Below are 71,014 nucleotides of genomic sequence, written 5' to 3'. Positions count from 1 at the left end.
CATGTGTTGCATCAACATTGAAGGAGATGGAGTGGAATGCGCAAGGCAAAGGTATAAGCTAGGGCATTTCATTTCACCGGTCATAGGTGTGTAGAGAAGTTTATGACCAGGTTTAGGATAGATGGCCGTACTATCAAGAGGGGCAAACTTGTTTGCATATCGGTCATCTAGTGCCACTCGAGTGATCTAACTTTGCATCGTCGCTAGGTTCGAGTGGCGTGGCAAGTTGAGTGGCTAACATTGTTTGGGATTCGGCGCATTCGGGAAAATGGAATGCCTACTTTCTATTGCGCCGGATGCAAACTCTTGGTGGTTGGCACATTGGTGCAAGGGTGAAAAAGTTAGTAGTGAAAACGAGCTGATCACGAAGACGCTGGTGTCGGTCAACTGACCGGACGCTGGGTCTGAATGCACCGGACGCTGGCTAGCTGCGTCCGGTCAGGCTGACGTACGATGACGCAGAAGCTAAAGTGTGACCGGACGCTGGCTGCGTCCGATCAAGTGTGACCGGACGCGTCCGGTCGAGGTCGGTACCTTACTGGAAATGACCGGACGCTGGGGGTTCAGCGTCCGGTCAGTTGAAGCTGCCGCGTCCGGTCAGGTCAAGTGACCATTGGAATCTGGACACGTGGTCGTCTGCGGGCGACCGGACACTGAGGTCAAGCGTCCGGTCAACACGACCGGAGCGTCCGGTTGGCCTGACCATTGCCCAGTGAAGGGGTAACGGCTAGTTTAGCCCTTGGGGCTATAAATAGAAGTGGCCTTCGGCCATGGCTGGTGCTAAGCACCTCAAGGGACTTAGTGTCCATGCTTGTGAGTGCTTGGGAGCCCTCCATCACACATATACTTGATAGTGATCATTCGATTGTGTGAGTGAGCGATTCTAGTGCAATTGCATCGTGAGGTTGCATCGAGTGGCACTAGGTGATTGAGTTGCAAGCCAGTGGTGCTTGTTACTCTTGGAGGTTGCCACCTCCTAGACGGCTTGGTGGTGGTCTCCGTCGAAGCGCGCAAGAAGCTTGTGCGGCTCTCCGGAGAAGTGCTTGTGAGGGGCACTTGTGCTCGCCCCGTGGGAGTCGCGAAGAGCAACATTAGTAAAGCGTGTCATTGAGCTACCCTCACTCAAGGGGTAGGTTCTTGCGGCGCCCGACGTGCGGGCTTGGCGGGTGATGCCAATTAGCCGCCGAACCACCAAGTGAGCGGTCGACACAACGGGGACTAGCATGTTGGCAAACACGTGAACCTTGGGAGAAAAATCATCGTGTCAACCTTGTTCTTCCCGTTGGTTTGCATCTCCGTTACACAAGCTTGCGTTTACTTTCATATACATTACGCTTGTGTTGTTGTTTTTGTAATTAGATAGCTTGTGTAGCTTGCTAATTACCTTCTTGCTTGTGTAGCAAAGAAGTAGCTCCCTTGCGTGGCTAATTTGGTTTTAGTAACCTTGTTAGTCACATTGCTTAGTTTGTGTAGCTAAGTATTTGCGCTCTCTAATTAGGCATTGGTTGCCTTGTTATTGAGCTTTGCTAGTGAGCTTAGTTGGCTTTGTGCTTTTGCTTACTAGCATGTGTAGGAGCTTCCTTGTTGCTTAAAGTACTAGTGGCATAGGTTTGTGTGACCTTGCTCCTAGAATTGTTTAGGAGAGCTCTAGCTAGCCCGGCATCTTAGTTGCATAATTAGTATCTTTGCAAGGTGCTAGTGAACATATATAGAGGGGTGTAGTCTTGGCTAGACCGATTGTTTTTATTCCGCATTTATATCGGTTAGCCGACGCGATTAATTTTAAAAAGGACTATTCACCCCCCCTCTAGTTGCCATCTCGACCCTTCACTGACCCGGGTGGCCGGTGAGCGGGACACCTTCAGGTCCCAGGCTGAAGAAGCGATGGCCTCTACCAAGGCCATCGCTGGGCAGCTGGGGGCGGAGCAGGGTGCACACCTGCTGATGAAAGGCACCCTAGCGGAGGCCCTCAAGGTGGCCGAGGCCTCCCGGACCGAGGCTTTGGTCTAGAAGGGAAAGGTCGAGGGTGAGTCATGTTCCCCTTGTTTTATTTGTTTTTCTTGTGTTCAACCCCTAACTCCCTGGTGTGATGCAGAGCTGGAGAAAGAGGCTTCTAGGGCAACCGAGGCCTCTTGGGTTGAGGTCCTGTGCCGGAAAGAGAAAGCCGAGGCCTCTCGGGTCGAGGTCCAGTGCTGGAAAGAGAAAGTCGAGGGTGAGTCCCTTAGGGCTTCGCCCCTATTTGGCTTATTTTCTTTTGCGCTTAACCCCATCCTGCTTGTTTTGATGCAGGGTTGGAGAAGGAAGTCTCCCGGATAGCTAAGGCCTCTGTCGCAGTGCAGGCGGTGCTCGAGGCCGAGATCGGGGAGCACAACGCGTTGCAGAGCGCCGCCCATACCATCTGTGAGGCCCTAGAGGTTGAGGGGGTCGAGTCGAGCAGCTCCCTTAGGAGCTGCTTGATCGCATTGAGCAGCCAAGTGCGTGAGCGACTCCGAGGGGTGCTGCACATGGGCGTCAAGCGTGCCCTGGCCGTCGTCTCCTCGCACTACGCCGGCGTTGACCTCAAGGCCGTCAGTGATGGCTACGTCTTGGCTGAGGATGATGAGGAGGCCGATGAGGAGGTCATGAAGCAGATGGAGGTAGCTGAGGGCCCCGGCACGGCGCTGGCCAAGCTGTTCGAAGAGGAGGTGGTTCCTCCCACGCCGTTTGCCGACGCTGGTGACCCTGAGCCTTGACCTGGGGCAAAGGGGCCATGTAAATAAATTAGGATTATTATTGTACCATAACGCTTGTGGCCATCGAGGCCTTTTCTAGAGTACTTATGCGTCTATGCTTCTTAATCGTTTTTTATTGTACTTCCAAGCCTCTACCCTCTGTCTTGTCTCTGAACATATCTCTTGCAAAAAACTTCCTTGGAGCCTAAGCTGCCCCTCGGGCAAAAGGTGGTGAGGGAGTGCCGTAGCCCGGAGGCGTAGGCCGTCTCGTGACTTGGTCGGCCTTTTGGCCTTGAGACAATCTTTTGGTCCTTAGGTTTTTTACAATCGATTTGTTAGAGCACGCTAGAGAGTTTGGCGTAGAAAATTTTTCGAAAAATGACTAAAAAATGGTGCGTGGGACTAAGGGGGGAGTCCCCCCTTCTAGCCCCCGAGGGAGGCTTGGTTCTGTAGAGGCAGAGCCGTGTCTTGTTCGAGCCCTGTGTGGACACCTCTGCAGAGGTAGAGCCAAGTCTCCCTTATGGTGTTATCGTAATGCTAAGGCCCACGATGGGCTCAGGGGGTTTCTCGAAAAATTAGAACAACTAAAGAACGCTTCTTTATTGTATTTCAAGAAACAATGTATACAATGCTTGGAAATTTAAGGGTAAAAGCGACGTAGCTGTTCTATGTTCCAAGCGTTGGTAAGGATTTCGCCCTTCTCATTGGCTAGCTTGTAGGTCCCAGGCTTTAGCACTTGGGCGACGATGTACGGTCCTTCACATGGTGGGGTTAGCTTGTGGTGGCCCTTGTTGCTCTGCCTCGGTCTCAGCACCAGGTCACCCACCTTCAGGTCTCGGCTTTGAATGTGCCGGGCTTGATAGCGTCATAGGGCTTGCTGGTACTTGGCCGAATGTAGTAGCACAACGTCTCGGGCTTCCTCTAGTTGGTCGAGGGCGTCTTCGCGGGCAGTGCGGTTGCTTTGCTCGTTGTAGGCCTATAGTCTCGGGGAGCCGTACTCTAGGTCAGTGGGGAGGATGGCCTCGGCTCCATAGACTAGGAAGAACGGTGTGAACCCTATGGCTCAGCTCGGGGTGTTCCTCAGGCTCCAAATGACCGACGGGAGTTCGGCAAGCCATTTCTTGCCAAATTTCTTCAACCGGTTGTATATTCTTGGCTTGAGGCCTTGTAGGATCATGCCGTTGGCACGCTCTACTTGGCCATTTGTCCTAGGGTGTCCTACGGCCGACCAGGCCACACGGATGTGGTGGTTGTCACAGAACGTTAGGAACTTATGGCTGGTGAATTGCGTCCCGTTGTCAGTAATGATGGTGTTCGGAACCCCGAACCTGTGGATGATATCAGTGAAGAATAGCACCGCTTGCTCAGACTTGATTCGATTGATCGGACGAGCCTCGATCCACTTGGAGAACTTATCGATTGGTACCAGCAGATGGGTGTAGCCCCCAGGGGCCTTCTGCAGAGGCCCAACCATGTCGAGCCCCCATACAGCAAACGGCCATGTAATGGGGATGGTTTGAAGGGCTTGGGCCAGGAGATGCGTCTGCCGTGCGTAGTACTGGCACCCCTCGCAGGAGCGAACAAGCTTGGTGGCGTCAGCAACTGCTGTTGGCCAGTAGAACCCTTGGCGAAAAGTGTTTTCGACGAGCGTCCGAGGCGCTGCATGGTGCCCATAGGCTCCCGCGTGCAAGTCCCAAAGTAGGGCTTGGCCTACCTCGGTGGTGATGCATCGTTGGAGGACGCCAGATGGGCTTTGCCTGTACAACTCGCCATTGCTGAGGATGTACGTTTTGGCTTGTTGCGCAAGCCATCGGGCTTTAGTCCTATCTACAGGAAGCTCTCCTCGAATGAGGCAATCAAGGAACGGGACTCGCCAATCTGTGCCCTAGTTGGCCTCGGGAGGCTCCGTGTTGACTTCCATGACCTCGGGCTCGGCCGAAGGGGTCTCGGTGACAGATGGGGCCTCAGGCCCTGTGGTGGGCTCGACCGGTGGGCCCTCTTCTGTCGCTGAGGCGTAGTCGATGGAAGGCTTGTGGAGGTCTCTAGCGAAGACATTCGGGGGGACCGGGGCCCATGCCGACGCCATCTTTGCCAATTCATTCGTGGCTTCGTTAAATTTCCACGCGATGTGGTTGAGTTCAAGACCGTCAAACTTGTCTTCAAGGCATCGTACCAGCTTGTAGTATGCCTCCATTTTGGGGTCAAGGCAGTTCGACTCCTTCATCACTTGATCGATGGCGAGCTGCGAATCGCCCCGTACATCGAGGCGCCATACTCCAAGTTCGATGGCGATCTACAAGCCATTGATGAGGGCTTCGTACTCGGCTGCATTGTTGGAGGCGGCGAAGTGGAGCCGAATCATGTAGCACATGTGCACTCCTAGGGGTGAGATGAAGAGCAGACCCACGCCTGCCCCGGTCTTCATCAGGGACCCATCGAAGTACATGGTCCAGCATTCCGTCTAGACTTAAGCAGGTGGCAGTTGGGTGTCGGTCCACTCAGCCACAAAATCAGCCAAGACCTGAGATTTTATTGCTTTTTGAGGCGCAAAAGACAGCACTTCCCCCATAAGTTCAACGGCCCACTTGGCTATCCTACCCGAGGCTTCCCGGTTATGGATTATCTCCCCTAGGGGAAAAGACAACACCATGGTCACCGGGTGGGACTCGAAGTAGTGACGTAGCTTGTGTCGAGCCAAGACTACGGTGTAGATCAGTTTCTAGATGTGGGGGTAGCGTGTCTTGGTTTCAGGGAGCACTTCACTGATGAAGTAAACAGGTCGTTGGACGGGTAGAGCATGCCCTTCTTCCTGCCTCTCGACCACCACGGCCGTGCTGACCACTTGGGTTGTTGCAGCGATGTAGAGTAAGAGGGCCTTGCCCTTGGCCAGTGGTACCAGGAGGGGAGGATTGGTGAGTAGTGCCTTGAGCTTGGCGAGGGCTTCTTCGGCCTCGGGGGTCCAAGAAAAGCATTCGGATTTTCTCAAGAGGCGGTACAGAGGCAAGCCTTTTTCGCCAAGGCTGCGAGATGAAGCGGCTCAGGGCCGTGAGGCATCCCATGACCCTCTGCACTCCCTTGAGGTCTCGGATTGGTCCCATGTTGGTCACGGCCGAGACCTTCTCCGGGTTGGCCTCGATGCCGCGTTCTGAGACTATGAATCCCAAGAGCATGCCTCAGGGGACCCCGAAGACACACTTCTCGGGGTTGAGCTTGATGCCCTTCTCTCTGAGGCATCTGAAGGCTACTTCCAAGTCACCGATGAGATCACCGGCCTTCCTGGACTTGACCATGATGTCATCTACGTAGGCCTTGACGGTTCGCTCGATGTGCTCGCCAAAGACCTGGGTCATGCACCGCTGGTATGTGGCCCCTACGTTTCTAAGGCCGAACGGCATAGTCAGATAGCAGTACATGCCAAATGGTGTGATGAAAGAAGTCGCGAGCTGGTCGGATTCTTTCATCTTGATTTGATGGTAACCGGAATACGCATCAAGGAAGGATAGGGTTTCGCATCTCGCAGTGGACATGCTTTATTCAGACTGGTGTAGTCTACACACATTCTCCACTTCCCATTTTTCTTCTTAACTAACACAGGATTAACTAACCACTCCGGATGGGATACTTCCTTGATGAATCCGGCCGCCAGAAGCTTCTGTACCTCCTCGCCGATGGCCCTGCGCTTTTCCTCGTCGAATCGGCGCAGGTGCTGCTTCACCGGTCTAGAGCCAGCCCGGATGTCCAAGGTGTGCTCGACGACCTCCCTCGGTATGCCCGACATGTCTGAGGGACTCCACGTGAATACATCGGCATTCGCGCGAAGAAAGTCGACAAGCACGGCTTCCTATTTGGTGTCGAGGGTGGTGCTGATCCTCAGCGCCCGATCGTTGGGGCAGGTGGGGTCGACCGAGATGAGTTTGATGGCCTCTGCGGGCTTGAAAGTCCCAGCACGACGCTTGGAATCAGGCACCTCGCTACCAAGACGGTCGAGGTTGACGATGAGGGTCTTGGCCTCCACGAGAGCCTTGGCGTACTCGAAGCATTTGACGTCGCAGTCGTATGCATGCTCGTACGTGGACTCGACAGTGATGACGTCGTTGGGGCCTGACATCTTGAGCTTGAGGTAGATGTCGTTGGGGACCGCCATGAACTTGGCGTAGCACGGCCGCCCCAGGATGGCGTGGTACATTCCCTTGAACCCAACCACCTCGAAGGTGAGGACCTCCTTGCGGTAGTTGGAGGGAGTGCCAAAGCAGACAGGCAGGTCGATGCGCCCGAAGGGTCGCGTGCATTTCCCCGGCACGATGCCATGGAAAGGCGCAGCATCGCCTCGAAGCTATGACTGGTCGAGCTCAGGAGCTCCAGGGTGTTGGCGTAGAGGATGTTGAGGCCACTGCCTCCATCCATCAACACCTTGGTGAGCCGGGTGTTGCCGATGATGGGGTCGACGACAAGTGGGTACTGCCTAGGGTTCAGGATATAATCGGGGTGGTCATCCCGATCAAAGGTGATCGCCTCCTGAGACCAGTGGAGGTACCGAGGAGTGGCCACCTTCACCGAGAAGACCTCCCAGCGTTCCCTCTTTCGCTGGCGCACCATGAGGCACGCCGAAGGCCCACCAAAGATCATGAAGGCATTGTGCACCTTGGGGAACCTATCATCCTTGTCGTTGTCCCTATTGCCGGCGTCCCTCATCTTGGCATCATCGCTGGGGAGCCCGAGCTTGGCGTAGTAACACCGGAGCATGGTGCACTCTTCGAGGGTGTGCTTCACCGGGCCCTGGTGGTAAGGGTAGGGTTTCTTAAGCATATCGTCGAAGAGCCTGAGGCCTCTGGGGCCTCGGGCATTCTTGCGCTCTACGGTCGCGACTAGGCCGGCCTCGAGGACTTCTTGCCTCCCTTGGTGACCCTTCTTCTTTTTCTTGGGGAGGTGGGGAGCCAAGGCCTCAGGGGCCTCGTCCCTCCGCTTCCCCTTGGATTCATTGTCAGGGAAGATGGCTCCGACAGCCTCTTCGCCTAAGGTGAAGTTGGTGGCGATGTCGAGGAGCGTGGCAGCCGAGGTCGGCACGTTCTGCCCTAACTCCCAGACTAGGTCTCGGTAGGTGGTGCCGAAGAGGAAAGCCTGGACAATTTCTGAGTCACCGACGCTTGGCAACTTGGTGCATTGCTTGGAGAAGTGTCGGATGAAGACTCGGAGAGACTCGTCCGGCCCCTAGTGATGTGCCCTGAAAATTCCCGATGAAGACCCTTACCAAGTCGCGCCCGTTGTGGATCTAGGAGGGAGGGAGGTGTTCGAGCCAGGCTCGCGCCGAGTCTGACAGGAACAACGGGAGGTTGCGGATGATGAGCAGGTCATCGTCCGCGCCACCTAACTAACAAGCCAGGCGGTAATCAGCCAGCCAAAGTTCGGGATTGGTCTCGCCGCTGTACTTCGTGAGGTTGGCCGGTTGCTGAAACCGGGCCAGGAAATGAGCAACGCAGATAGCTCTGCTAAAGACTCGAGGGCCAGGCAGCTCAGGAGAAGGACTGTGGTCCTCCCCACTATCGTAGTGGCCACCTCGGTGTGGATGGTAGCCTCGGGCAGGCCCCTCATTGTCATGGCGCCGTCGCCTACTGACCACATCGTGGTCGCCTTGCGCCTCACGTCGGTCGCCGAGGCGGTCATGCACCGAGGGGACCCTATTGGCTGTCGGTGCCCGAGCAGGCTCGGGACGAACCGAGGCCTCCCTATCCTACCGAGGCGGTGCCGTGGGAAGTTTCGAGGCGCCTCTGCGCCGTCGAGAGGCGGAACTTTCAGCCTGCTGCACCGCGGCGGTCTCGAGGAGGTCCTGGAGCTCGCTGTGGGCCCGTTGCCCCTCCGAGGTAGAGGGCTCGGGCATCGTTCGGAGTAGCATCGCCGCTGCCGCGATGTTCTAGCTAGCGTGATGGAAGATAGGGGGTTGATTGTCCCCTTCGTCGTTGTTGATGCGGTGGTGGACGTCGCGGGCTCTCCACCGGGCTGCTCCGCCATCACCGCGACCCCACTGCTCTTGCTCGAGAGTGTCTCGGAGCTGTTGTAGAAGGAGTTGGTCTTGTTCGACCTTGGCCTGAAGCTCACAGAGCTGCTCTAGGTCCAGAAGTCGAAGTTCCTCATGGGCAAGGTCCTCGTTCCGCGCTGCCCGGGGTTCGACGCGTGGAGGTGCGGCACCGCCTGCCCCTTTGGGGGGTGGGGAGCGAGAACCTACCCCTTTGTCCTCATCGCCCATGCTTGGCTTCCCAAGTTCGACGTGAAGCACTCACGAGTGGGGTCGTAAGTGCCTTCGTCATCAGAGTCAGAGTAGCCGAAGCAGTAGTCGCTCGTGGCCAGGAAGCGGCGCATGGCTTTAGGGTCACGAAGCCCGGAGAAGTCTGCTCCGGCCCATGCCTCGTCCTCCTCCAAGGAGTCAATGTGGGTGTGGGTCAAGGTAGTGGCATCGAGGTCGAGGGCAAAATGTTGGTGGTGTCCTGAGGGCTCCGCGTGAGCGGAAGCGTAGGCGGAAGCATAGGCGCGCGACGGTATTGCCAAACCCAAAGGGGTACAAGGATGGTGCCATTGTCGGGCATTGCTCCGCCGGAGTCGACTCCTCAGGAGGTGGTGGGGCAGAGCTTGATGATGGGGCATCGATGTGCACCGCCGGTGTCTTTCCCTTACCTAGGCTTAAGCTAGACAGGTCCCCAACCAGGGACTCTGTACTAGCAGCCGGGCATGGGATGCTGGCGGAGCATGGTGCGTCGCCCTGAGCCTATGCAGTGTCGGGGTGGTCTTGCCCATGCTGTGCCTGGCGAGCGCGACGAGAGCGGTGGCCTAGGCGCCACCTGCACCTAGCCTGCTAGGGCATGATGTCATCGTCGGTCGGTGGGGCTCTGGGTGTGAGGAGTACCATATCGTACTCACATCCTAGAGACATGAACTCTAGGCTCCCGAACAAGATCACCATGCCGAGATGCAGTGGTCGTACGGGGTCTGCCATTCGAAACTTGTTAGGATGACGAAGCTGACACGTAGTTGAGCCCCTACCTAGCGTGCCAACTGTCGGTGTTTTGGACCGGCGGGCCCTCAACCAACTAGTGAAAATGTACTGCATGCCCCTAGTCCTGGATGGTGATGCAAAGAGACACAAGGTTTATACTGGTTCAGGCAATGGATGCCCTACGTCCAGTCTGGGAGATCGATATTGTATTCCTTGCACCGAGGTGCTTGTAGTAGGGGTTTACAAGCAGGACGAGAGAGGGAGCTGGTCCCAGGTCTCTGCGTGGAGCGGTGTGGGTTGCTTGAGATGTTGATCTCAGGCAGCGGGGAAGCGTGTGGATCATAGAGTGTTGAGCGTGTGTTCGTCCGAGCGTCTATGCATGAGTTCATGAACCCGTGAGCTTGCATGCTTGTCTGTCTACCTCTATGTGTCTCGTGAATGTTTGTCTGTGTTTTTCCTCGCCTGTCTATGCGTATCTAGAAACAGCCCCGGTCTCTCCCTTTTATAGTTGAAGGGGGGACAGGGGTGATACATGTGTTCGCTATGTGGCGTCCTATGAGCAGAGGTGGCGTTTCCAAGCCATGTAGCTTGTCACTGTGGCGGCATGGTCGACGGAGCGGTCTTTGTCCTTGATGCACTGGAGCAACGCGCCGGTCACACCCGATCCTATGCGACGTGGGAGCTCCAGTGATAGCTTGACGCAGGGCATGGCGGACATCATGATGGTCGATGTGTGTTGACAGTGTAAAGAGCCGAGGCTCAGTTGGTGCCGAGGCCGAGCCATCATGGGGGGCTCGGTGGGAGCAAATCCTGAGGCTACCGAGACCCTGAAGTGGATTGCTAAGGCTTGGAGGGAGCAGTTGGTCCTGTACACTGATTCCAAGGCTACAGTGACCTAGACTTGACTCCCCATGCCGCATTGTTCTTGGAGCAGGGGTTAGGTAGCACAGTGCAGTGCGGGCGTTAGTCATGGGCACAGTACCGAGCACAGCGACCGGTAACCCCTGCCCTGTCCCATCCCGGACGGCATGGTGTTGATGCGACTCCCATTTCATCAGTTGTTCTGCTATGTCGAGCCGTCGTCCGGTTGACATCGCAGGAGTGGTTGGTCGCATTAGTTGGACGTGATGTTCTGTCAGGGAAGTCGGTCTAGGCGGAGGCGACGGGGTTGTTGCCGAGCCAGCCTTGAGCGAGGCATAGAATCAGCACCTCGTCCGAGGCCTTACGTGTGAGGCCTTGAGCGAGACGGAGAATCGATTCCCCGTCCAAGGCCTTACGTGCATGGCCTTGAGCGAGATGGAGAATCGGTACCCCGTCTAATGCCTTGCACACGAGGCCTCGAGCGAGGCGGAGAATCGGTAGCCTCGGACAAGGTGGGGGTTAGCCAGTAGTTGTCTCTTGGCTTTGATTTTGATAGGGTCTAAGCGATTTTTTCGGTTTTTGCTTAGGGGACCCCTTTTTATGGTACCCGACAAGAAGTCTAGGAGCTTCTTCCTGGTGAAGTTTGTTCCGTGGTCAGTGATGATATAGTTTGTAACACCAAACTGATAGATGATGTCGAGGAAGAACTTAACCGCCTCTTCTGAGTCAATGTTAGTGATGGGCTTTGCCTCTATCCACTTGGTGAATTTGTCCACTGCTACGAGTAGGTGAGTGAAGCCGCCTAGGGCCTTTTTGTGGGGTCCAACCATGTTGAGGCCCCAGACTACGAATGTCTAGGTGATGGGGATGGTCTAAAGCTCCTATGCCGGTAGATGAGTTTGCCAAGCATAGAACTGGCATCCTTCATATCTACGGACAACCTCCTCTGCATCTCGCAGCGTGGTGGGCCAGTAAAAACCTTAGTGAAAGGCTTTCCTGACCAGTGACCTCGGGGCCACATGATGTCCATAGATTGCGGCATGGACTTCGAGGAGAAGTTGTTTTCCTTGGTCAGTCGGGATGCACCTCATGAGTATTCCCGACGGGCTCTGCTTATAAAGTTTGCCACCCATGGCGACAAACGTATTGGCACATCGAGCGATTCATCGTGCTTTAGTCCTTTCTAGTGGGAGAACCTCCTCGAGGAGGTAGGTGAGTAGTGGTGCTCTCTAGTCGACTAGATCGAGCGCCATTATGGCAACGTCGGTGGGCGATGTCGCCATGAAGGCGCCCGGGTTGGAGCCGCCGAGCACTTGGTCGAGGGCAGGACACATCGAGAGGTCAAAGCCCCCGCATGCTAGATTAGTGTTGGAGTGCGTCTGGATCTGATCCTCTAGAACGCGGGTAGACTGCTCGTAGAGATCGTTGATGAAGACCCCATCTAGAGACGGCACCCGCCTGGCAGCCAATTTTGCAAGAAAATTGGCAGCATCGTTGTCCTTTTGGGGGACATGATGCAGTTTGATCCCTTGGAATTTGTCCTCTAGATTGTGCACCTCCTAGCAATACGCTGCCGTGAGAGGGCACTTGCAGGAGGACTCCTTCATGACTTGGTTAACGACCAACTCCGAGTCACCGTGGACGTACAGCCATGTAGCGCCAACCTCGATGATGATGCACAGTCTGTTGATGAGGGCCTCATATTCTGTGGCATTGTTTGAGGCTAAAAAATGGAGACGAGTTGTGTAGCGGAGCCTGCTCCCATCCTAGGAGATCAGAACCACTCTAGCCCTCGAGTCGGACGCCATGACCGACCCATCGAAGTACATCATCTAGTACTCATGGGTGACATCTGGGGTCAGGAGCTGGGCTTCCGACCATTCGGTGATGAAGTCGGCGAGAGCCTAAGACTTAACAGCAGTGCAGGGGATATACCTGATGTCATGGCCCATGAGCTAAAGAGCCCACTTGGAGATCTGACCCATGGCGTCGTGGCTACAGATGATGTCTCCCAGCGGGTATGAGGTGAGGACCATGACTTCATGGTCAGTGTAGTAGTGCAGGAGCTTCAGGGTCACCATCAACATGGCATATAGAAGCTTCTAAACCTAGGGGTATCAAACCTTGGCATCAGTGAGTAGTTGACCCATGAAGTACGCTAATCGTTGGACCTTCAAGGGGTGTCCTAGCTCTTCCCTTTCAACGACTAGGGCAGCGCTTACAACATGGTTGTTTGTTGTGATGTAGAGGAGGGGTTCCTCCCTGTTTAGGAGCGACGAGGATTGGGGTCGATGTTAGTGATGCTTTGAGGCTTTCCAAAGACTCTTGTGCCTCCTTAGTCCAGACGAATGCATCTATCTTTTTGAGATGTTTATAGAGAGGCATCCCCCGCTTGCCTAGTTGGGTGATGAACCGGCTCAGGGTGGCCAAACAGCCAGTGAGCCTCTATACGCCCTTGACATTGCGTATAGGGCCCATGTTAGAGATGGACGTGATTCTTTCAGGGTTGGCTTCGATGCCATGTTCGAACACAATGTATCCGAGCAGCTTCCCTTTTGGAACCCTGAAAACACATTTTTTGGGATTCAATTTAACGTTGAACCTTCAGAGGTTCACGAATGTTGTGGCCAAGTTTGCGATCTGGTCGCTGGCTTGAGCCATTTTCACCACTATGTCATCTACATAGACGGCGATTGTTGGTTTCGGTCGCTCGACTTGGTCAGGCTAGTTGAGCTGGTCGATCTGGTCGACGAAGCATCGTTGCATGCACCATTGATAGGTGGCGCCAGCGTTCTTCAAACCAAAAGGCATGGTTACATAACAGTACGAACCATACGGGGTGATGAACGAAGTCATGACCTAATTAGAGTCTTTCATCATGATCTAGTGGTAGCCAGAGTAGGCATCTAGAAAGGAGAGGATTTTGCATCCTGACATGGAGTCGATTATCTGCTCTGCGTGGCAAAGTAAAATGGTCCTTCGGACACGCCTTGTTGAGGCCAGTATCATCAACACACATTCTCCATTTCCCGATCTTCTTCTTAACAACAATAGGATTGGCTAGCCAGTCAGAGTGGTATACCTCTTTGATGAATCTGCCTGCCAGGAGTTTGTCCATCTCCTCGCCTATGGCCCTACGCCTCTCATCGTCAAAGCGATGTAGGCATTGTTTGGTAGGCATTGAGCCTAGGATGAGGCATAATGCATGCTCAGCAACCTCCCTTGGTATGCCCGACATGTCAGAAGGTTTCCACGTGAAGACATCACGGTTGGCGCGTAGGAAGTCGGTGAGCTCGCTTTCCTATTTGGCCGGGAGCTTGGTCCCGATCTGCACTGTTTTGGTAGGGTTAGCGGGGTCGATCCCCATCACCTTGGTTTCCTCGGTCGGGTGGAAGGCTATGGGGGATATGACCCCCGATATCCATAAGACAAGACATGGGCCGCACCATCAGAGGTGGCCCTGCCCACAAGATCAAGGAGTGCACGGCACTAGTCGACGTGCACCGCAAGATATTGTATAGTACCAAATAGGATACTTTCATTGTAACCCTACCCCTTCAGAGTATATAAGGAGAGGCAGGGGTTCCCTAGTCAACATCTACATACATCTCAATACAATACACCAAAGACACATGACGTAGGGTATTATGTCGATTAGATGACCCAAACCTGTCTAAATCGTTGTCTCTGTGCCTTGTGTCACCATTCGGTTCCTATCATGCACACCTCCACCAATCAATCTACCTTCATGGGATACCCCTCGGAGGACTGCCGAGCATCTTTTATCGACAGTTGGTGCCCATCGTGGGGCTCGTGCGCGCTGATCCCTGGTGAACCAGATGGCATAACTCAAGATCAACATCCTTCGTGGCAACTCGGCTGATCACGTCGACATCCTTCGACAACAACGGCGCACATCTTCATACACGGATTGACACTACCAAGCTTTGACTATGTCCATCCTACTCCAACATGAGATCTACTTCGTTCCAGCCATCAAGCGAGCCGCTAAGCAAGCTGCCCGCGTCGCCGACCAGATAACATCATATGCCGCCGACTAGATGTTCTTTTTAAAGCTAAGTCATGCTTTAATATTCTTCTGAATATTCTCCAATCTTTGTATACCGCCATAATGTTTCTCCGAGTTGTTTTCTCCATGTTTGCTCTCCAAACGATTTTCTTTCATGTATACCATCTTAAAGATGACATACAACTAAGTCTAAGGAGAACCCCTGAACAGTCACGTTGACGCTTGAATGTCCCCAGAGACAGCCATGTCTCTGGCTCCTCCCTACACGTGCACGAGCATCTGCCCTCTGCATTATGGGCGGTCGATAGTGGCTCCTTGGCGACACTTTGTTCTTCCTACACGCACACGGGCTCCGCGCTCCATGTTATGGTTAATGGGCTAGCTAAGGATGGAGACTCAGCTACACACTAACTGGTCGGGCAGTTTATATTAAATATAAATACATACTCAAGTTTTCACACCAACTGATTACCGAGCTGCATATGCTATTTCATCACCATTGCTGATTCTTCTTCGGAGTTCATATATTTTTACATCATGTACTACCCGTTCTACATATTTGTATTATAGGATCATCATCTAGGTGATCAGACCACCTGGTGCTCAGACATCGCCAGCTACGCGGGGACTCCTCAGTGCTCGAACATCGCCAGCTATGTCGGGAACTCCTCGGTGCTTGAACGTCGCCAGCTACGCCAGGGACTCCTCGGTGCTCAGACATCGCCAGCTACGCCGAAGACTCCTTGGTGCTCGGACATCGCCAGCCAAGCCGGGGACTCCTCGGTGCTCGGACATCGCCAGCCAAGCCGAGGACTCCTCGGTGCTCGGACATCACCAGCTACGCCGGGGACTCCTCAGTGTTTGGATTCTTCGTGCAAGCATCGTCAGCTAAGCTGAGGACTCCCTTAGTGGTTGGATTCTTCATGCAAGCATCGCTAGCTAAGCTGAGGACTCCCTTAGTGGTCAGATCTTGCAACGTCTCATCGGTGTGCTATCAAGCTACTCTATGCTATTTAGATCAGGGTGCTGATCTTGGGCAGCACGTCTAGGATCTTGATACGCGCATGTCAGATGACGTCGGCAAGCTTTCAGACTTCTTTTCTTTGACCCTGCTACAAGATTCATTCTTCATCTTCCAGCAGGCTCAGGGACTAAGTGGCTACACTTCACCTTGCGGTGAATGTAGTGCTTATTTCTTGATTTACCCTCCTTATTGACAGAGTCTAAGTGGCTACACTTCTCCTAAGTGGAAGAATTTTCAGAATTTTTAGATTTTGAACTTGAGCTCCTTACATCCTTATGGCAAGCCTTACTTGGGATACACTGCTCGGCGACGATTCACAACTGCTCGACGACGGTTCACACTACTCGGCGACGATTCACAGCTGCTCGGCGATGGTTCACAACTGCTCGGTGACGGTTCACACTGCTCGGCGACGGTTCACAACTGCTCGGCAACTCATCATGGTGGTCGGACCATGTGTTTGACTGCTTGGCTTTGTTCGCACCTACTCAGACAAGCTCAAGATGGCGTTGCACAATGGATACAAGGCACTCAGGGACTAGCTGTGGGGGACAAGACATGGGCCGCACCATCAGAGGTGGCCTAGCCCACAAGACCAAGGCATGCACGGCACTGGTCGACGTACACCGCAAAATATTATATAGTACCAAATAGGATACTTTCCTTGTAACCCTACTGCTCCAGAGTATATAAGGAGAGGCAGGGGTCCCCTAGTCAACATCTGCATATATCTCAATACAATACACCAAAGACACAGGACATAGGGTATTACATCGATCAGATGGCCCGAACCTGTCTAAATTGTTGTCTCTGCGCCTTGTCACCATCCGGTTCCTATCACGTGCACCTCCACAGATCAATCTACCTTCATGGGATACCCCTTGGAGGACTATCGAGCATCTTTTGTCGACAAAGGCACTCAACAAGGTCAGCTCATTGAATTCTGGGACTGCAGGAGTCGATGAATTCTAGAGCTCTGGGAGCTCGGTGGCATTGATGACGGTAGTGGCGAGCTCGTAATGCTCACGGTCGCACGTATAGGCATGCGAAAAGGTGCTACCCATAGTGATGATGTCGTTTGGTCCCGACATCTTCAACTTGAGGTAGGTGTAGTTAGGGATCGCTATGAACTTGGCGTAGCATGGCCGCCCCAAGATATCATGGTAGGACCTTAGGAATTCCATCACCTCGAAGGTGAGGACCTCCGAGCAGAAGTTGACTCGGTAGCCAAATGTGATAGGCAGGTTGATCTGCCCAAGCGGGTATGCCTGCATCCCTAGGATCATGCCGTGGAAAGGAGAGCTGACTGGGCGAAGCTCCGACCAGGGAATGTGCATGGCGTCGAGGGTGTCGACATAGAGAATGTTGAGGCCCCTGCCTCTGTCCATCAGCACCTTGGTGAGGCGCTTCTTGCGGATGATGGGATCAACGACGAGCGGGTAGCGACCTAGTCAAGCGACATGGGAAGGATGGTCTCTCCAATCAAAAGTGATCGGGGAGTCCAACCAGCTAAGGAAAGAGGGGGCGGTCGTCTCGGCGGCATATGCCTCTCTGTAGCATACCTTGTGCTGACGATTGGAGTGGATGGCGTCAGATGCCCCAAAGATCATGAGGCATTCCTCAGGGTCGAGGAAGCCGTCATCATCCTTGCCCACTATACCTCCTTTCTTGGGCGCCTCCTCCTTGCCTTTCCCTTCCTTCGGCTTGCTGGCGTGCCATAGAAAGCGCTTGAGGAGCTCGCAGTCCTTGTAGAGGTGCTTGATGGGGTAGGCGTGTTTGGTGCATGGACTCTCCAGGAGCTTGTCGAAGTGGTCGGGCTGGCCCTGCTGGGGCTGCTTGCCCGCACGATCGGCTACGGCGACCAAAGCTAGGTTGGCTGGCCAGTGCCGATCCTTCTTAATTTTCTTGCCCCTTTGTGTGGAGGGGCCTTTGCCTTGGTCCTCATGCTTGGCCTTGCCCCTGTCCTGGCCATCGCTAAAGACCGCTCCGATCGCCTCGTCGCCGAAGGCGTGGTTCATGGCGACGTCAAGTAGGTCGCGGGTGGTACGGGGCTAGAGACAGCTGAGCTTGTGGATCAAGGACTCACAAGTTGTCCTAGATAGGAACGTGCTGATGTCGTCTGCATCAACGATATCAGGAAGGGAGTTGCACCGCTTTGAGAACCTATGGATGTAATCCCGTAGGGACTCGTTGGGCTTCTGCTGGTAGCTCTTGAGGTCCCAGGAATTCCTTGGATGGACATATGTCCCCTGGAAATTTTCAACAAAGACCCTCTTGAGATCCGCCCAGTCGCGGATGCTGTCAGGCGGAAGGAATTGGAGCCTTGCTCGAACATGCTCCCCCACACAGATGGGGAGGTATTGAATGATGAAGTGGTCATCATCCACTCCTCTAGCTCAGTAAGCGGGCTGTAAGTCATCGAGCCATATACCGGGGTTTGTTTCCCTGGTGTATCTGGCGATGTTGGTGGGTGGTCAGAAGTGCTGTGGGAACGACGCTCTCTAGATGCGACGACCAAAGGCCCATGGCTCCGGGCCATCCGGGCTGGGACTCCAGTCATCTAGTTGGTGACCATGCCTAGGGTGCGTGTCCTCGCAATCCTCGATGGTCAGGCCAGGGCCTGTATCGCCTGCCCTCACCGCCACTCGATGGACGTCATCATCGTGCTAGGCTTTGACGCCAATTGTTGATGATGCTGCGAGCGTCATGGTTTGGCCTAAGCCATTCGCGCACATGTGGTCGGTGTGTAGCGGGTGTCGGGTCAGGCCGTGGTGCAACCGTGGCCTCCTGCTCCATGCCCAGCAACTATTGTGGTGAGTGGATGGAGCGATTTGACTGGTGCGGCCCCATTCCCCCAGTGGAGAAAGAGGCCACGAGCCGATGCCGCGACGTGGAGCTCTCTGCCTGTTGAACGGCGGCGGTTTCCACCAGCGCCTAGAGGTTTCGATGGATTGTCTGTTCCTAGGGGTCGGTCGGCTCGAGGAGGCCGCACAGAAGCATCGCCGCAGCAACGATGTTCTGGCCAGCTCGAGCGAACTGAGGGGGGTCGTTCCCTTCGTCTAGGATGTTGCACTAGACCTGATGGGCATGACCCTGGGCACCGCTCGTCGGGTTACACGCGCGTGGCATAGTGTGCTGCACTGAGCCCACTGGCGCAGGTGGCGGTTGACTCTGCCGCCTTTGTCGTAGCTACTCGTCGTGCTCCTACGCACGTGCGAGGGCCTCCGCACGAGGGTCCGGAGGGGTATGAGTCTGTAGAGACTCCGCTACCACCAGTGGCTGTCCCGGAGCATCCGCCATAGCGCACTCCCAAGACATAGGGTGGCCAGGTGCCGCGACGTCGTCGATGCTAGAGTCATCGCTGTCGACCTCGTCATCCACGAGGTCATGAAAGGAGGCGGGAGCATAGCCCGCCATCCCCACAAATTCGGATGTGAGAGGGGGCGGCGTCAACATTCTTCAGAGCCCCCACGCATACGCGTCCGTAGGGGACGCAAAGCTGTAGGGGAACCGATCGTACGACAGTCGTGGTGGGGACAATAGGGTCCCTTCGGAGAGTCGGCGGAAGGTATTAAACAATGAGTAAAGAACAAAATGTACGTTACTCACAGTGGAGTTTGAGCCCAGCATGGGCTCAAAGCGAAGCGTAGGTGTCTCGATGTTGAGGTCGTCGAGTGGCCCGGGGCCGGCGGAGGGCGCTTCTCCTCCAGTGGGCGCCGGGACAGGTGCCTCCTCGTGGAGGCGGAGTACGCCGAGTTGGTCGGCGACGAAGTCTAGACTTTCAAAGAGGAATGTCTGGAGCAGCTCGAAGACGGGAGGAACCCACATCCCAGCAGGTGAGAGCGTGGGAAACTCCAGCGAGCCGAAGCGAATCGTGTCGCTTGAGCCCGCCATGTCGGTGCAAAAAAGTGACCAACAAGTAAATATTTATAGTTTTATCGTGCGTTTTGATCGGATGTGGCCTAGCACTCAATAACGTAGGATTTATACTGGTTCAGGCAACGTGCCCTACGTCCAGTTTTGGTCGGTCGGTGACTTTATTCCTGAGCCCAGGTGCTCGAAGTTTGTTGTGGGGTTACAAACGAGTGGGAATAAGAAGGGACGTTAAAGGTCCGGTCGGACTCTGGACCGAAGGGCCAAGAGTGACGGGAGCTCTAACGTGCGCTAAGTATTGGAGTGTATGCTCTGTATAGCTTTAGAGTTCTAAAGCTATTGAGCTATTTAGATCCTGGAGAAATAGAGAACTAGAGTCAGAATTCTCCGATCAGGTCCCCTTTTAGGAGAGAGCTCATCCCCTTTTATAGTTGAAGGGGATGGGCTCTTACAAGAGAGAGACAGAGAAAGTATACGTGTGCTATCTAGTCTTGTTGTCCACGCTGTCGAGTACGAGACGGTTGTTGGCGCCCACAATACTGTTTATGTTCTGATGCATGTGGCAGGTTTTACCGTGTTTGTCTGGTATGGCAAATGTCGACGCCTACAACACTGTTGGGGTTCTAACACGCCTGAAAGGTTGCATAGTGCCAATCTGGCATGGCCTGATGGTACCGTCCTGCAGGTGCGTAGGGTATGGCAGGGTACAGTCCCCGGTTTGGCGGTTTGACTTGAGCGCCTTACTTTATCCGCTCCGCCTGATTCTCGTGCCCTCATCGAGCGGGCGTCGCCGGTCGGTCGTTCCTAGTCGACCCCGACCAATCGGGGAAAAGCTGCAAACAGAGGTCCGGCGCATTTTCGGTCGAAAAAAGGAGGTCGGAGTAGGACTGTGTCCCCACCTTGGCTAGGTTTTCCGTCGAGGACCGGATCGTTGCCCTGGCCTGTCATTATCTATCTGGGCCGGTCCGGGAGGCGCGTGTTGTCGCAACGCCGTCCGATGAGCTGAGTTTTCTGCAGGAAAACGGATCTAATAGAGACCCCGAATTTATAAACCTGACACAATGTTTTGGACCTCCTTTCATCTATCCAAGCATCGTTTTTATCCTACACACCGTGGTCTGGAGTACGTTTTCATCAGCGACAAGCTAGTGCGGAGCCGAAACATTTTACTAGCCCTGTTATAAGCGCACGCAGAGAAACACTATCAAATGATAAGCACATGCAATTAATTAATCGGTAACAACATGCAAAGCACGGCGGAATTCTGCAGGAGCGAGCACCACGCGTACAGGTGCAGTCTCTGGTGGTGGTCTGTCTCCACGGCTCGGTAGCTTTCGTGAATTTCACTGGATGGTAGTCTCACTCACTCTGCGATGTCCAGACGCGTGCCTCCTTGCTGTGGCCGTTACGTTCCCAGGGCAGCTAGCGTAATCCAACCGCCCCGCACCCGCAGGCCGCAGCTGCCGATCCCCCAGGCAGCAGGAACACGGCCAAGCGGAGGCGTTTTACCGCCACACGACCGACGACCTGGCCGTGCCATTACCGCCCGGCCACGGCCAGACCCAGACCTGTAGTATCACTGTACTGTGTCTGTGTGTGAGTGTGAGCGTGAGCGAATGCATGATGCGGGTGCAAGCGTTCGCTGCTACGGCCACACGAGCGAGTTACCCGACGGCAAAGCTGCGTGCCGTGTTCCCGCGGCAATCCTTGATGTTACTGCTTTCTTTTCCTCTGGAAACTTCTTTTTTTTCCGCGAGGTTTTCTTTGGAGACTTGTTGTTGCTGTTAGTCCGTTACTACTAGTATTGCACCGGCGCTTTGAAGTTTGTGGTCAACCGGCCGGCGGTTGCATCTTCAACGACAGCCACGCGCCGTCTTGCTCCATGTTCAATGGCTTGTTTTCTCGCACCATAAGTCGTTGACCACGCATAGGAAGGCCAATGTTTGGATCATATGGTAAAATTTTAGCCTTACATTTTTAACCTTTTTTTTTTGTCATGGGGATCAAACAGTGTGGCTAAAAATAAGTAAATGGCTAAAAACAAGGCTAAAATCTTTTGTTCCAAAGAGGCTCTAAACTGGGCTAAACTCTCTCGGGACGGACACTTGACGCCCCATACTCCTTGCCGCTCGTATGCATGGTGTGAATAGATAATTAAATAAGGGCAAATCGATCATTATAGATTAAAAGACTAAAATTTAGCTCGTGAATCAAACAGGCTACGTTTAGCGACTAAACTTATGCGCCACCGAAATCCTACAGCACTACTGTATGCAGCGCGTTTTTTACCTTACGCACACACAGTAGCCCGTTAATTTGACCCAGGGACGGTGCCGTTTTCTACACAATCTGCATGCCAACGAACAGCAAGGAAAGATGGCGATGATCGGCGCCTGACTGCTCCGGCGGCCGCACCATGTCCATGTCCATGTCCATTCTAAAGTGCGCACGATGGCAGGAAGCCAAGAAGCCAAGAACGCTGCTGTTGAAATGGAACTTGGAAGCACCCTGGAAAACGCTGCTATAGTAGTCAGATATACTCCTATGTGGCTAAGGCAAATCACGGCAACTGCTTTTCTGGGAAAAAAACAACAACAGGAAAAGCAAGGCAAAGCGCATAGAAAGGCGAGGGGATCTCCGAGGCACCGAGAGCAATTTCTCCTGTCATTAGTGCGTGAAACGGGCAGGAGAAGCGCCGTCGAAATGAGGCGGAGACCCGGGGAAACACCCTGGAATGGATGATGGCTGGATTGCCGGATGGGATTGGAAGCGAGCGAAAAATCGAGCAGAGCACGCCGCCGGAAACGAGGGCCATGTGCGGTGCGCCGGTGCGTCGAAGGAGGTCGCCGAGAAAGTACAACGCGCTGTCCAATCAACTCACGGTACGAATGCACGACAGGGGTTTTAGCCAGACTTATTCAATCAGTCAATAGTGTTTTCTCTCACAATAAACTAACATCAGTCAGTCTAAATCAGTCCAGAAACCAACCAACGAACACGTCGTAAAAAGGGTGCCGTTCTGCCAGCTGTCCAAAGATCTCTCTTTCCGTCATGAGTCTATTCGTTTGGCTGATAAGCCATAACTGAAAGTACCGTTAATTAATTTATTATAAGAAAAAAAAATACTGTTCATTGACTTAAAAAAATACGGCTTATAACCCAGCGAGGAGAACAAATGCTCTGCGAGAAGAAAGTTGGAAATTGGAACGGAAGTGCTCCTACACCATAGTCCAGATGGCAACTTTCACGACACGACAATGTTCCATGTAAAGCGTCGCTGGTGTCAGCACAAAGTGGGATGGGTTCCAGCTCATTCATTGGGGGCTCCGAGTAGGACCCGAGCGAGGTGTGGCCGTGGACTGACTGGCGTAGTGGCGTTGTACGCGGCACCAGCGATTTGCTAGGTCGGTCCCAGTGCAGCCTTTCCTCAGCACTTTGGTTTGGTCGTGGCTTGTCGTAAACGATCATAATTTTCTAGCTGAAATAGTATTTTTTTCTCACACAAATCAATCAGTAGTACTTCTTCACGAACCAGCAACGATACGAACCAACCAACCGAACGGGCCGACATACGTGTATCCCCGCGCCACGTAACCGACCGGCACGACACGACGACCCGACCCGGTGATTGGTAAGCAGCCAGTCAACTATTCCGCCAGCTTGGACTCCAGTCTACTGTTCACGCCGGGGGCACAGGCCTCTGTCAATCCTTCCGACCGAGAATTTTGTTCAACTCCTGGCCCTCGATTCTCCAGAAAATGGTTGTTTGCACATGGCAAGACAGCAGAGCAGGTATTCTTCGTCTTTATTTCTAATGTTCCTCAATCGCTCGCTGTAACAGCTAACGATATGTCCAATTTCATCTGCTTGTGCCGTTTTTGCGACATGTTTGTATAGCTGGACTATGCCTACCTCTTGCTCAAAATTGGGTGTCCAGTACGTCGCAACACACCAGTGACTGCTATACCGAGGAGTGTTATCTGACGAAGAGGAATCGTATCATATGTACCGAACTTCGATTTCCCTTTTTGTGTGCCATATGTCGCTTAGACTTATCATGACATGTGGGGCCTGTGTGCAGTTTATATATTGGTTAGAATCACCAGCTCAAAGACCCCATGTTCCCATGGGATAAATTAGCATGACAACATGCATTACATCAATACAAGGCGATGATACCATGGAACGATCAACTGCACCCGTTCCGGTTCCGACTCCACCGCCGGGACTCGGGATCACGGACTGCAACTACAGAAATGGCTCGGCCAACCCATCGTCCTATTGCCTTCTAATCAAGTTGAGGGAAAAAAAATGCTGCCGCTCATCATCAGCACGAGTTTATTAACTTATGTACTGCCTGGTGCTTGCTCTACAACCTTCTCGCGTCTGCCACCAAAACAACCGCTTTCTGCTAATAATACAACATCCTCAGGTGAAAATGGAAGTGCGCCAGAACTCAAGTAATGTCTTGACTGACGGGACCTGCAACAAGACGGGAAAGGTACATGTTTATGTTAAATTCGTGAAACTCCAGTTGGTGGCAAATTCAGTTGAACGGTGCAAATTGCACACAATTACTATTTGAAAGGGGAAGATTGTTGGAAACCATGTGTAATCCAACTGAAATAAAAATATATTGAAAAGAATGGGGCAAATACAAAATTGCATAAACATAGCAAATACAGGAAAAGCACCCTTGCTGTGGGGTACAAATCCTGGTGTTCACCTATTTATATGTTTATACAAGTTTAACAGCCGTGCAAAAAAAAAGAACCAATCTTTCACAGAAATTAAATTCGTTTACCCAACAAAACCTGAAGAGGTTGGCTCTATTTTTTGCTTTCAGTGGACAAGAGTTCTAGCATGTAATATGATGACTATAATTTAAAGGTGTTTCAGAAGAGTAGGACAGTGATTTTAAACAAAAAGAAAAAGGACCAATTTACTGTTAACTTTCCTCTGATTGTCAGGGACTAGAGAACAAAAAACATACTAACATCATAAGATTCCGTAAAATGCAAAGTTACAAAGTGTAGAATAACATTTTGGATTCCGAAGTGCTGCTGTGGCTATTTGTTCCCATTTTATGGCAAGAGTTCTGAGAAGAAAATTCTATAGAGGGTGACACATAACTACATATAGTTGCTTACTATCAGTAAAAGGATTACTGAGGCAAAAACCTTACCTTCTTTGCTTGTTTATGACTTTATTTTCAGAGAGTCGCAAGTTTTCTAATTGGGAGATCTGGCTGATTGAAGACAAATAATCCACAAAAGCAGGGCCTCTCAATGACTGCAACAACTTTGGAGGAACTACTGGAGACAGGGTTTCGCAAAGATGAACATGCCGCTCCCTGCACAAAGCAATACCACTAGCTAATCATGCAAATTATCCATGTGAAGATTAACAAAAAAAAAATAGTCATAAATCATCAACAGTTCAATATCAGTGGATCCTACCATTTTTTTTTTAAAGATCGGACCAAGTCGGCATGTGTTAATAAGAAGGAAGCAGTTTTACAGCTGTGCGCGCAAAGCGCACTAGGTCCTCCTCGGCAGGCTGCTGAGAAGGCGATTACATCAATGTGGATTACTCGCTAAGAAGTAAAATCTCTAAAGATTTACAGGCTTTTGCCCCTACTAGCTTCCACATTTTGCATTCATCCACCACCATCAGTAGCAAGGCATCATCCCCAGCCGATGTCACGCCCACCAGCCACAACTCTATGTTGTTATCCTACCAAATTTATGGGGACTCAGAAGAAGCTAAGCATCTTGCATGCTAGTGCTTCAAATGAATCGTCCAGTGGTATGCAAATAGAGCACGCACATTTATTTAATTAGTCCTGGCTAATTTAACACAAAATATAATCACAAGTCACAAATCTATTTAAGTCGAGTACAATTTATACACAATCCAGTGTTCAGGATTTTTACCATGACAGTTTCATATGCCTGAAAGAGCTCTGTAGTGAAACTGAAAAATATAAAGATTTTTTGTGCAATGGAATTGTAGATGAAACCACAATCTATCACTATAGTATGGACTTAGATTTGCTAATTACATCAAATGCGGCAATATAAGCAACCATGTAAGGTTCAAGGAGCACAATGATAAAAAGCTAATAGCTTTCCAGGATACGCCAGGTACCAGATCACATATATTTCCAATTATAAGATATCTAATATAGATAATAACTAACAGACAATTGCAAATAGATAAAACTGCCATCATTGTTGTCATTATATGATCTTCTATTGACACACATTACTTGTAGCCATTTATTATTTTGACCACTAAAATAAGCTGCCCATTTTTTAATTTATAACCACAATACAAATCGGATTATTAGGGAACATATAGAGTTTTATATAACATAACCAGTGATATGAAAGCAGTGTATAGAAGCAACCAACCTACTGGAACAGAATCACGTTACTTACCTTCTTGGATTTTTCATATGAGAAATGTTCGTAGATCCACAATCATTCCTGAATCCTGAACAGATAATTTTACCAAGGGATACGGCAGCGGTACTGGCAAACAACTCTCGTGATAAATCGACAGAACCACCATCTATTTTTTGGGAATTCCTTGAGAAAATGCAAAGAGCATGCTGGGCATATACAGATCCCATCTCAAACTGATTGTTGTACCAAGAAGAATCATCTGGCTCAGCACAAGGAGTTGAAGATGGATCCAACATATCCTGCACAAATTTAGAAATGCTTGAGTCAAATATTGTATTTCAGAGATATGAATCTTTAAAGCAAGCAAAAGAGAATATGCCTGACCTTAGTAAGAGGGTAGTAACGGGAAAGCATAAGATCTGATTCTGATATTAAATCAGACACTTCTGAGGCAAGCTTCAAAGCTCCAGAAGCTGCTCTGTTGTGATTAGCGTCACTGGAAAATTCAAGACAGCAACTTCGTAGCCTGTTCCAAGTGTCCTGTACTTGTTCAACCTTGCAAGAGTCATTAGTTTTTTTGCCAGAGAGCAGCCAGATGCTTTCAGCACGACTGCATTCATCCATCAATTGAAACCCAGCAGTTGAACAGCTTGCCTGTTCATTCCTCCCAAACGATTCCATATAAGCCTCACTTGTCTCACCAACTACATCTTCTACATCTTTCTGTCGCTCAGCCATTAGATTCTTCACACAGTCAGTGTCTTCTAATACCACTCTGGACGTAGTGTATGTACCATCATAAAAGGCAGAAAAATCATTAGATACTGCCCTTGACAAAAATTCATCACCACTTATGGATGCAGATGTGCCATCCACAATTAAGGACGACTCAGGTACACATGACACGCCCTGTGACATAAATGTATCACAAACTTGTGAAATGGACCCATACATGTTGCTTTCAGGTGGGTTTTGGAGAGAATCAGCAATTTCAAAGGTCTCTCGTGATTCAACGGGAGAACAGAACTGATCGGAAATCCCTTGCCCATGTATAGGAGGCACCTCTGAAGGTTGTGGGAAGAAACCAACTTCAGTAACAGTAAATATGTCATGTTTTTCAGTACCTACATCAGCTGGATCATCATCAGACTCAGATAATAGCAGCGAACAATGTCGATTTCTTTTTATTTTTTTATCAGATGGAAGAGGTATATCTGGAAGATCATGGAAATCATCAAGTTCATTCTTGCAAGGTGAAATATCATTACGCTCAGTCGAGTGGGCACGCTTCAAACTGGATTTCTTAGCCTTTCTTGTTTTAGCTGCGCTTCTTCCCTTGACCAAAGATGCTGTTACTTGTAACTGCAGGCCTTCGAGATCTGATATTTCCTTCTGTTTTTTCTTTTCTTCAGCCAAAAGGATAGTTTTGTCTACCTCCATGCATAATGTTTCAGATAATTTACAAGGGAACTCCCATGGCAACATTCTTGGTACTGTAGAATGTACAGTGTCTAAATCAAGTGAGAAAGGACCACACAAACATTCCTTTGGCCTCTCTGAAAGTAGAACAGGACATGATCAGCACTTCAAGAGTTAACACAGCATGAGATTGCAAAAGAAACAAAAACAGAAAAGAAAAAAGATTTCAAGCTCAACTACCAGCTAGTTAGGCATTACATGGAAAAATAACTAGAACAGCCCTTCTGGAACCACGAGGGTGCACAGCTGTTAGTGTGGGGTGCCAACAGTTCATTCTGACAGATCTAACACCCACATCATTTACTGAAAGAATGAAGGAAAGTATCTGCAACATGTAGATAAAACTTTCTATAAATGAAGTTCGTTTTACGCCAGGAACAAGCCCTAGTAAATTAAGAACCTCCTAGGCCCACCTTAGATTTATAAGGTGACTAATGTGCATATCACACATGAACTCATGATATAATCCTTAAAGCTGCTGCAGGGCGATGCTCTGCGACAAACCCCATCAATTTATTCCCTTCGTTCCAAAATGTAAGGTGTTCCAGTTTTCTCCTAAGTTATACTTCTCTAACTTTGACCATAGAAAATTGTATTACCACCTATAATAGCAAATAAATGCACTATCAAGACATATTTCATGGTGGATTTTATATGAAACTAATTTGATGTTGCAGCAGATGTCGGTGCATTTATCTGTAAGCATGGCCAAAGTTTAACATAGTTTAACAAGGGTTCACAAACCAATTGCAGAAGCAAATACAGTGAGAAAGAAGCATAGTAAGTTTTACATACTGAAAGGTCTAAAAGAAGTGAACAATGAGCCAGTACAACATTACAAAAAAATATGGATAAATTTTCCCGGTAAAGCATCAAACCTGTGAATTGATGCCTTCCTTGGTACCAAAACTGCAGAAGCATCACTGTCCTCCTAATGTCACCTAGACAAATATCAATCACATGCTTTAACTGAGGAACAGTGACATATACTCCCTCAGCTTTACAAATCTGCATTAAGATAGGATAGAGTCAACTTTCAACAAATCTGGCAAGCAAAAGAACTTCTCTGTGATCTCAGCCTATAAGAGAGAGGGAGGGGAGACTGTTTACCATGCCAACATGTGAAAGTAGCTCTGAGGTCGATGGGTATTTGAAATTTAAAACAAGTTGATCCAAGAGATTCGGCAAAGATGGATCCTTCCCTTCACAAATTACGAATAATGGACAAAAATAACAGGAGCTTTAGTGTACTAGTACCACATTGACTGAAATTATTAAGGTCATCTGTAGGATCCTAAAAGGAAAGGATAAAATGCTCACTGTTGCTAGTCAGTATGATTGGCCATTTTGTAGTCTTTGCCATCTTAAGTATGGTTGAAATAAACCCACGATCCTCATCAAAGACAGTATCCACATCCTCAAATAGTATGAGTGTCTTGTTAGCAACTTGTTTAGGAGCTTCATCACAGGCCTTCAAACCTGAGTAGTATCCTACAGGTGATTTTGGTTGATCACAGTCAATCATTACTCTTGTAGCACAGGACATCAAATGTTGGTATTCAGTCCTATCAGGAGTTCCTGAATCTGGATCCAAGGAATCATCCCTTAGTGGATTGATAACCTCCTCCTGTGACCTGTACAAGAGATTAAAAAAAAGGATTCAAAGGTATGTTTGCTTCAACTAGGCAACCATGTGAAATATTAGAGAAATGCACATATTATTAGAGCCTAAGCTACAATTCACTGCATATCTACTTCTGCAGAAAAGAACTTCACAGAATTTTAACCAAGCTACTACATTACTCGCATGGTCATTGCTATTTTCATGTGCCCCAAATTCATTATACCATCATTCCCTGCAGGCGTTTTTTCCCGCATGCTACAGTTTCTATTCCTTGGAAGATCAAATTTAGTCAGCATTAATTATTTCTAGAAACACTTGAGTTGAAAATTGTACAATACAGTTTTATATAATAAGATGAAAAGTGTTGCGAACTAAACGAAAACAAGGAGCGAGAGGGAGGTTAGAGAGACAGAGTCAAGAAAACAATTAGGGAGAGTCCCCCACCCAATTGACCCTTATAGGTCCTTCATATAGCTAAGGGTGGAGGTGATTGTTTACCTCCTAACCTAGTAAATTTACAAATAGGTCCTTGGACCTTACACAGGCTGTGCCTTTTACAACACGGGGTAGGCACAGGCTAGGTCTTCCCCCAACAAGTTTACAAAAAGCAAACAAACAAGGCTAGTTTTCAAATCTGCACAATCCATAGAAGTGCATTTGTCGAACATATAGAATTACAGAACTATACTTACTAAGCTAGAATTTTACAGGTTAGAAAAATAATGTCAGGCTGCTGGTTGAACTACTAATTTCTGACAGAACTACTAGGAGATCCATTTGATTTCCTGAACTACTACATACTGCCCAATTTATGGACGTTTATGCAACTATATCCTACATGACCTTCAATTAGTTCATCTTGTTGGACTTTGCACGAAATTTAGATACACGATGTTATGTCTAGTTCTTATATTTCCTTGAGTATGCATCACCATGTTGTGTTCTTCAATGCCAAGTTATGCCCTGATATTCTGAAAGTAATCCGATATGAAGGTTGCTGACTTAAATGCTAGTGCTATTTCACATAAGCAGTATTTTTTATACTCAAGCACAAACAAATGGATTCAATCAACCCTCACGGTAAAAGTAAAGCGCTTTCTTCCTGAAAGGTATGTTTTTGGATTATTCTCGGTAAATCCATAACTGACTGATAACTTATAAAGGATGTGGTATCGCCCAAGAATACAGCTTGGCAGCCATGACAACCAAAGGTAGTGCAAAATGCTAAGCATCTTCATGAAAGCAAGAGACTAACATATTATTAACTAAAAGAAGATGCAGCTGAGGCTGCAGCGTGAACTGGATAGAAGCATCACAAACCGGAATGTGAGCAAACATAGAAGGAGCTGTACAAACCATTTTTCAAGGCCATGTGATTTAGTTGCTTCCTCAAACTTCTGCCTTACATATGCCCCATTTCTCATGTCAGATGTATTTACCTAGAATAATGCCAAACATTAATCAGTAAAATCAAGCATATGAAGCAGCAGACTTGCACTTCTCAGAAAGAAATGCTGGTGAAACTACCTCTATCACATTGAAGCCTTGTTCCTTGGCACATGCAAAAACTGCAGCCGATTTTCCACACTGAATTTAAGAACAAAGATATCATAGTAGCATAGACACAAATGAGAGTATATCCAGTTATATATATGTATATAGGTATAACTACACCGAGACATAGCCAAGTGCTTGCAAATATACAGAACAATTCTTGAATTAGTTATAGGAGGTGCAGAATTCCTTGCTTAGGGTTTATGTAACAACGAAATCATACAGTAAATCTTTTGTCCAAGTAAATATACCACTACCTCCGTTCTAGAATGTGTCAATGGCCTCAGGAAAATATGTTCTAGAATGTGTCAATGGGCTCAGGAAAATAGATTCCACAACGTTTGTCTATTGAAGATATCAAAAGTCAAGTTATTGTTATGGTTCCACTCTCTCCTAGCAATTAAATGCTTTGAAATAACAGAAGCAATTGTATCATGTTATTAGTTAAGGGTATAGATGGTCACTTCGCTTTGATATTTTTTTATTCAAAATAGTACTTGGTCAGTGTGCATGTTGTGCTTTTTTCTCGAAAACGTAGGAGAACTGTGCTTCATTATATTAAGAAGAAAAAGGGGAAAGAGACCTCGTACAACACACAACACAACGCTCCACTTTAACAAACTTGCATACGCACCTGTGGAAACATAAAGGCGACCAAAGCTAGACTATCTCTAGGCTAAAAACTGCTTTGGGGGCGGGGGTGGGGGCGGCTGCCAAGAATGAAAGCCCCTGGGCTCCAGCCAAAACCCACAGCCGACGCTCCTCCAAAGCAAAACCCAAAGCACCCGGGTCATTGCAGAATGGAGAGAGTAGCTGATAAGCCTTGACCTTAAACATTTAAAAGTAAATGAAGAGTGAGATATTGAGGTATTTTCCTGAATTGTAAAATGGGAATTGGGAAGCACTAGCATATCGCATAGTAGTTTCCAGAAAAAAGGTTCATTGATCAGTGAAACATTCCCCTTTTTGGGATGGTGTCCTTTAGGATGGGATTCGCTACAGACAACCAGACACACATTCATTAAAAAAAACACTACTAGCATCAGTATATACACGACAAACTAGCTCAAAGGCATTTAAATGAAGCATGAAGCTCAAATGCCAATTATTCTTTAGTGGTGCACTCACCCCAACTGGTCCAGTGATTAGAAGTGTGTTTTCACAATCAGAAGGACTCTCTGAATAATCTGAATCAGATTCATCTTGATATGAGCTGTCATTAGTGTCCCCATTAGCAGCTCCAATCTTGTGGCCTTTTTCATCCCAACCTTTGAGCCATTCGGCGAGAAACTTTACATGCTCACTATTTCCACATACCTGCTTAACCAAATATAGCAGTAACCTAAGACGAAATGTAAGCATACTACAAACATTGATCTGCGCTTTCCTAAATGAAGAATTTTAGCAGAAAAGGCTAATGAAATAGAAGCGATAATTGGGAAATGGGCTGCACAATTGCTTATCTTCATATTATGCATAAAGGACAGTACAAACACAAATAGTGATGTTCACCTGGGCCGCAGTTTCAGGTCGGTACTTGTCAGTCCATAGGTAATAGGTAGGCTGACAACTGCGATAGAAAATACTATGTTATGTGCAGTTAAAGATTTGAAGATTAAAAAAACAACTACCAGTTATTTTGCCAATACGTCTATTTGGATTAAAATTTGGTTGGCCTGAAGTTCCTGATGAATAGTTAGGTGGATTATGACAAGGAGATAGGAGCTTATAGTGTTAGAACAAGCGTGAGGAAAGCAAGTCCCTGTAAATTGATTAATGAGGTACAAACAAGTTAAAATCTGCTACAAAATAAAACAAGGCTGCAACTTCATTTGACTACCAAAAAAAGCAAAAGGCAAAAAAAATATCCATCCATAGTTTGAGGGCAATTTCATATCTCAGTGGACAAGCAAAATCCTTATTGGTTGTACTTTGGACCTTCAGTCTTAGAAGAGAAACTATCTTAATGCTGAGTAACCCGAACTCTTTGAGCAGGCATTAACATGGAATAGCTGATGCGTTGATAGCATGGGCTGTTGGCCAATTGGCATGGTCATTCTGATTAACATTGGCTAATAAGATTCCAAGAACTTATTCCAATTTTGTTGTGAAAATACTACCAGACCAGCTAGAAGGAAACTGCAACATTTAGGGAAAATATACATAATGTTGATTACCCATTCTGTGGAACTTCTGGCTCTACATTCAGATCAAGAAGAGAAGCTTGGCAACTAGCACCAGGCATCAACAAGTTCTGGTTCTCCACATTGATCTGGACAGTTCAAACAGTTGTGAAACACAACTTCAAATCAGTGCATGATTAGAACAATAAACTATGAGAGAACAAATATAGCTCTTATTATGTATAAAATGTTAGATGAACAGGAAATTCTACCGCATCTGAAGGACAGCTGTGTTCACTTTGCTTGTCAGTAAAACTAGCAAAAGGCATTCCTGAAGTTGTACACTCAGCAAGAATCGGCTCTGCCAATTGATTTGAATGCCTCTTGCAATTAGTTTCTATTGTCAGTGGTTTAACCAAGCCCTCAAAGAATGACACTGATTTTTTAAGAGAGGCAGTATCAGCGTCAAAGGAAGTCAGATCAGTGATTATCCAATTACTCCAGTGGATCGGTATACTGGCCTACAAAAAAAACATTTCTCTTCACTTGACCACGAGTAATGATATAACTTCTGAGAAAATATACAAAACATGCATTTGCTTGGCATACCTCTGATTGGTACACAACATGAATAGGATAAAATGGTGGATCCCTCTCAGAATCACAAAGCCCGCTCACATTTTCAATATTGATAACATCTTGATCTTGGTTAGCACATTTGTTCATTTTCCGAGAAGCAAAGAAAGGGTGCATTTTCTTTCCAGATGATAACCTTCGAATTTCCTGGCAATGAAATCAAAATATACTTTTATATTGAAAAAAGAACATATGCAACAATATTGTAAACACAAAGTCAACTAAAAAGAGGGGCAACTGCAATCAGAAGTGCTTTTTTCCTTAAACAACTAGAGTTGCAACTAGAGCACCTGTATGGAGATTAAACAACTAGAGCACCTGTATGGAGATGGAAATACACTTAAGATAACAAGCTGCTACTGAACATTGAAAGATCAAGGAGAGGAAAATGAAAAGGAAGATACAGCATAGGCGCATAGCATTCTTTCTGCCCATACTTGTTTCATAGGGTGGCATTTAAACAGATGTAAACATAGACTAGCATTAATTGTGACAATAGTAGGAGGTAGAGACGCCATCAATTAATTTATCAAATAACAGACAAGATTTGAAACATTCCCTTAAAAAAAGATTTGAAACAAGCTAACAAGAAACAAGTCAAAGGGAAAGCAAAGAATAAAACCTTAAAAACATCAGCACAATAGCACACAATGTATCTCACCAATGCCGATGGACCATACCTCTGCTGCCATCTTCGCCTCTGACCTTAGGTCAACTTTCAACGGTGATATATTCTGATTGACTAGATTAGCATGTCCTGCTTTAGAAGGCGTACTCATCAAATCAATGTCAATTATTACTGGCGCTGCTACAGGCGAGCCGGCTTCAATCTGGCTGATATGCAATTGCTGACAGCTTCCAGGACCTTAAGAGCAAAACATTTATTTATACTTCTGTCGAAGTGAACTATAACTGATACAGGCATCAAATCATAACCCACAAATAATATTCAATAAATTGTATAGTATAATAAGAAGGATATAGGTGCAAAAACAGAGAGACGTGCAATTTTTGGAATATTTATTATCACCACCACAATATGCATCATAAGAAAAAAAAAACAGCATGTGTTATACAGTGTACTGAAACATCATTCTATGCAGCAGGTATGCAATCATAAACAGATTTAAAATACTACGCAAGTAAATATAAAATTTCTCAATATTTGAACATTGTTTTCACACAGCGATATAATGGAAAGTCTACCATTTCAAACTTGCAGATTGTATAACATCGTTACTACTTCTTTATAATGCAAACTAACAGGTTGGGGAATTTTAACAGGTGTGAGTATTGATAAGAGGGTTCCAACTAACTATCAGTACCATCTAAAGAAAATAGAATAAAAAGAAAGACCTAACCATCAGGAGATTCCAATGTCTTGCAACGCTTTCTGCTAGCATTAGGCACCTTCGGTGTTGCATCTTGCTTTCTGCCTTTACGTTGCTTTTTCTGAGGGCTTTCATCTAAATTTCAACGGGGCAACATTGAGACACAGAATTCTGTCAGCACGACTGTATTGCTTCTCATACACAAATAACAAGCAAAAATTGATGACCAGACTGGTAAAGGATTATAGAAATGGCAATAGTTCTGCAAAAAAGGTATCAGGACGACATACCAACCAAAATGACTTCATCTTTGTTAGCAGGATCCTGCCCATGTTTCTCTTTGTTTGAAGAGGGCTACAAAAGTTTGGTAAAGAAAATAACTATTTTACCTAGAGGCACAAGAAAAAAGGTGAACTGAATAGCAAACAGGTACCTATTTGTTGGAATGAAAGGATATATATTTTCTTATCTTAAAAGCTAAACATAAGGCATAACGACGAACAGGCCAAAAAAAAGAGGTGGTGTCCCATCATTTCTACTCCCTCCATTCCAAATTGTAAGTCGTTTTTGGCTTTTCTAGATACGTAGCTTTTCTTATGGACCTAGATATACACTATGTCTAGATACGTAGTAAAAACTATGTATCTAAAAAAGCCAGAACAACTTACAATTTGGAAAGGAGGGAGTATTGATGAAGTAACAGATGTAGTACACAGCATGAACAAGGACCCAAAACAAAATTTAAAGACCAAAGTTCTGCAGGCCCTTTCCAAAAAAGAAAATGAAACAGATGTGGTTCAATTTAAGTCAGGAGAGACTGAGTTTGGCGTGTCTACTGTGGACTGCTATCCAGGTAGGATTTTAGCTACGTTGTTGATTCGCTTGGTTGCAGAATTACCTCCTTATCCAAGTTGAAGTGCATCATTATCGGGCATCAGCAATAACCAGAAAAATGTATGTAACACAAAACAATGGCATGGTATCCCCCTAGACAAACTAAGTAGATCGAACAGCAGAAGCAGGCAAGATGCTTATATCTATCAACATTCGACTGAACAAAAATTGTATTCTCCACCTGCACAATTCAACGAGAAGACACAAATCAGCAGCTGAAATGGGCAATGTACCTTCTTCCCGTTCTCTGATTTTCGCGGCTTTCTCTTCTTCTTCCCCTTCTCCGGCTCCTCTCTAACTTCCGTCGCCGCCTCCTCCTCAGCCGCAGGCACGGGAGGAACAGCATCCGCATCTGCTCTTCCTGCTTCACCGGCGCCGCCTCCTTTTCCTCCACCTTCGCAGCCGCCGCCGGCCGGTTTGACAAGCCCCCACGAGAGCTTCGACTGCACGCACCGCCTCAGCTGCTTCCCGTCGGCCGACGAGGGCGATGGCTTCGCCGGAGACGGAGACGGCGACGGCGCCTCGGGATCAGCGGATCCGCCCATGGGTACGAGAAATCAAATGGGGAATCGCAGTGGGTCAGAGCTAGGGTTTGGGTTTCGGGAGCTGGGAACGAGGCGTACAGTACAGCAGGAGGTGGTGTTGGAGTTGGATTAGCTTCACTTCACGTTTGCCGCGCGGCGGAGTGCGAAGGCGGGTGGTTTGCGCGGGCGCGCGTCGTATTGCGCGCTGCGCGCGATGGAGGCGGGCGCCGCAACCGGGGGGAGGGACTTTGGGCGGGGGTATGGCCCGGGACGAAAGGGACTCTGGTTAAAGGTCTCCCCGTAAAATTTTCTAACCGTACTAGCTATGGGCCCCTGGATTATCGTTGAATGGAAGATGGCCTTATCCATGGGCCACTAACGGGCTGTGCTGTTGTGAGCCGAGGCTTGGAGAGTCTGTGTAGCGGCCTAGCGGCAAGACGACATCGCGTGCGAAACGTGAGGCGACATCGTGTTCAGCGCGGCGAGCTCGAAGATGAGACAGGAACGTTGCTCAAAAAAAAAAAAAAAGATGAGACAGGAACAGGAAGCCATTCGTAGCGCGTGCCCAGTAGACTGCTAATACAGGCCACGGTCATCTCATTCGCTTCAAACTTTACACAATTCCATCGAAATCAACGTAATATCTTGGTTACCATTTCTGTAGCAATTACCAACAGAACCAAAGACGGACGCAAACCCTAAACATTCACTTCGATGCTTTTGCAAAAACCATTAGATCATCATAAACGTTTTTTTTAACAATGTAGCGGCTTTTGACTAGTACATTGCATAATAGTCTGCGTTCTTGGTACATAAAAGAGTCTTTGCTTCAGAACCGTCACAGTGAGATAGTACCGAAGCTGGCGACAATCATGGGGGCTTATCCTCTCAGCCATGTGTTCCTGTAGGACGAGTTGTCACGCCGCGAAGCATCATGTGGTTTGTACTCCATCAGATAGCTGTGTGGCAGCTTGAGGTGCCTCTTGATAGAATCCCTCAATGCCATCACAGCCTGAACAGCAAAAGGACATGAATGAGTAACACAGCCTGAAATCATATCTGAGAAGTATCATTGTGCTGTTACTAACCTGATGGTCTGTTGCGTTCCGGTTCCAGACGTTCAGAATGTCTTCATTGAAACGGACACTAAGCACAACACCACAAACATCATCACTATATTCAAGTTGGTCGCCTACTAGCACCAGCACCTGGGGATCATAAATATATTGGTAAACAGAATTGAAATTCAAACCATCATACATATGGAAATCAATCTACGCCATGAACACATTTTGGACACTCAGGCATCAAGCCTGATGCCAATGAGAAAATTTTATAGCAATAACATTATAAAAATTATTGGCTGCAAAGACTGAACGGAACAACTTCCCCGTGTAACAGTGCATTGTGTGAATGTGGCTTCGATGCTTAACAGTCATGACATGAAACAAAGAGATAGTGCCATTATATGCCTAAATGGTACAAATGTTGTAGGCATGGATTGGAAGACTGAAAAAGTGCAAAAAGAAGCAACTTTACTCTCTCTCTCTCTTAATTTGAGTGCAAAACAACACATAAAAGAATGACAGCTAGGAAGGGGGTATTTGTAACCCACCCACCCCCCCCCCCCCCCCCCCCCCCCCCCCCCCCCCGCGCGCGCGTTTCAGCTCTAGCCCCTCTTAATCCCATCAGATATCATACTAATAAACACAAATGTAAAAAAAAAAAAAAAAAATCAATGGATCAGACATGACCACAATATGAATCTAGTCAGTCTACTAGATGTTTCTGCATATCAATATAACCAAAAAGGTCAGTTGATTGTTCATTGTTCTATGTTAATTCATGGCTGATTGCCAAAAATGCTCCATCTTGTAATAACTATATTATCAGTAGTCAAAACTTAAAGATACACTTGATGACTTGATGGCATAAAAAATATCAATTTTAGAAACATCCATTTAGTAGCATCTAGGCATCTAGCATATAACACAAGTAACGACAACAACAAAGCGTTTTAGTAGGCCAACAATCTACACCATACAACATAGCAGGTCAATGTCTATGACCGTTCTATTTGATTCTATGGCTAACATCTTCATCGATATCCTCATCTCTTATCTTCGTCGTCTCATTGATATCCCCATCTCTCAGTAGCATAAATTCCAAAACATCGAAAGATATACTTCTTGGGCAGTACCTGACCCTCCAAACTAACAGCTCCCTCATCATGTCTAGTGTGCCGAAGTCACACCTCATATAATCAGTCTTAGTTCTGCTAAATCTACAACCTTTTAACTCTAGAGTTTGCAGCCACAACTCTAGTTATCTACTCACGCCCAACACCCACATCTTTCATGATCACTACCTCGTCAGCAAAAAAGCAAACACCATAGGGTTCTCTTTGTATGTCCCCTGTGAACTCATCCGTCACCAAGGCATAGTAGCATCTAGCATACAATGCAAGAAACAAAATGGAATGCCATGCTTCAATAACTTCATTACTGTGCATGACTGAACCATTGAACCAAAGAATGAGTGTTTTTAGAGTGCAAAATTAGGCAATCTGTTGACAGTGTTCAATTGCCCATTCAATCAACTTGGACATCAAGCTATTATCCACGTGTTGCTCTTTAATTTTTTAAAAAAAATAAAAGATGGCAAGTTGGAAACTAAGGAAACATCTGCACAATAGAGATTGGGAAACATATATCGAGCCAAACATGTAAAAACACAGATACTATGGTTATCGATCTACATTTTGCATAAATTTTCATTAAGTTCACATGCGGGAGGCAAGCAAAATGACATTTGATATTATTTTCACAAATGTTAGCAGGTAAGGAAATGAATCGCATTCACAATACCATCGCCGAATCACAATTAAAGTCCAAATCAAAGTTCACAGCACAAAAGTTCAGGCAAAATGAATATGTAGTTCAATTAAATTAATTTAAGCAACAACAAACATATTGAAGAAATATGGCTCAGTAGAACCATGTAAACTATAGATATGGCACGCAAGAAAGCTCAACCATAATAACATATAACAGCAGAGAATATGGTTGGAACTAGTTTCAACTTTCAAATTGATCCACACTAAAACATGTCTCGCAGCATAAAAACAATCCTACCATCAAGCTTTTTTTGTTTCATCATGGGTTCAACTTGCCATCACATGATTTTAATGGCTTGATCATGCCCCTCATTTCTTATCTACATTTTGGTCATGAGGAATAACTACTACCCCATTCCATTCTGTAAACAAAAGAGGACTAGGAAAAGATACTTGATTGGATTTCAATACATGAAAGAATGGGTTGGTCTATCACCATGGCATTCCATATGATAGCTTGCCAATCAAAGAGTGATTCATCACAAAAAATGGTAGGATGCTACCAAGGTGGACAAGATCATAATAAGATAAGATCATTCTCCATATGGTATCAAACAGGCCAAAGTAACTATGTACTATCATAGAGTAGATGCTCAGGTAATGGATGAGTTTGAGGTTTAACTAAAATATGATCAACCGCAGCAAACGATCTTGTAAAAACACATACATTGATAGCACAAGTTCACTTACCAAATCCTCCCAGAATCGACCTGAAACTGCCTTTTTGAATCTAATTATCCACTTGCCGCCATTCTGATTTGCAGGATCCTGGCCAATTGAAAACCATTAACCACTAGCCACAGGGACAGACATACAACACGTAGACAGAGAGACAACAGAGAATGACACGTTCTGAATAATACCTCCCAGAGGGGACGAATGCCATCCTTGAAGAGATGAAGGTCAGTGGGACTCGGCAGGGAAGAAGGGCGCGCAAGGTGGCAGTAGCAAACCCAGAACGATTCGACCTTCAAGTATTAAAAAAAAAGGAAACAGCAGTCAGCTGAACTGAAATTAGGAATCCCCCACAACAACTACAACCATCCGAGAGACATACTGTGCTGAAATCGATGATCTTCTTGATGTTGTCCTCGTACGCCTGCGACCTCGCACCAGGCGTCCGGCGCGTGTACCAGAGCACGAGCTTGCGCTGCAGACACGCAGCCAAAATTCAGTGAGTCAAAATCCACTTGTACAATCTCACCAAACAATCTACCACGCACAACGGTGATGTGGGGTGCAAAGTCTCCAGTTAGTTGAGGCGTGCGACAGATCTAGCTGCGGCGGTATCTTACCCTAAGGGGGTGGAGGCCGGCCTTGAGGTCGCGGTTGCGGCGCTCGGTCTCCTCCGAATCCGCTTCGTCTTCCTCGGCGGCGGCGGGCGCGTCATCCTTCCGCGCGTGCGGTAGCTGCTGCTCCTCCTGCTCGGTCTCCTTCTTCTCCACCGCCGCCTCCATGGTGCGACCTTCCACAGCGATTTGGTCGGCTGGATGTAGCAGGTTTGGTCAGAACTCTCGAGCAGGATGAAGGGTCGCGAGGACTGGAGGAGAGGAACGGGGAAGGTGCCAAGGAGAGTGTAAGGTCTTGGGCCTTTTTCTCTTTTTCTCTTGGGCCTGCCGCGAGAAGCAGCGTCCTGGATAAAATTCTTTGGTGGACCGTCTCAAGACGAAGTTCCATCAAAATCTTCTCTCGGTTTGCTCAAAAAAAAAATCAAAATCTTCTCTCGGTAGAATGATGTCCAGTCAATATTCTCAAAATGAAAAATAGGAATCTATATTCACAAAATTTCAAGCAGTATTTTCCTGGAATAACCCTGCTCACACAGGTAACCAACTATGGCGTATCACGGTCTGAGGTTTTAGAGTTCAAACCGTGAATCTAGATATAAAGTGACTACCAAAATGGAATCACGTGTAGGTTTTTTAATGAAGAAATCGTGTGTAGGCAACTAGGTATTGTGTTCAAACTTGGAAGGTTCAACTTCAAAGGACGTGTTATAGCTTGCAAATCATCATGTATTCCCTTCGAAGGGAAATTCGAAAAAGTGAAACTCATCGTTGCTTTAAGTGTTTTATCGAGGGGCTAGATCATCCTCAAATTATTTTTATTGTTTTCCATGGCTACGTTTGTGCCGGTACGTTGCCAAATGCAACCTGACAAAAATCAATCAAAATAAATTTAAAAGCATGTGACGATGCAACAAAGTATTTTTTTTTTCGAGCACGTGCTTAGGCACGTATTTCATTAAGCAGATGAATAGAGTTTTGTTACCGCCGACGCATCCAAACAGTAATCCAAAGATTACCGTTAGCCATCGTCTCACCAGACTCACACGTGGTTGTAATCACACAGTACACATAATTCGCGACTAAGGGGGCGTTCGGCTGGTAGCCTTTGGGCTGATTTTGGATGGTTTTGGATGGTTGAATAGTATTCTGTGAGAGGGAATAAACTGAAACAAGCTGAAACAAGCGGGAACGAGCCAGGAGATGACCAGCCGAACGCCCCGTAAAACGACGAACAACCTCAATCCGCCAGACGAAGCGAGTCTAGCGCACCCAAGTGCCGGTAGCCCGCCGCAGTCCACATGATAATCTCATCTTCAATGATTTGGAGCACCTGCGCCACCGACTTTGGCGCCCGACGATGCAACAAAGTATTCTACCCATTGTATATGTGGACATGAACTGCAAAAGAAGATAGATAATTAGAGCAGCTCCAGTGTTGCTGAAAATCGAACCGTGAAGAAATGAAAGCGAACCATGAACATTGGACGAGTTGAACCATATCTGTTAAGAGTTAAAATCGAACTTTGCACACACGCCGAACTGAGCCGAGTTGAATAATATATATACCGTACGGAGTTGTTTCTGGCCACCGCAGACGACCACGCGGGGGACGAGCTAGACGGAATCATATATATATTCGTGTATATGGGGTCCACGACCGATGTCCACGTTAAAGCTCTCAAACCATTCTTTTGTTCGTCCTTGCCGACCCGTATGGTTCGCAGCAGCACTAGAGGTGCCCTTAGGCTTCACCAACGCGAGGCAACAAAAGTGTTGGCTTCAGAAAAGTATCACCTACCACCAAGTTATAGGCAAGCTGAGACCATCGCAGTCACTTACTAGCTCCAACCTTGTCACAATCTGCAAAATTGACACTACTTTTCGTTTACTCTCTCTTGTGGAGAGATTTTCTCTCCTGCTACTGTGACTTATTACAAACTTTATTTCCTTGTTTTGGAAATTTACATGGTCTCAGGACGCTTTGATCATGTTAGAGTAACATTACAGTAGCAACATAATTAGAAGTATAGCTATATGGAATTGATCGATAATGCATTTCTTAATATCATGGGACAATTGTCTGGCGGACATCCAAAGTAATGATCATTTGCTGGCGGACACCCATTTTAGTGCAGTTTGTCAGAAAGACACTCTGGTTTGTTGAAATTAGGCCACAGGACACCGCGGCCCAGTTTCAACCGGTTGAGGAGAGAGAAATTTTCATTTTAAACATCTGGTGTCCCTGAGCCACACTTGGGTCCATCCCCAACCTGGTCTGGTTGGACCACATAAGAAACTGGGGAAAAAAATCGGTGTTTCTTCTTCCTGCCGAATTGCGCAAGAGGAGAGGCGGGCACCGCTCCGGCGGACGCAAACCATGCGGGCGTGGATCCTGTGGGTGCGGCCCCGGCAGACGCGGACGACGGCCGACGAAGCTCGCAGTCGACTTCCTCACGCGCACGGTCAGCTTAGCAGCGTCGTGGCCGGGGGAGCTCGCAGTCGGAGGTGGGGCGACGCTCGCGGCCTCCAGAGCTCCCTCACGCTCGAGGTGGGCGGGCGCACGGCCTCCAGAGCTCGTGCGGCCAGGCAGGCGCTGGATGCGGGAGGGGAAGGGTGGTCACGACGGTGAATAAGCGAAATAGAACGAAATGAATCAAACCTAACCCTAACGGCCGGGTCGGGGCGGGTTCTTACGTGGTCCAACCAAACCAGGTCGGCGACGGACCCAAGTGTGGTTCAGGGGCACCGGATGTCCAAAATAAAAATTTCTCTCTCCTCAACCGGTTGAAACTGGGTCGCGGTGTCATGTGGCCTAATTTCAACGAACCAGAGTGTCTTCTGGCAAACCATCATTTTTTATGTCCGCCAGCAAACGACTATCACTTTGGATGTCCGCCAGACAATTGTCGCTAATATCATTCATTCACAGTTCACCTGAAACAACGTCCTGTGTTGAATGCTAGGGGCTAACCCTTAGCAGCTAAAATTAATCCTAGCGATCCAAATATGATGCCTATAAAAATTAGACAAACCACTAAGAAGCTGAAAGAAAGAGGTCAACTCAGAAGATTTAAATTTTGTTTTCCAACTACAGAAATAAGCCCCAAGATTTGCCGCCAACTAACAGCATAATTGTTCATAGTGACCCCTGGTACTACTCTATCATTGCAACATCCGCATCATCATTATCGACCATGTCTATAAATTGGTGACATCCAAATGGTGCTACATTTAGCTAGCTGCTATGCATGATCTCTCACACCGGTGGTAGAGTTGCGTCTGCGACGAGGGAGGGATCGGGCACACCTTTGGCCCCGTTTAGTTCGCTGGTAGATTTGGCGCGGCCGGAATTTGTAATACTGTAGCGTACTATAGCGTTTCGTTTTTATTTGGTAATAATTGTCCAATCGTTGACTAATTAGACTCAAAACGTTCGTCTCGTAAAGTACAACCAAACTGTACAATTAGTTTTTTATTTCGTCAATATTTAGTACTCCATGCATGTACCGCAAGTTTGATGTGACAGAAATCTTCTTTTTACATAGTGCCAAAATTAGAAATTTGGTGGAACTAAACGAGAGGCTTTGTCTCTCACCGGATCCTCCACAACCAACCCCGCCTGGAGGTCCAAATTCATGGGTTGTCAGTTGTCACCGGCTCCAGAGTGGTACGGGTGAAGCGTGAAGGTAAACAAACAGACAGTGTACTTGTCGTACGTCGCCACAGCTCAGTATGGCGAACTTCATGTCTCCAAAGTACTCCATCCGTCCTAAATATGTGTCGCTATTGGTTTACGTATGAGTAGGTTTGATTAGATTTCTAGAAAATATTATTGGTTTACGTGCCACAGCTCAGTACAGCGAATTTTGTGTCTTCTGAGTACTCCCTCCGTTCTAAATATCTATCATTATTGGTTTACGTGCGAGTAGGTTTTACTAGATTTCTAGAAAATATTATCAATATTTATATTTTTAAATAAATTTATTATAAAAACAGATTTAATAATTTATCTAATAATATTAATTACATATCATAAGTATTAATAATTTTATTTTTATATGTATATAGTTAAAGTTATTTCTCGCTATATCATAAGTATTAATAATTATATATATAAGCTAAAGATAAAGAGACTCATGAAGTTAAAGAAGTTGTGCAGACAAATAATATTGAATACATTATTAGTGAAGAAGAGCAATGGGAGATTAATAATAAGCTTTTATTAGAAAGTTATGAAGAAGAAGAAAATAATGCTGAGAGTTACCAAGATTTTATAGACTCTTTAGATGAGGAAGAGTTACTCAATCTTGATAATGCTATGGAAGGGTTAGATATAATATCTGAAGATATTAATAGTTCAAAAGAAACAAAAATAGAATTAATGAATCAAGAAGACTGTAAACATGATTGGATAAAAGGAAGAGGTGATTATAATATAAAATATGCCTTTTGTATATTTTACCCTAGTCAAGAAAATAGACTTACATGTATTAAATGTTTAAAGCAAGCATGTGCTTCATGTCTAAGAACCAATAACCAAAAATGGAGACAAGAAGTAGAACTATAATCAGATGATAAATTATTAGCAAGTAGAGTCAGAAATTTAGAGAATAGAATAAATAGCTTAGAAGCAGAATTAGAAGAGCTAAAGAGTAAGATAGAACTCAACAAAGCTAATAAGATAGAAGATAATTATAAAGGTCTTACCGAGTTAAAGGATCAAGCAATGGTAAATAAAAATAATAATAAAGCGTTACAATTTAAAGAAGCTATAATAAACTATGGTAGCAAATATATAGTAAGATTACCATTTAAAGAAATTATAGGAATAAGAGTACCTGTAAAGGTAAAATTAACGCCTAATATCTCTTATAAAATATTAGCGTTGGTAGACACCGGTTGTACAAAAAATATTATACATGATAAATATTTTGTAAAGTGTCCAGAAATAGTTCATACAATAGATCAAGATAAAACAGAAATATCTACTGATATGTCTGGGATAAAAAAGGTTCATAATCAACTAGCTTATGATGTGGAAGTACAAATAAATAACACAAAATATATAATAGATGAAATTACAATAAGAGATCTATCTATGATACATGATGATATGATATTAGGATTAAGATTTTTACAGTTCTCTTTACAAACAACTATCATACATGAGCAAGGAATAACATTTATTCCTTATCAAGACAATATTCCATATATAACAGAAGTACGAAAGACTATAAATTCTAATCCTGGAAAGACCAATTTAGAACTCCAAGGATCTGATAAAAATGTCACTGATAATTATATAGATGAAGAGCTAGGTAAAAATATAGAGGAAATTCATATAGCAAATTCATGCATAGAATGCATCAGCCTTCAATCATTAGCTCCAAATTAGTATAGAGATGTAAAATCTAAAAAGGATATAGATAAAATTGTAATAAGATTAGAAGATATTCAGATAATAGGAGAAATACCAATAAAGCATTGGGACAAGAATGGTATATTATGTAAAATTAACATAATAAATCCCGACCATATAATTAAGACAAGTCCTATAGAAGCAACACCTAAAGATATAGAAGAATTTAAGATGCATATTGAAGAATTACTAAAATTAGGAGCTATAAGAGATAGCCGAAGTCCTCATAGATCAGCTTCATTTATAGTTAGAAATCATGCTGAAATAGCCAGAGGAAAGTCAAGAATGGTTATCAATTATAAAAGACTAAATGATAATACCATAGATGATGCTTATAATATTCCAAATAAGCAAGAATGGATAAATAGAATACAAGGTAGTAAATATTTTTCAAAATTTGATTTAAAAGCTGGGTTTTGGCAAGTAAAAATGACAGAAGAATCAATAGAATGGACTGCTTTCACATATCCTCAAGGTCATTTTGAATGGTTAGTAATGCCCTTAGGATTAAAAAATGCCCCTGCTTTATTTCAAAGAAAAATGCAAAATATTTTTAATGAAAATTAAGAATTCATATTGGTTTATATTGATGACTTATTAGTATTCTCAAAATCCTATAAAGAACATATAGCTCATTTGGAAACCTTCTTTAGAAAGGTAGAACAGCATGGGTTAATATTATCTAAAAGAAAAATGGAGATATGTAAGGAAAAGATAAACTTTTTAGGTCATGAAATAGGAGAGGGAAAAATCTATTTACAAGATCATATTGCAAAGAAGATCTTAAAATTTCCAGATGTCATGAATGATAAGAAAACCCTGCAGCAATTCTTAGGAATAGTCAATTATGCTAGAAATTATATTGAAAATTTAGCTAAGTTAGCTGGTCCATTGTATGTAAAATTAAGAAAAATGGGCAAAAATATTTTAATTCTGAAGATATAAAGTTAGTAAAAACTATTAAAGAAAAAGTCAAAGATTTAAAACCCCTAGAGTTACCTTTAGATGATAATTATTTCATTATAGAGACAGATGCATCCAAGTTAGGATGGGGTGCAATATTAAAGCAAAAACCACACAAATATTCTCCAAAGTTAGAAGAACAAATATGTAGGTATGCTTCAGAAAAATATAAGTTAAAAGCAATAAACAATACGGATAGAGAAATTTTGGCTGTTATAAATGCAATAAATGCTTTTAGACTATATCTAGGATTTAAAGAGTTCACAGTTAGGACAGACTATGAAGCTATATGTAGATACTATAATAAAGTAAATAGTAAGAAAAGTTCAACTAGAAGATGGGTTTTATTTGAAGATATTATTACTGGAAATGGATATAAAGTAATATTTGAGCATATAAAAGGCAAAGATAATATATTGCTCGATATATTTTCACGATCTTCTATTTTGCAGGAATGAAGAGAGGAACAAGCCCTATTGGGGGTGAATGTTTCAATTTCGGAACTGAAAATAAGTTAAGAATATTTTCACCGAATACTTATAAATTCAAACCTAGAGACCATATTATTCTAGAGATATATAAGAATGCATTCTAGACAATTTTTGGTTCCAATATAATAATAAAAGAGAAGATAAAGGATATATGCTAGCAATATTAAATAGTTTGACTGAATATTTTCATATGATCAATGGAAAGATACAACTGAAAGAATCATCTATCAATATAGAGAAAAGACCCATATATGTTATATATAGGGGAAAGACACCAAGAATATATGTAATATTTGAATCAATTATAGCTCAACAGGTAGAAAGAGAAAATGATGGAGGTGTATCATGGAAAAAATATTTAGATATTGATCAAGCTCTCTCATATGCTAGAAGTATTTTGGAAGTAAATTATTTCATAGAACCAGCAGTAAAAGATTATATTCAAAAATATAAAAGGGCAAAAGATGTGAAGATAAATTTGCCAGGTGTTAATATAAGAGAAGAAGGATCTTCAAGGGTATCCACATATAAAGATGTTGTGAAAAGAGACACAGAATCATTGAATGAAGAAGTTCTTGAGAAAAAAATAAAAGAAAGACTTAAAGCAAGAATTTCTTTATTGAAGAAAGATATAAAAGAAGTCTTACAAGAAGTAAGACATGAAATAAATGAAAAATTTGAAAATATTAAGAAAGACTATGACTCAAAAATGAATATACAGATATCTGATGACGATGATAATGATGATGAGATGTTGGATATCCGTGGTCATGGACAAAGACCAGAATATTAGATTTCAATATGATGAAAAGAATATCGTGAATTGTTGTCCTGGTATGAAATATGACAACCTGAAGAAGTGGACAACGAAGAAAATATTGAAGAGTCAACATAAACTCAGTTCAATATCAATATATTCATACAAGAAATATACCCCTTATGTTGATAAGGTTTATCAACAATTTGTTCGGGGGAAAAGATAATAACCATGGAGATAATACCGCATGCCATGGAGATAATACCGCATGTCTATCCTTGATTTGATGTTTGCAACATCAATCATTCGAGCGTGGAAGACCATACCAAAGAATATCCAGAAGGATACTATCTGTGTGCGATGGAGGACAGCGCAAAAGGAATATACAGTCACTCTACTGTAGCCAGGACAATTATTCTCTGTCCAGCTGTTCAGGCAACAGTAAAGGATGATAATTGAAGACGCCAGCCACTTCCTTAAGCACGGAGACTCCTCAATTAAAGAATTGAAGACTTCGCCTCGAAGGAACTCCAGAAGATAAGCGCGAAGGACGCTCCCTCCATGCTATAAAGCGGGACACCGGGCGCATTCATTCATGATCGAATGCTCAAGCAGAAGAAGCCTCACACCGAATCCTCAGACACACACTCTCATCCACCACCCACTCCACCAACTCTCCACCCACACACATACACATAAAGACATGATCTCAGAAGCTCTCTGAGAATCATCCACCACAAATAGTAATACTCCACTACCGTTGTATTACTCCATCATTAGCTGTAAATTAGAATAAAGGAGGTCCCCGTGATCATCCTGAGCTTGTAAGGTAATCCCTAAGGTTTGTGTTAAGTGCTTGGGGTTTCCCGAAAGGGAAAGCCGTATGTAAGCTTGCTCTGTGGAAATGAATTAAGCTTTCCTGTTTGAATCCCTACCTTCCTTTAAGCTCGTTCATATGGGGCGATGTCTCTATGCTAGGGACCCTAGAGGAGAAACCTCTGCGTGTGTTGTTCTCGTGTTAGCCCAGATAGTGGCGTTTGTAGAGAACCCTGTGTGCGCAGAGAAGTGTTCCCCTTGGGTGGAACTGTCTGGGGAGACGATAGAGCCTGAGTCCTGTGTGTTCGTGGCTGGGGATAGCAAGAGAATAGACCGGGTTAGTCTAGTTCTGAAGCAAGTTAGTGATGCATACGGTGAGTACCGAGTAGGACTGTCACAAGCATAGTACGCACGACCGGCTGAATTTTTGGTCTCGCCAGCCTGCAGAAGATCCTTAGAAATAATCCGCATAAGCATATTCACTAAGCACCAAATTAGCTAATCGCGAAAGCGACATATCAATATTTATATTCACTAATTGAGCGCTCGCTCATACAGCGTGCATAAAATATTTGAGATTGAAAGCGACACTTGCCTTGAATAGTGAAGTGGTTGAGCCACTCCCGGTGAGTGCTCGGGTACTGTTCATATCCCGAATTTGAATAGTAGCCGTGAATTTAAATAGTAAATCTGAATTTAAATAGTGCTGTGAATAGTAACTTAAGATCTCAGAATTCGAATTTCGAATCTGTCCGAGTTCTCGTTAGAAGATACCCATATATATATATATATATATATATATATATATATATATATATATATATATATATATATATATATATATATATAAAGTTATTTCATGAGAAGCGAGAACGACAAATAAAAAGGGAGACCGGAGACTTTGGTAACAAATCCAGCTTTTTTTAGGGGGTAACAGGTCCAGCTTTGGGCGTTGAGGATGCGCCCTGTAGACGAAGTGGTCGTGATACATCCAATGACCTGCAGCCTGATCGGCTGGCAGCCGCTGGCTGGGCTGGCTGGAGCTCCCTCTCAGCAAAATACTATTCACGCGAACCAGCCAGCAGTACTTTTCTCTCATGTAAACGAACCAGCAACGATACGAACAACCATCCGAACAAGCTGCTGGCCGAGGGATCGACATGGAGTCAGGGATGCGGAGGAGGATGACGTCGGCATCCGCGCTGATGACCTTGGGCGTTGGTGACAACGCATCCTCGCGTTGCTGACATGCAGAGCAGTGGACGTAGAAGCGCGAGAGGCCTGGCGGCCGGGCGGGCGACGCAGAAAAAGCCACCTCGATGGGGCACACCGGTGCTCGTCTTTGACGTGGCGGCGGTGGTGTTGCGGCGCGGGGCCTAGGGTCGAGAAGACATCGATCAGGACGGAGCTTGGGATATCGCGGCTGCCTTGCCCTCGCGGCAAACAAATCGGAGAAGACCCGGAGGGACGCTTGGTGCCACAGTGAAAATTGTTCCAGCTGTGAAGAAAAATCGTTGCATCTCAGATATTGGGCCGTTTTCGTTGGTGGGCCAATGCGTTGGCCGAAGGTCTGCTACAAATTGGCCACCCGACACATAGGAGCACGCCTTTGATTGGACCGTTCTCCAAGACGAAGCTTCAGCTTCATCACAAATCATCATCAAAACAGGTAAATATTCTATCCACAGAATGATCTTCAATCAACTTACCGAATCATTTTACGTAGGAATCCATATATATATAGTTATAGAAAATGTAAGCAATTTGTCTTGGTAAATATACCAAGCACACAGCTATGGCATATTGGGTTTGAAGCCGAAGAAAATCCAAATATGAGTTGACTTCTAAAATGGAATCGCGTATAGCCAATCGTTCAGACATGGAAGCTTCAAAGGATGTGTTGGAACTTGCAAGTCATGGCGCATTCCTTGTTCAGAAAAACTCGACAGCGCGAAGTAATTAGCCAGTTCGTTGGTCGTATTTGGTTTATAAGCTATGGCTTATCAGCCAATGAACAATATTTTTCTTCCACACCAAATCAGCCAACAATACTTTCAGCTATGGTTTATAAGCAGTGGCGAATCTAGGATTTTAATTTAGGGTATGCCGCAAAAAAAATTCATATCCAATTCGGTAAATTCATTTTAGAAAAAGAATTAAAATGATTGAAGGCCGACATAGAAAACAACAACTTCATATTAATCTCATCAAACATACTTGGAGCATTGTCTCGGCTAGTTAAGGTACAGTTATCTAGAGCATTGTCCAAAACATACTTGTTCACTTCTTCACTATTTTCAGCAAAAAACTTTAAAAGTTCAATAAAGTTCCCTCTATTGCCAGATTCTTCACTTTTATCATGTCCACGAAACTCCAACCCTTGATGCAAAAGAAACTTAATGCACCTAAGTGATTAGAAGTAGTAGCAGCAGCAGTCGCCGCCTTCTTTGCTTTATGCTTCAAAAGAGATGCAATATCTGAGTTTCTCTTCGTAACTACACAAATATTAAAAAACATGATTCTAAATAATTAAACAATTTTATTATTTGTAATGTTAGCAAATAGCATGGAGATTAGATCAGGAAACTGGGAAAGTGTGGCGTACTCAGGCGTCAGGCCGTCAGGGTGTCTGCCTGTCCGGCGGCGCCGGTGTTGTGACCGTGTGGTCTCGCTCCATCCGTCCATGCCCTCCGATCGAGATTAGTTTAGGGTAAAGTTACGCCTAACTGCGTTGTATGGCGACTGGTCACTGGCGTGATCCATTCGTGAGGTAACTAGCACCTCTTTGTTGCATGGGGCGCCTCAAGTGGGTCTTTCGTGGTGGCGTGATCCATTCCATGTAAGTTTTTTCTTTTCTTTTTACAAATTCAAATGCAATACGTATATATAATAGTATAGTCACCGGTGCCACAGGGTATGCCAGTGCATACCTAGCATACTCTGCCTCCGCCACTACCCACTGCTTATAAGTCAAACCAGCCCAAACGAACGGGGAGAATATCTACCAGAAAAAGCTAGACGCTTTAGGCCTCGTTCGTTTGCTGTGAATTCAATACCGGAGCAGATTTTTTCCAGCCCAGGAATGAGTGGATACGTGCCTGTCACTCATTCCCTGCCCTGTAACTATTCCCTGCCTGTAACTATTCCCTGCTTCATTCATCTGCTGTTCGGTTTGCCAGGGATTAAAAACAGGTATTGCTTGGGGCACTAACAGCAGATACCTGCCTGTTTTGGAGTGCTGCAAATACGTCACATGAAATACATTGCAAATACATTGCAGCAAAAACAAGCCCTCACACATTGTAGCAAAATAAAATAAATGTATCTCCCATGTTTTGAAGTTCTTTATCTGCAAATCTCTCATCATGCTCTCATACATGTAGAGATAATGGGCAGCAAAGAGTATCACAAATAATGTGCAGCCACAGATAAAGGACATGCTAGCTACTACCAAAATTGACAAAAGGTGCACCAAAAAGCTGTCATGATCCACTCATGAAATCACAATCTTTTCTCACACAAACCATCACAAAGTGTACAAATCCAAAGCATAATTTAAACCAGTAGATAACTCGTCTAAGCCTACTCAAGTGTTCAGTTTCTTGATCATCGTTGCCTCCTCCCTGAAAATGACAACAAGCTGTTTTACAAATTATTGGATAATTGAACGAAAATGACTCGCAATCATGAAAATTAAGCAATATAATGGACAATAATAAAATGAAAAATTAAGTTGAGATCTGCTCTTGTCATTTAGCAATATAATGAAAATTTGTAAATTTATGCAATTGCTTCAAATTCCAAGGCCACGCACCAGCCTCTAGCCAATTCCAAGGCAGCTTCCTCACAGTCCACAGTTACAGATGAATCTGCTAAATCCAGCGACTTCAGAGAAGAGCTGAGCTTGAAGGATGACAGCCATAGGGAGGTTCCGCTGTCCACTGATTCATCAGAGCAGTCCAGCTGCCCAGAGTCAGGCACCAACAGCTGTGATCAAGACCCTGAACTCTAAATGGTGCTTATGATTTGACCCTGAACTCTAAATGCACCCATACTGCGCAGTGGCTGGTTTATTAGAATTACCACAAACAAAAGCGAGTAAGACTAGCAGTCATTAGAACTGAGGACTAACTACAGCTACTGAAATGAGCTTTTTTTACCAGATTGTTTTCCACACCGGTAAAGACCGAATTTCATTACCAAAGCAACGAAATTACAGAGTTTTAGTGAGTAGCAGAACTGATCACGGAAGCGAGAAACGAAACCCAACACGCCCATGAAACTGATCACAGAGGGATCAGTCCCAAGGACATCAACTACCGCTATGACTAGCGCGAAACGCAGCAACGACCAAAAAGGCCACCCAAGGGGAAACTCAGGAGTTCCATACAGGGCTCTAGCCCAGATGGCACGCAGGCCCAGAAACGCAGCGAAATGCAGAAACGAACAAAGGGCTACCCAAGGGCACTCTCAGGAGTTCCATACAGGGCTGCAGCACAGATGGCACACAAGCCTAGCAACAATGCTACCATCACAGCTAACCAACAAACGGCACCAGCTGACGATCCTCTTGACTCTGCAGCTCCAGATCCTTATTGTGGAAAATGTTAGGGGGGCTGTATGAAGGAAACTATGTTTGGGCAAACGTGCGTCAAAGGTTGTTTTGCTTTGAATACCTAAAAAAAGGGAGCCTTGCCAAGTATATTACTGGTAAGATCATCAGTCATATAACAAAGCATTTTGACATAGCATATTTTTTTTTAAAAAAAATATATATATATACACACTTTCAAGGCTAAAGGGAAGATTTAACATCTGCAGTATATCTTTTACAGAGAGGATGCACTTGTCAGTCGTCATCTCTCTTTGTACTAGCTATATTCTGTTTTTGTGTACCCAGAAAATCATAACAGTACACAAAAATAGAATATAGCTAGTACAAAGAGAGATGACGACTGACGAGTGCACCCTCTCTGTAAAAGATATATTGCAGATGTTAAATCTTCCCTTTAGCCTTGAAAGTGTGTATATATATATATATATTTAAAAAAAAATATATACTATGTCAAAATGCTTTGTTATATGACTGATGATCTTACCAGTAATATACTTGGCAAGGCTCCTTTTTTTAGGTATTCAAAGCAAAACAACCTTTGACGCACGTTTGCCCAAACATAGTTTCCTTCATGCAGCCCCCCTAACATTTTCCACAATAAGGATCTGGAGCTGCAGAGTCAAGAGGATCGTCAGCTGGTGCCGTTTGTTGGTTAGCTGTGATGGTAGCATCGTTGCTAGGCTTGTGTGTCATCTGTGCTGCAGCCCTGTATGGAACTCCTGAGAGTGCCCTTGGGTAGCCCTTTGTTCGTTTCTGCATTTCGCTGCGTTTCTGGGCCTGCGTGCCATCTGGGCTAGAGCCCTGTATGGAACTCCTGAGTTTCCCCTTGGGTGGCCTTTTTGGTCGTTGCTGCGTTTCGCGCTAGTCATAGCGGTAGTTGATGTCCTTGGGACTGATCCCTCTGTGATTAGTTTCATGGGCGTGTTGGGTTTTGTTTCTCGCTTCCGTGATCAGTTCTGCTACTCACTAAAACTCTGTAATTTCGTTGCTTTGGTAATGAAATTCGGTCTTTACCGGTGTGGAAAACAATCTGGTAAAAAAGCTCATTTCAGTAGCTGTAGTTAGTCCTCAGTTCTAATGACCGCTAGTCTTACTCGCTTTTGTTTGTGGTAATTCTAATAAACCAGCCACTGCGCAGTATGGGTGCATTTAGAGTTCAGGGTCAAATCATAAGCACCATTTAGAGTTCAGGGTCTTGATCACAGCTGTTGGTGCCTGACTCTGGGCAGCTGGACTGCTCTGATGAATCAGTGGACAGCGGAACCTCCCTATGGCTGTCATCCTTCAAGCTCAGCTCTTCTCTGAAGTCGCTGGATTTAGCAGATTCATCTGTAACTGTGGACTGTGAGGAAGCTGCCTTGGAATTGGCTAGAGGCTGGTGCGTGTCCTTGGAATTTGAAGCAATTGCATAAATTTACAAATTTTCATTATATTGCTAAATGACAAGAGCAGATCTCAACTTAATTTTTCATTTTATTGTTGTCCATTATATTGCTTAATTTTCATGATTGCGAGTCATTTTCGTTCAATTATCCAATAATTTGTAAAACAGCTTGTTGTCATTTTCAGGGAGGAGGCAACGATGATCAAGAAACTGAACACTTGAGTAGGCTTAGACGAGTTATCTACTGGTTTAAATTATGCTTTGGATTTGTACACTTTGTGATGGTTTGTGTGAGAAAAGATTGTGATTTCATGAGTGGATCATGACAGCCTTTTGGTGCACCTTTTGTCAATTTTGGCAGTAGCTAGCATGTCCTTTATCTGTGGCTACACATTATTTGTGATACTCTTTGCTGCCCATTATCTCTACATGTATGAGAGCATGATGAGAGACTTGCAGATAAAGAACTTCAAAACATGGGAGATACATTTATTTTATTTTGCTACAATGTGTGAGGGCTTGTTTTTGCTGCAATGTATTTGCAATGTATTTCATGTGACGTATTTGCAGCACTCCAAAACAGGCAGGTATCTGCTGTTAGTGCCCCAAGCAATATCTGTTTTTAATCCCTGGCAAACCGAACAGCAGATGAATGAAGCAGGGAATAGTTACAGGCAGGGAATAGTTACAGGGCAGGGAATGAGTGACAGGCACGTATCCACTCATTCCTGGGCTGGAAAAAATCTGCTCCGGTATTGAATTCACAGCAAACGAACGAGGCCTTAAGTGTTTTATCAGGGGCCAGATCGCAATCTTATTCCCTCCCTTCCTGAAATCGGATTCATTTTTCCATGATATAAACTCAAAAAGAGGCGAGAGGAAGAACATCGGCACGTCATTCCTCTCCCCTACTCCAGACAGGCAAACACAGATCTCGACTCCTGAAATCCCAGTTCCCAAGCGGAATAAACGGCGTTCGAAGGTACAACGGGAAGAAAGAAAACCGGCGCACACGTACACGCTCCCATCCCACTACGCACGCCCACCGTCCCCACCGCCTATTTCCCCCCACTTCCAGGCTCTGGCCCGCAGCTCTGGCCCCCCAAACCGCGCACTTCCACTTCGCCTCGCCAAACTTTCCCCTCGGCCTCCGCCCGCACTTCCACCACCGCACCCCGCAGTCGCAAATGCCCCAGTAGGCTCCAAAAATCCAAAGCCATCCCTCGCCAACCCTCCTCCCATCGACCCCCCGGGCGGCGGCCGGCACCATGACGACCCGATCCAACGGCGACGGCCACGGCCACGGCGGCGCGGGGTCCTGGTACCCGCAGCGCCGCCCGCACTACGGGTACGGCGGCGGGTCCGCCTCCTTCCGCGGCTGCTGCTGCTGCCTCTTCCTGCTGCTCACCTTCCTGGCGCTCCTCGCCCTGGCCGTCGCGCTCGTCGTCGTGCTCGTGGTGAAGCCCCGCAAGCCGCAGTTCGACCTCAACCAGGTGTCCGTGCAGTACCTCCTCGTGGCCTCGCCCACGTCCCCCGCGGCGGCGTCCCCGGCCGGCGTGCCCCCCGCGGCCCCCGGCGCCGCCTACCTCTCCCTCAACATTACGCTGCTCTTCACCGCCGAGAACCCCAACAAGGTGGGCATCCGGTACGGCGCGACGGCGTTCGACGTCATGTACCACGGGGTGCCGCTCGGGGTGGCGGCGGTGCCCGGGTTCGAGCAGCCCGCGCACAGCACCCGCCTGCTCCAGACCCGCGTCATTGTGGACCGCTTCAACGTGCTCCAGACTGACGCGCAGGATCTCATCCGCGACGCTGCGATCAACGACCGCGTCGAGCTCCGCATCACCGGCGACGTCGGCGCCAAGATCCTCGTGCTCGGCTTCTCCTCCCCAAAAGTGCAGGTACGAAATCGACACGCCACCCGCAACGGGAACCAACAACTTCCGTTCGCTTCCGCCGCAAGTGATTTTAGCCTCTGCTAAAAAACACCTCCGCGGGCGAAACTGACGTGATGTGTGAACGAACCCCAATCTACAGGTGTCGGTGGATTGCGCGATCGCCATCAGCCCGAGGAGCCAGTCGCTGAAATACAAGCAGTGCGGCGTGGACGGGCTAAGCGTGTAGGAACCAAGCCGCCGCTGCCGCCGAAGCTGTAATCCAGTGGAGACGGTTAAATTAAGTGGGTGGATCTGTGCGTCGATTCTAATTTCCCTAATCTGTGGGGTTTGGTTTCGTTCATGTGGTTAGGTGGTAAATTTTGAGCTCTTACTTTAGAGGAAGCTGCTGGTTTTGTGAATTATTGCTGCTTGCAATCAGTAGTTATCAGTATGACCATGGTTATGCCTACATTCATCGGTAGCCATGAACAATTGCTTAGGAGCTAAGGGAAGTGGTGGGCAAAGGTGTATAAGGGAGCGAAGAAGCGAGCGGAATCCCGTCGCTTTTGCTGCTATCTTCCTCATCCTCCGGTTCGTCTGTGATTGTTTCGTTTCGTTTCGAGTTGGTGGGTCTGCGCTGTCTGCCATGGCTTTGTCTGGCTAATCTGGTTCACTTCAGCTCGTAGGCCGTAGTGGTAGTGGAGCTGGGCATGGGAGATTGGGAGGGAGAAGTTAGGCCGGGAAGTGTGGGTGGTTGAAATTTTATGATAGTGGGAGATTCCTCACTTTCATGATAGTGGTGGGGTCAAACCGTCAAAATTTTACTGCAATTTACGAGTGTTACGACTCCATGATGGTTGATGGAATTTAGGCATTGTAAATGCGGACTTTGTATGTAGGTCGTCGCGTGACCTGTGTCGTCTACACGTATACTATGCCAGGTCGGGTAGTTGTATAAAAAAAATTGTGTGAGCTACTGACTTCAAATCTCGGCTCCGTTCGCTGGTCTGAAACTTGGCTGAAACTGGCTGGAAAACACTGTTCTGGCTGAATTGTTGTGAGAGAAAAACACTATTCTGGCTGAAAAAAGAAACCGAACAAGCCATTTTTAAGATAAGCGAACGGGCCCAGTTCGCACATGGCACGGTGAGTTTTGTGTTTTTTTGTTTTCTGATGAATTTACAAGAGACTGCCACCAGGGTCTTGGTTTATTGATTCCCATGTTATGCTGCATAAGCTTGTACAAATTTACGCTGGATTTCAATTCCTTTTTGGTTGAAGTGCTTCTAGGCTTGAATTCAAAATTAATTTGCGGAATGCAAATCTAGTTTAAGGTTTTTGCTTGGGTTATGAATTCTCAAAATCTTTTGGCAGTATCATTTGGCCCCGTTCGCGTGCCCTTAAGCTCGACTTATCCGTTTCTTTTTTTTCATTCGAAACAGTGTTTTCCTCTCACAGATTCATCCAGATTTCTCTAAAATTCCTCCAAGCGAACGAGGCCTTTGGCCATAGGTATAGTGTTCCAATCTTAGAAACAAAATATCATCACTTCTTCCAATTCGGATAACCGGATATGTCCCTATTAGTTCCGCTGAAATTTGGCTTATGCTGATTGACTATAAGAGAAAAATAATGTTCGTTCGCTGAAAAGTACTGTGTAAGAACCTTTTCTTTTCCTTCTCACAACTTGCTGGTTGCTGTGGACTTCTCACCCGCCTAGACTTCAAGCTCACACTGCTTGACTAAACCAACTCAGGTCGCTTCATTTCTAATCCGTTGATCGCGGTGAAATGTTATGGGATCTTAGGCTGATGCAAATGCGGCAGCCACCAGCCAGTCGTGATCATGAATGTATCCATGGAGCAGTTTGTTTTCCTTGCTTTGACGTTTTGCCTTCGGTTTTGGTCTATAGCGACCATCGTACTTTACCTAACAAGGACTCACGAACGGCTACCGTAACAACGCCGTTTCCTCCATCGCTGGACCTGGACATGCGTCTTTATCATTGTCTTGGCCTCGTGGATTTTCTGAATTCTGACTCACTGCAACCTGTCCGTTTCGCACTTGGTAGTCGGAGCTTGGACGTTGGAGAGCGAACAGCTGAGGAGACTGGAGAATCACGTGGCGCAGACGTACAGAGGACGAGGCACACACAGGGACATTTCTGGGGAACTGCTGCTGCATCCGTGCAAGCGGTGGAAATTGGCTCGGCGCTAGATGAGAGCACTTTTGGCCTCTTTGGGTTTGGCAGTGAGCAAGATTTTGAGAAAATTCCTCTATTGCCATTGAAAACTATAACAATCCCTTCGTTGCCATTCAAAATTACATGTTCCTTTCGTTGCCATCAGTTTTAGATTTTCCGTCCCTTCGTTGCCACTGCTGTTAGAGGAGTCACGGCGTGACTTCGCTCCCGTTACCGACGTCTAGACACCATCCGACGTCCCAGCCCCCTCGCGAGTGAGCAAGCCACCGTAGGCCGAACGCGAGCACCAGCGGCCCAACTGGCCCAAGCCGCGGCCACACTTGTGCCCGAACCCTGGAGCCGCGCGGACACGCTCCCAGGAAGCCGCCTGCTGTCCCATCCATGCCTCGGCGTCCATACCAGGAGCCGCAAGATAGACGCCGCGTGTCCCGGAGCTCGCACGGACGCCTCACCTTGGATCCCTAGCTCGCGGTGCCTATAAGAACAGCAGCCGCCGCCGCTCCTCTTCTCCATTCCCAGCGCCCGCCGTCACTCCCTTCTCTTCCTCGCAGCCGTGCCGTGCCATGGCGGAGCCCGTGCCGAGCCGCCTCCTGGAGCCGCTCGCCAGCGCGACGGCCAGGAACCCCGTCGCCCGGTGCTCTGTCCGTTATCCTGAGCCCGCGACGCCGTCATCCTCTTCGCCGAACGTCGCGCCGCGCCGAGCCTCGTCGTGCCTCTGCCTCGATGCCGCCGCGACGTCGTGGGCCACGCTGACGCGGGCGCAACCATCCTCGAGCAGCGTCCGAGCCTTCTCCGTGACGCTGAGCTCCACCCCGCCGCCCTGCTGCTCTCCGCCGGGCACGCCATCACCTCCAGCCGCCGCCCTGCTGCTCTTCGTGGAAGACGCCACCACCGTCGGCCTCATCATCTTCCACGTCGACGAGCACCGGCGTCCCTTGCCTCGAGCCGCCTCGACCCGGAGCCGTCGCGTCACGGGAGCCCCGTCGGCACTGCAATCCACCCCGGCATCGCAACGCCACCGCACTCGTCGCGTCCGCCTCGGAGCCAACCACGCGGACGCGCTCGACATCCCCGACCACCTCGACGCCGTGCCATGATGTCGAGCCGAACGTGGTTCCCGTTGGGGTCGCCGAACTGGACGTCCATGAGCGTGTCGAACTCGACGGCCACGGCGTCGGTGGCGACGGACACGCCGATGTAGGCGCCCGCGTCACCCAGCGTGGCCCTGTCGGTGGCCAGCACGAACGCCAGCCCGCCGCCGACCGAGGACGGGTTGAGCGTGGCCACCGTGAAGGCGAACTGCGTTGAGAACCCACCCCGGAGCGGCACCGCGATCGTGCCGTTCTTGAGGTGCGCGTCGCCCAGCAGCCTCAGTCTGCCCAGGGTCAGCGAGGCATAGTCGAAGCGCACCGCGGCAGCGGGCGCGGGGCCGTGGTCAACGAGGAGGAGGAGGAGGAGGAGGGGGAGGAGGGGCGCGGCGGCGGCGGCTCGGCCCATGGCGGCGGACGCGAGCGCCGGCATTGGCTGCGCGCATCAGGCGTGGAGCACGGGTGCTGCTTCCTGGCCCGTGAAGCAATCCGTCGCTGGGAGGGAGGAGCTGGCGCTGGCAGGCGAGGGGAGATTGGGTCATTGGGGAGTGTGCGCCAGATCGGTGAGGTGGGGGGCTTGGCAGACCGTAGACACTCACACAGCACAGAGGGGGGATGGTGTCTGGACGTCGGTAATAGGAGCGATGTCACGCCGTGACTCCCGTGTGACAGCAGTGGCAACGAGGGACGAAAAATCTAAAACTGATGGCAACAAAGGAAACATGTAATTTTGAATGGCAAGAAAGGGATTGTTATAGTTTTCAATGGCAATGGAGGAATTTTCTCCAAGATTTTATTAGCTTCTGTTAGCGGGCAGAGAATCCAATAATATATCTTCTGCCAATCTGCCATGTCCATCTCTCTGCACATGAGATGCGGCTAAGGCTAATTATTATCCGAAGTTAAAAAATAGCTCAGCTAAAATTTATCAAACTAACCATTAGTCCGCCCATGTTTAGATCCATGGCTAAGGTGTATGCATGCATAATTTTTGTATAGATTTTGGTAAAATTTAGAATTATTTGACTTCTTAAAAAATGAGTTTTTTAACGGGGGGGGGGGGGGGGGGGGGGGTAGTTAACCTATAGCCATTGTTAGCTAGTTGTTACTCACTCCATTCGAAATTATGAGACGTTTTTGGCTTTTCTAAATACATAGTTTTGTTATGCACTTAAATATACACTACTTTAGTCAATTTACTCCCTCCGTTCCAAAGCATGTTTAAATAAATACATAGTAAAAGCAATGTATAATGAAAAACTATAATGTCTTATAATTTGGAACGAATGGAGTAATGGCGAAAAATTAGCACCTGGTATCCACAAACATATGAAACCGACCAGAGGGGAAAAGTTGAAGTGGACAATCTTTCTGGTGGGATATTATATACTGAAAAGAACATAACAGAGGAGAAAGCAAACCAGGGAAGACTTAACCCCCTCCACGCCACATTACTTTCGTCAATTTTCTCTAATTTCTAGAAAATGCGTTGGCGTCTACTCCTGATAGGCATATTTGGATATATTTCATTAGAAATCTTCCTATTCTCTTCCTACAAGGTCATAAAATAAATATTGTATTAACAATTACTAAATGAAAAAAATCGGTTGGACTATATTTTTTATTAGGTAGGCTATTAGCTAGACTGTTCAAATCTACTAAGTCAATTGAAACTTCTAAATTTGAATATCGAAATATGAGTAAATAAAATGAAATTTAGGACTCTAGATGTGGTAGAACCGTCTAATCTAATACCTCTCAGGAGTACTCGTCTTCCATTAGACACTAAGTACCCAAGGCAGGACACCAAATTACGCTGTTCCGTCGAGCACACCCCAGGGGAGAACCCGAAAATCCATATTTTTCCATCAGGATCACAAGTAAGAGAATAAAGCTTACAATATTTTAGTCATTTCTTACATCACTTTTCATGCAACATCACAGTATAATATTTATTGTTATAACAACAGAATATAATCGTGTTATCAGAGTTATGAACAATTTAATTTAACAACGGAATATAAACATGTGATCAGAGTTACAGCGGAAATAAATATCTATTCATGACATGATGAAGCGTTGATATATAAACTATGATAATAGATTATAAAACTTCTATTTAGAAAAACATCTAGTGAGAGTTATAAATAAAAACTATGGTCGCAGCGTAAAGAATCTCCTCTAAGTCCACCAGGAGGAATCCACACACAAGAGTCAGCTCTAGCATCCACCTGTCACCTGCAACAGGGGAAATAAAATCCTGAGTACTCAATTATACTCAGCAAGACTTACCCGACAGAAGAAAAGAAAAGACTCCAAGGATATGCAAGACTATCTGGCTTGTGGGTTTATTGCATTTGCAGAAAGCATTACTAAGCGTGCGTCCTTATATTCAATTTTATTAGCAGTTGACATTAGTTCATTAACTATCCATTCTACGTAAGCACCTGTGCTACTTTCAAGCAAGTGGTAAGCAATCAGAATCAGTTTACCATCTTTCATCTTCCAGTTCTTACTACGTTGCTAGACTGTAGACAAGCCGTACCGGATCGCCCGACGATTCGCGAATCAATGTGCCTAGCTGGATACCCCGAAACACATGCCCCGCTTGTACCCCAGGCACAAGCAGGACCAACCCACTATCCTCCTATCACGGGGCCCAGGTCCCATCCAAACTGGGACTCCAAGCCCCCACTCCTGAGTCTCGGACTCAGTGCGGTGCAAGGACCTTCACCCAAAAACCACCCTGATAGTCTGTTCGAAAAGAGCCAGAACCCATGATAAGAGAGTAGCAAGTCTTCCCTGTACCCATACACAAGTATGTGTTCAGGATAATAAGTCTGTGACCTGCCTAGAACCCAATGCAATGGCCAGTCCTTAACCGACACAGATAGAGAAAATAGTGTAACCAAGCTATGCCCCGTGGACCGTAGGACACAACCTCTTACACCCACCTATCGGAGACCGAATACTAGGGTACCCAAAGAGGAGGAGCTAATAACCATTAAACGTTGATGCTTCCGAACAGGCAAGAACATGACTATACCTCTTGTCCAATGACCTAGGGTTAACTTCGTCTCGTCCAACCCTCGAAGGCTGACTCCGCCTCGCCCGACATCTGAGGGTAGACTCCACCTCGTCTGATGTCTAGGGGCAGGCTCTGCCTCGCCGACGTCCGGAGGTTGGCTCCGCCTCGCCCGACGTCCAGGGGTAGGCTCTGCCTCACCCGACGTCTGCCTGATGGCTGAGGGCAGACTCCGCCTCGCCCGGCGTCCGGGATAGGCTCCACCTCGCCTGACGTCTGCCCGACGTTTGAGTGCAGACTCCACCTCGCCCGATGTTTGGGGGCTAGCTCTGCCTCGCCCAACGTCTGCCCGATGTCTGAGGGCAGACTCTTCCTCGCTCAACGTTTGGGGGCTAGCTCCGCCTCGCCCGATGTCTACGCGCTGCTTCTTCATAACTACACGCGTAGATAAGGCAGGGCACTCAAGTCAACCATAATACCGAGGACCATGCCCTGCACGTCTGCAGGAAAGCACCATCAGGATATGACAAGACGGGCGCTTTAAGGCCCTTCTAGGCATGTCAGAGCCCAAACAGTGTTGTGGGTGCCGATATTTGCTCTACAGTGTTATGGGCGCCGCCATTGGCCCTTGGGCGTGGATCCTAATGGAACCATACGACAGCCACTACGGTCCAAGAGGAGACTCATGTCCTCTATAGTGATGGACGTGCAGTCACTGCGCCATCCACTCCCCGTAGGGTTACGGATCAACACCCCGGTCCGTCGCGTCGCTCGCCGAGGCGGGATGGGACGTGACCACTTGCTGATCAAGTTAGAGCGTGGCATCATCAATGGACAAATGCCTAGCATGGAGCTATCCCTGGCACTGTCTGTCATGTCAGCACGGTTGGCTCAAAGAAAAATGAAGACCCAGCACCTTTGAAGGACCTTCTTGGCCTCTAGTTCTTCTTCCTTCTCCCATCTGTAATCCCTGCTCCTCCTTAGTCTATAAAAGGGAAGGCAGGGTACCCTACTAAAGGGATGGATCGATTCAACACACCATGCACCTTATCACACATAGCTGAGCAGCAACCAAGTTCTCAGCGTCCTTTCAACCTTTCCATCAGAGACTTGGGACTTGTCCCTCTCTCGCTAGTTTGTACCCCCTACTATGAACGTTTTGGTGCTAATAACACGAGCAGCATCCATGAACTAGATGTAGGGACATTCCGCCCGAACCAGCATAAACCTTGTGTCTTTTAGTACACCATCCGGGCCCAACGCGCAATAATACAAATTTACTCGTTGGTGTTTACTCGAAACACCAATAGTTGGCGCGTCAGGTAGGGGACCTTTACGTGTTTCGACATTAACACCATGACATGGATGGCTAGCCATGGAATCAGCTAGGTCCCGGGCGTACACGTGCATTTTGATGACCTAGACTTTATCGTCACGGTGGGAGGAGAGTTGGCATTGGCTCACGCCGCCATCCAACCTCTCCCCTCCATCGGCCTCAACTACGGGAGGCTTGAGCGCCAGCTCGACGTCTCCCTAGGACCCCAGCTGTCTAGGGAGGACCCACACTGCCTCATCCTCTCTCTGGAACACCCCCCACGGAGTGCCCCAAGAGTGCTTTCATTCGGTCTCCGCAACACCGTGGGGCCCGTTAGCCACCTTGTGGCACAGCGCATGATCCCATCCCCCGCGAACAACGAGTTCGTGGGGATGATCGAACATGTCGGGGAATCTTTCCACAACCTCCTAGTAGAGGAGCCAAGGTCGCCCTCTAGCTCTGACTCCAGCAGGGGAAGCCAACACCCCTCTTGTGAATGCTTCATGGCGGGTACCCCCAAGGGGCACGTCGAAAGCGTCCATGAGTGGGGGCTACTCTGACAAACGACCTTGACGATGAAGCCGAGAGGGAGACAGCGGCCCCGCCACGCATGCCGATGGAGCCGCTAAAAGCCCAACACTGAGAGATCGAGGAAGCGTGACTCTAGCTCAAGCAGGAATGCGTGGAGCTCAACCAGGAGATAGAGCGCCGTGGAGACAGTGGGCGCGCATGCGCCATGGCCCATGATGTGAACTAGAGGATTATCATAGACGATGAAGCCCTCCCTCGCTTCGCTCGGGCAAGCCAGAACATCATTGCCGTGGTGGCCTTGCTCCATGGCCTTCCAGAGGCCGCGACGCTCAAGGATCGTTAGGCCCAATGCGAGTTTCGCATGTTGCTCGAGCATGTGGCAGCATAGCAGGCCAAGAGCTCGTTGTCTCGGCGATGCAAGCTTAACGTCAGCCAGCGCACGCTGTCAGAACACCTCGGTAGGGACACATCGGTCCACCAGGAACCACAGGGAAGTAGGCAGCACACTGTGGTCCTGGTGCGTCAGCGTCTCGGCCACAACCATGATGCATGCAACACCCTCGATGCCCACAGATGCGCCTACGACGACCCAAGAGAGGGAGCCAGATGTGGCTATCACCCTCGTTGTGGTGGACGCTACGACAGCGGCGAGGACCGAAGCCCGAGCCCTAGCCTACCAGGGCCTCAGGCCTTTGGCTGTCACATCCTCAATGCTGCTTTCCCGCTGAGGTATCGACCACCAACCAATATCCCAAAGTACTCTGGGGAAACAAACCTCAGACTATGGCTCAAAGACTATCGGCTTGCCTGCCAAGCCAGTGGTGCAGATAATGACGACTTCATTATCCGTAACCTTCCACTATTCTTGGCCGATTCGGCATGAACGTGGTTGGAATACCTACCGTCCAATAGAATCCAGAGTTGGGTTGTGATGGTATGGCCCCCGATATCCATAAGACAAGATATGGGGCCGCACCCTTAGAGGTGGCCCAGCCCACAAGATCAAGGCATGCACGGCACTGGTCGACGTGCACCGTAAGATATTGTATAGTACCAAATAGGATACTTTGCTTGTAACCCTACCCCTCCAGAGTATATAAGGAGAGGTAGGGTCCCCTAGTCGACATCTACATGGTCATCTCATACTCAATACAATACACCAAAGACACAGGACGTAGGGTATTACATCGATGAGACAGCACGAACCTGTCTAAATCGTTGTCTCTACGCCTTGTGTCGCCATCTGGTTCCTGATTGCGCGCACCTCCACCGATCAATCTACCTTCGTGGGATACCCCTCAGAGGACTGTCGAACATCTTTTGTCGATAGTTGGCACGCTAGGTAGGGGTGTGCGTGCTGATCCATGTTAGGCCAGATGGGATCTCAAGAGCAACGCCGCTCGTGGCAACCTAACTTCCTGCGGCGGCGTGGTTCAGTAGCCTGATAGGCTCGATATCAGCTAGCAACGGAATCAGTCTACTATATGGAGGCAACTCAACACATCCCCCGATGTTCAGCGTGATTGTGTGTTTGATCAAGCTTAACAGCAAAGCAATGGGACTCACAGTACCGATTGTCGAGCCTTGGCGGCAGCAGCACTATGCGTGCATCTAGATTGACAAGATCTCGGTTGGGCTGCTCATCAATCTCCAATTTAGATACATACGTCCCTCATGGAATTAAAGCTCGGACCAAGTAGATTCGAGTCGGCAATCTCGGCATGCAACGATAGGCGACGCTGGCCATCTGCATGTCTGTATCAACATGAACAAGGATCCACAATCGGACATGCAAGCCAACTATGAATAGCTAGGATACTTGCATACTTATACACGAATACACTCCAAGCATGGCTCGTTGAGCCATCCAAGGAAGAAAGCGAGCCGCTTGAGTCGCCGACCACTAATATAAGGACGACGTCGCCCGAACTACTTACTCCGACCACCTACCGCGTCGCAATGATGATCGTCGCAAAGAACAGCGCCGTGACAGCCACGACCGCCGCCATGACGACAGTTCGAAAAGCTCGAGGGCCAGGCAATTTCATCAATGCCGACCAGATAACGCCATACGCCACCGACCAGACGTTCTGTCTAAAGCTAAGTCACGCTTTAATATTTTTCTAAATATTCTCTAATCTTAATATATCGCCATAATATTTCTCTGAGCTGTTTTCTCTGTGTTTGCTCTCCAAATGATTTTCTGAACCCCCAAATAGTCATGTTGACGCTCGGATGTCCCTAGAGACAGCCCTGTCTTCGGCTCCTCCCTACACGTGCACGAGCGTCTGTCCTCTGAGTTATGGGTGGTCGGCAGCGGCTCCTTAGAGACGCTTTGTTCTTGCTACACTCACACGGGCTCCACGCTCCACATTATGGTTAATGGGCTAGCTAGGGCTAAAGACTCAACTACACACTAACTAGTCGGGCAGTTTATATTAAATATAAATACATCTTTACATCAACTGATCACTGAGCTACATACGCTATTTCATCGCCATTGCTGATTTTTCTTCAGAGTTCATATATTTTTACATCATGTACTACCCATTCTACATATTTGTATTGTAGGATCATCGTCCAGGTGATCGGACCACCTGGTGCTCGGACTTCTCCACCGATCAACTGGTCAGACCGCTAGGTTCATGGACTTCGTCGCCGACCAGTTGATCGGACTGTTCACCGGTCACTTCTACTCAATGATCACTTCACCGCCAACCAGTTGACCAGACTATTCATTCCTCGTGCTTCATCGCCAGCTACGCCAGGGGCTCCTTGGTGCTCGGATATCACTGGCTACGCCGGGGAGTCCTCAGTGCTCGGACATCGCCAGCTACGTCGGTTACTCCTCGGCACTCGGATTCTTCATGCTCGGGGACTAAGTGGGCACACTTCACCCCACTTCACCTTGCGGACATCGCCAGCTACGCCAGGGACTCCTCGGTGCTTGGATATCGCCAGCTATGCCGGGGACTCCTCGGTGCTCAGACATCACCAGCTACGTCGGGGACTACTTCAGTGCTCGGTCATTGCCAGCTACGCCAGGGACTCCTCGGTGCTCGGACAACGCCAGCTATGCCAGGGTCTCCTTGGTGCTCGGACTTCGCCAGCTACGCTAGGGACTCCTCGGTGCTCAGATTTCACCAGCTACGTTGGGGACTCCTCGGTGCTCAGACTTCGCCTGCTATGCTGGGGATTCCTTAGTGCTTGGACATCACCAGCTACGCCGAGGACTCCCTTGGTGGTCGAATCTTGCTACATCTCATCGGTGTGCTATCAAGCTGCTCCATATTGTTCGGATCAGGGTGCTGATCTTGGGCAGCATGTCTGGGGTCTTGATATGCGCATGCCAGATGACATCGACAAGCTTTTAGACTTCTTTTTCTTTGACCCTTCTACAAGATTCATTCTTCATCTTCTAGTAGGCTCGGGGACTAAGTGGGCACACTTCACCTTGCGGTGAATGTGCGCTTTTCGATTTGGGGCTCCGGCCATGGACTGGTTGCCTGCTCAGCCGATCTTCTACCTTTCTTCTACTTTCTAACCCTGGTACCATATGACTGCGTCACCTACTGTCAGGCTCGGGGACTAGATGTGGGGGTACGGCCCCCGATATCCATAATACAAGACTTGGGCCGCACCCTCAGAGGTGGCCCAACCCACAAGATCAAGGTGTGCATGGCACTGGTCGACGTGGACCATAAGATATTGTATAGTACCAAATAGGATACTTTCCTTGTAACCCTACCCCTCTAGAGTATATAAGGAGAGGCAGGGGTCCCCTATTCGACATCTACATGGTCATCTCATACTCAATACAATACACCAAAGACACAAAACGTAGGGTATTACATCGATGAGACAGCCTGAACCTATCTAAATTGCTGTCTCTCTATGCCTTGTGTCACCATCCGGTTCCTGATTACGCGCACCTTCACCGATCAATCTACCTTCGTGGGATACCCCTCGAAGGACTGCCGAGCATCTTTTGTCAACATGGGCAGACCTGAAGGAGATCTTTGTGGGGAACTTCCAGGGCACATACAAGTGCCCTGGGAACCCATGGACCTCAAAAACTACCGATAGAAGGCCGATGAAACCCTCCATTGGTACATCCGGTGCTTCTCTCGGCATTGCAATGAGCTACCTAACGTCGTCGACGCTGACGTTATTGGAGCTTTCCTGTCTGAGACTACTTGCGAGTCTCTGGTTCATAAGCTAGGATGCAAGGGCCCATGAACCACCAAGGAACTCCTAGACATCGCCACCAGCCACGCCTCAGGTGAAAAAGCGGTCGGAGCAATCTTCGATCATCTTGATGGCAAGGCAAGGCATTACAAGGGCGCTGGCGAAGGCACCTCTAATCATTCTACCAAAAGGAAGAACAAGAAGCAACGGCGCGAGGACTCACTCGTGGCCGCTGCTGATCGCAAGGGTGGTTGGAAGCCCACAGAGGGCACTCTGAACCATTTCGAAAAATTACTCGAGGGGCCATGCCCAAACCATGCCTTCTCGGTTAAGCATTTGTACAAGGACTGCAGCCTAATGAGGCGGTTCTTGTTCGGAGGCTCCAACAAAGGGGAGCATGGGAAGGACCTTGACCCCACCATGGATGACACCGAGGGGAAGGACGGCGGCTTTCCAACACTGGATGGTTGCCTCATGATCTTCAGAGGATCGGCGGCGTACAACTCCAAACACCGTCCGAAGGTCACACGTTGCGAGGTCTATACGACCGAACTGGCCACTCCTACCTTCCTCTAGTGGTCAGAGTCCACCATAACCTTCAATCGGACCAACCACCCAGATAGCGTCCCATATCCAGGAAGATATCCGCTCATGGTCGACCTGATCATCGGCATGAAGCGGCTTCACCAAAATACTGATGGATGGAGGCAGCAGCTTCAACATCATGTATGCCAAGACGCTCGATGAAATGGGCATCAACCGAACACGCGTCCGCCCGACCAGAGCACCTTTCCACAACATCATGCTCGAAAAGCAGGCCATGCCACTTAGGTAGATCGATCTGGCCATTACCTTCGAGGATCCATCCAATTATAGGACGAAAACCCTCACCTTTGAGGTGGTCGGGTTCCCTAGAATCTACCACGCCATCCTGGGACACCCATGCTACATGAAGTTCATGGCCGTCTCCAACTATACCTACTTCAAGCTAAAGATACTGGGCCCCAGCGGGGTCATCACCATCGATAGCTCCTTGCAGCGCGCCTATGAGTGCGAGGTCGAGTGTTGCGATCACACCATAGCAATCTTCACCTCTAGAGAGCTCGCCGCCATTAAGAAGGAGGTTGCCGAAGAAGGGCCCGACCCTAAGAAGTCGACCGGGTCTTTTGAGCCTACGGAGGGCTCTAAAGAGGTGCTCATAGATCTCAGCTGCCCTGACGACAAGGTAGTGCGCATTGGCACCGCGTTTTCCTCTAAATAGGAAAACACGCTCGTTGACTTCCTCCACGCCAACAAAGACATCTTTACGTGGAAACCCTCATACATGCCAGGCATCCCGAGGGAAGTTGCCAAGCACACCTTGAAAATCCATTCAGGCTCCAACCCGGTGATATAGCGCCTACGTCGCTTCGACGAGGGGAAACGTAGGACCATCGACGAAGATATCACAAAGCTTTTGGCAGCCGGATTCATCAAGGAAGTGCACCACCCAGAGTGGTTGGCCAATCCCGTTCTTGTACGAAAAAGAGTGGGAAATAGAGGATGTGTGTTGACTATACGGGTCTCAACAAAGCATGCCCAAAGGATCCGTTTCCTTTGCCGCGCATAGACCAGATAGTTGATTCTACCTTGGGGTGTGAAACCCTCTGCTTCCTTGATGCGTACTCCAGATACCATCAAATTGCGATGAAAAGTTCGACCAGCTCGCGACATCATTCATCGCCCCCTTCGGATCGTTTTGCTACATCACAATGCCGTTCGGTCTGAAGAACGCTGGGGCTACATACCAGCATTGTGTGCTCAGTTGCTTTGGGGACCTCATCGGGTGGACCATTGAGGCCTACGTTGATGACATCGTGGTCAAATCCAAACATGCCGACCATCTCGTCGCCGATCTTGAGCAGACCTTTACAAAACTCCAAGCAAACGGCATCAAACTCAATCCTGAGAAGTGTGTTTTCGGGGTCCCAAGGGGCATGCTGCTTGGTTTCATCATCTTTGAGCGTGGCATCAAAGCCAACCCAGAGAAGATCTCAGCCATCACGAGGATGGGCCTGATTCAGAACATAAAGGGGGTGTAGCGAGTTACGGGGTGCCT

General features: G+C 47.4%; 3 protein-coding genes across 5 annotated transcripts; 1 reads left to right on the top strand and 2 right to left on the bottom strand.

The window, feature by feature from the left end:
• Positions 1-23,502: 23,502 nt before the first annotated feature.
• LOC136534080 (uncharacterized) lies at positions 23,503-36,565 on the bottom strand. 3 transcript variants are annotated; one of them, XM_066526560.1, is made up of 18 exons: positions 35,769-36,565; positions 34,932-34,995; positions 34,672-34,776; positions 33,991-34,175; positions 33,284-33,457; positions 32,947-33,195; positions 32,729-32,823; positions 32,064-32,121; positions 31,680-31,868; positions 30,525-30,584; positions 30,354-30,436; positions 28,694-29,007; positions 28,484-28,575; positions 28,252-28,381; positions 26,279-27,450; positions 25,928-26,193; positions 24,670-24,837; positions 23,503-23,966 (listed from the first exon to the last, which is right to left on the bottom strand). In XM_066526560.1, the coding sequence occupies exons 1-18, from the start codon at positions 36,078-36,080 to the stop codon at positions 23,831-23,833; spliced, it is 3,852 nt and encodes a 1,283-aa protein (XP_066382657.1). In that variant the 5' UTR covers positions 36,081-36,565; the 3' UTR covers positions 23,503-23,830. The 3 variants fall into 3 exon arrangements, 2 of the variants coding, with proteins under 2 accessions (XP_066382657.1, XP_066382668.1); XM_066526571.1 differs by having other exon boundaries at positions 23,512-23,966; positions 34,936-34,995; positions 35,769-35,785; XR_010778655.1 differs by lacking the exon at positions 23,503-23,966 and adding an exon at positions 24,944-25,265 and having other exon boundaries at positions 24,701-24,837.
• A 212-nt stretch (positions 36,566-36,777) lies between these two features.
• Positions 36,778-40,529, bottom strand: LOC136534101 (eukaryotic translation initiation factor NCBP). The gene is made up of 6 exons (XM_066526580.1): positions 40,251-40,529; positions 40,013-40,105; positions 39,819-39,923; positions 39,646-39,723; positions 37,148-37,267; positions 36,778-37,071 (listed from the first exon to the last, which is right to left on the bottom strand). The coding sequence occupies exons 1-6, from the start codon at positions 40,410-40,412 to the stop codon at positions 36,940-36,942; spliced, it is 690 nt and encodes a 229-aa protein (XP_066382677.1). The 5' UTR covers positions 40,413-40,529; the 3' UTR covers positions 36,778-36,939.
• A 15,247-nt stretch (positions 40,530-55,776) lies between these two features.
• LOC136540218 (uncharacterized) lies at positions 55,777-57,017 on the top strand. Its single transcript, XM_066532223.1, has 2 exons — positions 55,777-56,590; positions 56,727-57,017. Exons 1-2 carry the CDS (start codon positions 55,958-55,960, stop codon positions 56,811-56,813), a joined length of 720 nt encoding a protein of 239 aa, XP_066388320.1. The 5' UTR covers positions 55,777-55,957; the 3' UTR covers positions 56,814-57,017.
• Positions 57,018-71,014: the final 13,997 nt, after the last annotated feature.

Source organism: Miscanthus floridulus, chromosome 2 (assembly GCF_019320115.1).
Source record: "Miscanthus floridulus cultivar M001 chromosome 2, ASM1932011v1, whole genome shotgun sequence".
Taxonomy (NCBI): Eukaryota; Viridiplantae; Streptophyta; class Magnoliopsida; order Poales; family Poaceae; genus Miscanthus; species Miscanthus floridulus.
The sequence above is the reverse complement of the archived record's forward strand: the minus strand, read 5'-3'. Positions and strand labels throughout refer to the sequence as shown.

What these genes read in the sequence shown, in the direction of transcription:
- LOC136540218 (XM_066532223.1), top strand. Translation starts at nt 55,958, where the DNA reads ATGACGACCCGATCCAACGGCGACGGCCACGGCCACGGCGGCGCGGGG. An exon ending in TCTCCTCCCCAAAAGTGCAG is followed by an intron (nt 56,591 to 56,726) that starts GTACGAAATCGA and finishes CCCAATCTACAG; the next exon opens with GTGTCGGTGGATTGCGCGAT.
- LOC136534080 (XM_066526560.1), bottom strand. Translation starts at nt 36,080, where the DNA reads ATGGGCGGATCCGCTGATCCCGAGGCGCCGTCGCCGTCTCCGTCTCCG. An exon ending in ATGTTGTGTACCAATCAGAG is followed by an intron (nt 33,196 to 33,283) that starts GTATGCCAAGCA and finishes TTTTTTTTGTAG; the next exon opens with GCCAGTATACCGATCCACTG. An exon ending in CCAGAAGTTCCACAGAATGG is followed by an intron (nt 32,122 to 32,728) that starts GTAATCAACATT and finishes TTTCTATCGCAG; the next exon opens with TTGTCAGCCTACCTATTACC.
- LOC136534101 (XM_066526580.1), bottom strand. Translation starts at nt 40,412, where the DNA reads ATGGAGGCGGCGGTGGAGAAGAAGGAGACCGAGCAGGAGGAGCAGCAG. An exon ending in GTCGATTCTGGGAGGATTTG is followed by an intron (nt 37,268 to 39,645) that starts GTAAGTGAACTT and finishes TATGATCCCCAG; the next exon opens with GTGCTGGTGCTAGTAGGCGA. An exon ending in GGAACGCAACAGACCATCAG is followed by an intron (nt 37,072 to 37,147) that starts GTTAGTAACAGC and finishes TTTGCTGTTCAG; the next exon opens with GCTGTGATGGCATTGAGGGA.